The sequence below is a fragment of the Rutidosis leptorrhynchoides genome, chromosome 3 (assembly GCF_046630445.1).
Source record: "Rutidosis leptorrhynchoides isolate AG116_Rl617_1_P2 chromosome 3, CSIRO_AGI_Rlap_v1, whole genome shotgun sequence".
Taxonomy (NCBI): Eukaryota; Viridiplantae; Streptophyta; class Magnoliopsida; order Asterales; family Asteraceae; genus Rutidosis; species Rutidosis leptorrhynchoides.
The window spans coordinates 368,339,621-368,400,568 of NC_092335.1; the positions used below are offsets into that span (position 1 = coordinate 368,339,621).

General features: G+C 34.9%; 2 long non-coding RNA genes across 3 annotated transcripts; both read right to left on the reverse strand.

Annotated features, from left to right (window-relative positions):
* Positions 1 to 10,794: 10,794 nt before the first annotated feature.
* LOC139897609 (uncharacterized) lies at positions 10,795 to 14,043 on the reverse strand. The gene is made up of 5 exons (XR_011776696.1): positions 13,911 to 14,043; positions 13,311 to 13,361; positions 12,808 to 13,053; positions 11,290 to 11,423; positions 10,795 to 11,198 (listed from the first exon to the last, which is right to left on the reverse strand). It is a non-coding gene; the product is annotated as an uncharacterized lncRNA (long non-coding RNA).
* A 39,320-nt stretch (positions 14,044 to 53,363) lies between these two features.
* Positions 53,364 to 57,248, reverse strand: LOC139897610 (uncharacterized). 2 transcript variants are annotated; one of them, XR_011776698.1, is made up of 4 exons: positions 57,090 to 57,248; positions 56,490 to 56,540; positions 56,070 to 56,397; positions 53,364 to 53,619 (listed from the first exon to the last, which is right to left on the reverse strand). It is a non-coding gene; the product is annotated as an uncharacterized lncRNA (long non-coding RNA). The 2 variants fall into 2 exon arrangements; XR_011776697.1 differs by having other exon boundaries at positions 56,490 to 57,248.
* Positions 57,249 to 60,948: the final 3,700 nt, after the last annotated feature.

Genomic DNA, 60,948 nt, shown 5'->3' on the forward strand with positions numbered 1-60,948 from the left:
ATTTATTAATAAATGAATTATATTATTTACTCTAATAAATCTTTTAAAAATATAAAACGACGATATTTAAACTATATATTAATCATGTATAGATTTTTGGAAATTATTTTGAGTCAAATTGATTTTGTTGACTTTTGCATATTAGTGTCGAGCATTAGGATTGTGGTACACTATGACTTGACCTAATTTGTTAGACAAATATTGACTAATACATATGCATATACATAATTAATATAGGTTCGTGAATCCGAGGCCAACCTTGCACTTGTTCAATGATGTTATATGTATTTTTACTACGAAATACAATATGGTGAGTTTCATTTGCCTTTTTACCCTTTATATTTTTGGGCTGAGAATACATGCGCAATTTTTATAAATGTTTTATGAAATAGACACAAGTAATCGAAACTACATTATATGGTTGAATGATCGAAGCCGAATATGCCCCTTTTTGCTTGGTAGCCTAAGAATTAGGGAACATCACAAATTTTGAGAATTAGTGCACGCCTAATTGACGCGAATCCTAAAGATAGATCTATTGGGCCTAACGAACCCCATCCAAAGTACCGGATGCTTTAGTACTTCGAATTCGTTTTTATCATGTCCGAAGGATTTCCCGAAATGATAGGGGATATTCTTATATGCATCTTGTTAATGTCGGTTACCAGGTGTTCAATCCATATGAATGATTTTTTCTCTATGCATGGGACGTATATTTATGAGAAATGGAAATGAAATTCTTGTGGTCTATTAAAATGATGGAAATGAATGATTATGATAAACTAATGAACTCACCAACCTTTTAGTTGACACTTTAAAGCATGTTTATTCTCAGGTGTTAAAGAAATCTTCCGCTGTGCGTTTGCTCATTTTCAAGATATTACTTGGAGTCTTTCATGGAATATTTCGAAGAACGTTGCATTCGAGTCATTGAGTTCATCAAAGATTATTATTAAGTTAATTTATAGTTGGATAGTCAATATTATGAAATAGTATGCATGCCTGTCAATTTTCGATGTAAAGAAAGTTTGTCTTTTAAAAACGAATGCAATGTTTGTAAAATGTATCATATAGAGGTTAAATATGTAGCGACCCGACCAAATCATGTTTGACGGCGCCGACTACTTAGCTCCCATTACGTGGTCATAAGTCTTTAACGTGACGTTTGACCAAAATATGTCGCATTCATTTCATAAGTAAAAGGATGTTTCAAGTTTACAAAAGTAGTTCAGTAACTAGTTACATTTCAATGTTTAACGTACAAATGAAACCTATGCGACACAATTTATAAAAGTAGTCAAAAGACGCTCCAACTATGCACGTATACTCGACATCCAAGCAAGTATCAAAAAGTAAGCGAAAGCATGTATCTTTAAGCATTCAAGGACCTGAGAAAACATATAGAAAACTGTCAACAAAAACGTTGGTGAAATCATAGGTGTTTTAGTAAACGTTTCATTTGAACCACAAGATTTAATATAAGATGATTATCAAAATCATTTGCATTCCAAAGTTTTTATTTGTTTCGTGGGCACCCAATTATCAAACTTAACTGTTTTGCACCCTGTTACGTAGTGTTAGAACATACACTATACTCGAAAATATATTTCATCCGCTAACGGTAGCGAACCGTCCAAATGAGGCTCGTCAAGCCCATGTGATCACATAATATAAGTTCTCGTTTACACCCTGCAAGTGTAACTAATGATAATTGAATTGAGGATTTTTGTTCAAACCCGTACGTGGAATGTTCGTTTTCGTACTTGTGTTCAAAGTGTAAAAGTATGATACGTATATGTTTCTCATCCCATAGTTTAAAGCATAAAAGTTGTTTGAAAGATGGGACTATGATCTCACCTTGTGTACACGAGTAAGTAGTACTTCAACAAGTAACGTGTGCAAAGAACAATGCTAGTCTTGACCTAAACAAATAGGTCGTATCAATAATGGTAAACACGATAGGTCAAAGATGTTCAATTAGTCCTATGGCTCGTTACGACTCGATTATGTAGCATGTGAATCAAATTGTCAAGTTTCATGCAAGATACAAGTATAGAAACAAGTTAGAAAGATTGCATAATCATTTGGTTAAGTTTGACAAAAAGTCAAACTTTGGTCGGTCAAAGTCAACGAAAAAGTCAACACGTTCTGGTCGAGTCCCGAACTATTTTTCTGTGCTAGTTATTCATATATAAGCATATTAGAACAAGTTTCATGTGAATCGGAGGTCCCTAGCATAGCAAACATTTTTCCATTAAATGAAAAGTTGGTCAGCCCACTTTAGCACGCCGCGCGGGTTTATGGCGCGCCGCGCCAGTACCTGTACACAGAAATTCTGGCAGTTTTCAAGTTTAATGCACGAACCTAACTTCAAACAATCACCATTTATGACTCGCAAACAACCAAAACATGTATCTTATATCATCGGAAAGGTATTTTGACAAGGAAAACAACTAAACACATTTCATCAATCACATTTACCTTTTCAACAACCAAAATCACATTCAAAACTCCTCATTTAATGCATCCAAGTTCACAAATGCAATTCGATGATTCGACAACCAATTTACATGAACTATATGCCGTTTCGAAGGTAATCAAGCATACAATACAACCTAACACTTACAAATAACATTTCATGTCATTCAAAGCATCAAAAGTCCATTTCAAGTTCATCAAACCCTAACCCAATTTCATCAAAATCAATAATCAAGTTCATGAAGTTTTCTAAAGCAACCTACACATCAAATTGAAGCTAGTGATACTAGGAACACATTTAATACTTGCACTTTATCATAACAACAACATTTAAGTAACCAAATCATCAATCAAATACATCAAACTTTCAAGTTCATGCTAGTTACTAAAAATAACAAGATCGAACATATAAATCATATATTCATGTTAGACTTGAGCCATAGACACTAATTAACAACTTTATAAGTTAAAAACATCAAGAACACAAAATCTAGTGATTTTAGAAAGTTACCCAAATGAGATGTAATCGGTATGGAATCGAAGAGGAAGTTGCAAGGATTCCAAATATGTAATTTGTTTGGATTGAAGCTTGCTAGATTTGATTTGGATGATGAATCTTTGTGATGAAGTTTGAGAGAAAATATGGAAGTAGTAAAGAAAAAGGGAAATGAAAATGAAAAAGAAAGGGAGGTGGGTGTTGACTAGTCAAAAGCTAGTCACATCTTTGCCCCCTTGGTGAAACTAGTCCCTCGAGTTCGGTTGCGGTTGCGTGAATTATCTAAATGAGATATTTTTAAAACGTGTATCAACGGGAGATGTTATAAACATATAACGGACTTTAAATAAATAAACAGAAAAGTAAATGGAAAAAGGCGGGATGTTACATTACCTACTCCTTAAAATAAATTTCGTCCCGAAATTTAAGTAGGCGTAGTAGTCGTTGTTTCTTCCTCGGGATCTTGCGTTTCCGGAACCGGGAACAAGTGAGGGTATTTCTTTTACATTTGATCTTGCCTTTCCCAAGTAAACTCGGGTCCTCTTTTGGCATTCCAACGAACCTTGACAATCGAGATTCGGCTTTGTTTCAACGTCTTGACGGAGGTGTCCACAATTTCAAACGGTTCTTCCACAAAATGAAGTTTGTCATCAATAGTAAGTTCCTCGAGAGGGATGACGATATCGGGTTCGGTAAGACACTTTTTCAAGTTAGATATATGGAAGGTAGGATGAACGGAGCTCAATTGAGGTGGAAGATCTAAACGATAAGCAACGGTTCCAATACGCTCCAAGATTTCGAAAGGACCAATATACCGCAGATTTAGCTTCCCGCGTTTCCCAAAACGGATTACACCTTTCCAAGGTGCGACTTTTAACATTACTCGGTCACCGACTTGAAATTCGAGGTCGTTGCGTCGTTTGTCGGTATAGCTCTTTTGACGACTTTGGGCCGTCCTAAGCCTATCTCGGATTTGAACGATTTTCTCGGTTGTTTCATGAATGAGTTCGGGTCCGGTGATTTGTGTGTCGCCTACTTCGGCCCAACAAAGGGGTGAACGACATTTTCGGCCGTATAAAGCTTCGAATGGTGCGGCGTTAATACTCGCGTGATAACTATTGTTGTAAGAGAATTCGGCGAGAGGTAAGTGCTTGTCCCAAGCTTTTCCAAAATCGACAACGCCCGCCCGTAACATATCTTCCAAGGTTTGTATTGTGCGTTCGCTTTGCCCGTCAGTTTGAGGATGATATGCGGTGCTCATGTCCAATTGCGTTCCCAACGCTTCTTGTAAAGTACGCCAAAATCTAGAAACAAAACGGCCATCTCGGTCGGAAATAATCGATAAAGGTACACCGTGTCGGGCTACGATTTCCTTAATGTAGAGTTGTGCAAGTTTCTCCATTTTGTCGGTTTCTTTCATAGCGAGAAAGTGTGCGGATTTGGTGAGACGGTCAACAATAACCCAAATAGTATCATATCCACCAACTGTCTTTGGTAGTTTGGTGATAAAATCCATCGTTATCCTTTCCCACTTCCATTACGGGATTTCGGGTTGTTGAAGTAGTCCGGATGGTCTTTGATGTTCGGCTTTGACTTTGGAGCAAGTTAGGCACTTTCCAACATAAGTAGCAATGTCCTTTTTAATTTTCGGCCACCAATATTGTTCTTTAAGGTCATGGTACATCTTATTGACACCGGGGTGAATCGAGTATCGTGACTTATGGGCTTCCTCTAAAATAAGGCTTCGCAAGTCCCCATAACTAGGCACCCAAATTCTTCCGGCGAAATATCGGAGTCCGGTTTCTTTAACTTCGAATCGAGAGGTGAGGACGTTCAAGTGCTCGAGAGAGATGTTTTCATCCTTGAGAGCCTCATCTTGGGCTACACGAATTTGACTATTAAGGTTGGTGTGGATGGTGATGTTTAAAGCTCGAACACGAAGAGGCGCAGCTCTTTCTTTTCGACTCAAGGCATCGGCTACTACGTTTGCCTTCCCAGGATGGTAACGAAGCTCACAATCATAATCGTTTAAAGTTTCAATCCACCGTTGTTGTCTCATGTTTAGTTGCTTTTGATCAAAGATGTGTTGGAGGCTCTTGTGATCGGTGAAGATAGTACTCTTGGTTCCATAAAGATAGTGTCTCCACATTTTAAGTGCGAAGACAACGCTCCGAGTTCGAGACCATGTGTCGTGTAGTTTCGTTCATGAATTTTGAGTTGTCGAGAGGCATAAGCAATGACTTTCTTTCGTTGCATCAATACACACCCAAAACTATGTTTTGAGGTATCGCAGTATACAACAAAATCATCATTGCCTTCGGGAAGTGACAAGATAGGAGCGGTGGTTAGCTTTGTTTTCAAGATTTGAAATGCGGATTCTTGTTTGGTTGCCCAAGTGAATTTTCTTCCCTTATGAGTTAACGCAGTTAGAGGACGAGCAACCAAAGAAAAATCTTTGATGAATCTACGATAGTATCCGGCAAGACCCAAAAATTGACGAATGTGAGTAGGAGTAGTAGGAGTCTCCCATTTACTAATGGCTTCGATTTTTGATGGATCGACTTTAATACCTTAATCACTTACAACATGACCAAGAAATTGAACTTCCTTCAACCAAAATTCACACTTGGAGAATTTGGCATAGAGTCGTTCTTGTCTCAAGAGTTAGAGCACAAGTCGGAGATGTTGTTCGTGCTCTTCTTCGCTTTTAGAATAGACCAAGATGTCATCGATGAACACAATAACGAATTTGTCGAGATACGGTTTACACACGCGGTTCATAAGATACATGAACACCGCCGGTGCGTTAGTGAGACCAAATGGCATAACAAGAAATTCATAACTACCATAACGAGTTCGGAAAGCAGTTTTGGAGACATCTTCCCCCTTAACCCTTAATTGATGATAACCCGAGCGGAGATCAATTTTCGAATATACACAAGACCCTTGTAGTTGATCAAAGAGGTCATCGATGCGAGGAAGAGGATATCGGTTCTTAACCGTCATTTTGTTTAGTTCACGATAATTAATGCACATTCGTAGGAATCAGTCTTTATTTTTAACAAACAAAATCGGAGCGCCCCATGGTGAATGGCTAGGTTGGATAAAACCACGGTCAAGTAGTTCTTGGATTTGACTTTGCAATTCTTGCATTTCGGATGGAGCAAGTCTATATGGTGCACATGCTACGGGTGCGGCTCCCGGAATAAGATCGATTTGGAATTCAAACGGTCGATGAGGTGGAAGACCCGGCAATTCGTCGGGAAATACATCGGAATAATCACTAACAATTGGCACATCATCGATGTGCTTCTCATCGGACTCGACTTTCTTAACGTGAGCAAGGATCACAAAACAACCCTTACGGAGTAGTTTTCTAACTTTAATGCACGAAACGAGGTTGAGTCCGGTGCAACTCTTATCGCCATAAACAATCAAGGGTTCACCATTCTCGATATGAATTCGGATTGCGTTAAAATCATAAAGGATGTGAGATTTCGTTTTGGCTAGCTAATTCATACCGATTATTACATCGAAGCTTCCTAGTTCCATGGGTATTAAGTCAATTTCAAACTCATTACCCAAAATGTTTAACGTACACCCCCGATAATATGTGTCGGCACTCAATAGTTTCCCGTTGGCCACCTCAATGGTATAAGTGGCATCTAGTGGACGTGGTGGAGTGCTAAAAGAATGAGTCAAAGTCTTGGATACAAAACTCTTATCGGCACCCGAATCGAATAAACAAGTAACATAAGTGTTGTTGAGGAGAAACGTACCCGTGACTAATTCATTATCATCTCGGGCTTCCTCGGTGTTGATGTTGAAAGCTCAGCCGCGTGTGTTGGGGTTGGCTTTCTTCTTCGGACATGCATTTCTAAAATGACCCGTTTGGCCACATTCATAACAAGTACCCGGTTTTGGTGCATTGGGCACCTTTTGAGCGACGGGGGCTGCACTTCTACAATCGTTGGCCACATGACCACCCCTTTGGCACCGGTGGAAAAATAGATTGCTACATTCACCATAGTGGTGTTTGTGGCATTTGTTGCAAAAAGGTTTATTTCCGCCATAACTTTTCTTGGCGTCGGAGGTGAAAGGCTTTTTGATGAAGTTGTTGTTGTAGTTGTTGCTTGATTGGGGGGCTTCCCATTTTCTTTTGTTGCTGCCCGATTTATCCTTAGCCTTAGGTGCCGGAACTACGATTTTGTCAACCGTTTCGATTAATTGGTGGGCCATGTTTAAGGCTTGTTGTAGGTTAGTGGGTTTGGATGACATCACTCCTTGTTTGATGCTCTTTGGAAGACCATCCATATAGAGTTCAACCCTTTGAGTTTCGGGGTTCACGAGGTTGGGACACATCAAGGATCGTTAGGCAAATCGTTGATTGTAGGCCTTGAGATTGTTTTCGACCGCCTTTAAAGTTCTTAGCTCTTGTTCGAGCTTTCGAGTTTCTTCACGAGGGAAAAATTCGACGATCATCCTTCCCCTTAAATCGGCCCAAGAGAGGGTGTGAGCTTCATCGGTACCCACCGATTGTACATACATGTTCCACCACGTGAGGGCGATACCGGCGAAGGTGTGGGTGGAATATTTGACCTTGTCTTGGTCCCGACAACCGCTTATGCTAAAGACGGCTTCCGTTTGCTCAAACCATAGGGTGAGCACAACCGGTCCCCCGGCCCCATCAAAAGTATGAGGTTTGCACCCCATGAAAGCTTTATAGGAGCACCCTTCGCTTGAGTTACCAGCCCCTTGATTGTTGTTGTTGTGGTTGTTGTTATTGTTGTTGTTGGAGGAGTGACCGGCCACGGCTGCATCCACGACGGTGGCTATCATTCGTTGTAGAGCTTGTTCGGGAGTCTCATGGCGTGGCACACGACGAGGAGGCATTGTTCCTTCAAAACACAAGAATACCGCTGATTAGTATTTTCAATAATACTAATCATGATATGGAATAAGGATAGAGAAAAATTTTCCTTGACTCGCCTTAAATTCTTCATGCCATAATGTCGGAACGTTCATATGAGTCACCGTAATATAATCCCGAAAATTATATTACCCTAATTCATATGTGCATTCGACATTATTTCACTAAGTCAAGGTGGCGTGTCAATTAAATTAAACAACGTGAGATTAAGTTGAAATAAGAGTAGATATGAGTAGAAACGTTCGAGTATAAATGCACAAGTAGTCAAGTAATTCCTACTTCAAGTCTATATGCCGGTTGTAGTCTAGACTCACTAATGTACCCTACGACTCGAGGTTGACACCAATGAACTCTAAATCCCTACAACCAACGCTCTGATGCCATCTGTAGCGACCCCACCAAATCATGTTTGACGGCGCCGACTACTTAGGTCCCGTTACATGGTCATAAGTCTTTAACGTGACGTTTGACCAAAATATGTCGCATTCATTTCATAAGTAAAAGGATGTTTCAAGTTTACAAAAGTAGTTCAGTGACTAGTTACATTTCAATGTTTAACGTACAAATGAAACCTATGCGACACAATTTATAAAAGTAGTCAAAAGACGCACCAACTATGCACGTATACTCGACATCCAAGCAAGTATCAAAAAGTAAGCGAAAGCATGTATCCTTAAGCATTCAAGGACCTGAGAAAACATATAGAAAACTGTCAACGAAAACGTTGGTGAAATCATAGGTGTTTTAGTAAACGTTGCATTTGAACCACAAGATTTAATATAAGATGATTATCAAAATCATTTGCATTTCAAAGTTGTTATTTTTTTCGCGGGCACCCAATTATCAAACTTAACTGTTTTGCACCCTGTTACGTTGTGTTAGAACATACACTATACTCGAAAATATATTTCATCCGCTAACGGTAGCGAACCGTCCGAATGAGGCTCGTCAAGCCCATGTGATCACATAATATAAGTTCTCGTTTACACCCTGCAAGTGTAACTAATGATAATTGAATTGAGGATTTTTGTTCAAACCCGTACGTGGAATGTTCGTTTTCGTACTTGTGTTCAAAGTGTAAAAGTGTGATACGTATATGTTTCTCATCCCATAGTTTAAAGCATAAAAGTTGTTTGAAAGATGGGACTATGATCTCACCTTGTGTACACGAGTAAGTAGTACTTCAACAAGTAACGTGTGCAAAGAACAATGCTAGTCTTGACCTAAACAAATAGGTCGTATCAATAACGGTAAACACGATAGGTCAAAGATGTTCAATTAGTCCTATGGCTCGTTACGACTCGATTATGTAGCATGTGAATCAAATTGTCAAGTTTCATGCAAGATACAAGTATAGAAACAAGTTAGAAAGATTGCATAATCATTTGGTTAAGTTTGACAAAAAGTCAAACTTTGGTCGGTCAAAGTCAACGAAAAAGTCAACACGTTCGGGTCGGGTCCCGAACTATTTTTCTGTGCTAGTTATTCATATATAAGCATATTAGAACAAGTTTCATGTGAATCGGAGGTCCCTAGCGTAGCAAACATTTTTCCATTAAATGAAAAGTTGATCAGCCCACTTTGGCGCGCCGCGCCAGTACCTGTACACAGAAATTCTGGCAGTTTTCAAGTTTAATGCACGAACCTAACTTCAAACAATCACCATTTATGACTCGCAAACAATCAAAACATGTATCTTATATCATCGGAAAAGTATTTTGACAAGGAAAACAACTAAACACATTTCATCAATCACATTTACCTTTTCAACAACCAAAATCACATTCAAAACTCCTCATTTAATGCATCCAAGTTCACAAATGCAATTCGATGATTCGGCAACCAATTTACATGAACTATATGCCGTTTCGAAGGTAATCAAGCATACAATACAACCTAACACTTACAAATAACATTTCATGTCATTCAAAGCATCAAAAGTCCATTTCAAGTTCATCAAACCCTAACTCAATTTCACCAAAATCACTAATCAAGTTCATGAAGTTTTCTAAAGCAACCTACACATCAAATTGAAGCTAGTGATACTAGGAACACATTTAATACTTGCACTTTATCATAACAACAACATTTAAGTAACCAAATCATCAATCAAACACACCAAACTTTCAAGTTCATGCTAGTTACTAAAAATAACAAGATCGAACATATAAATCATATATTCATGTTAGACTTGAGCCATAGACACTAATTAAAAACTTTATAAGTTAAAAACATTAAGAACACAAAATCTAGTGATTTTAGAAAGTTACTCAAATGAGATGTAATCGGTATGGAATCGAAGAGGAAGTTGCAAGGATTCCAAATATGAAATTTGTTTGGATTGAAGCTTGCTAGATTTGATTTGGATGATGAATCTTTGTGATGAAGTTTGAGAGAAAATATGGAAGTAGTAAAGAAAAAGGGAAATGAAAATGAAAAAGAAAGGGAGGTGGGTGTTGACTAGTCAAAAGCTAGTTACATCTTTGCCCCTTGGCGAAACTAGTCCCTCGAGTTCGGTTGCGGTTGCGTGAATTACCTAAACGAGATATTTTTAAAACGCGTATCAACGGGAGATGTTATAAACATATAACGGACTTTAAATAAATAAACGAAAAAGTAAACGAAAAAAGGCGGGATGTTACAAAATACCTCGCGATGTAATCAACTATTGTGAATCGTTTATAATGTATATGAACGGGTCCTTTCAAATACCTCGATTTCAGAAAAGTGTAATCAACAATTTTTAACTTTGACGAAACCTTGAAGCAATTCAGCGCAATCTATGATGTGAAGGTGTTAATCGCCACTGACGAAAACACTTACAATTCAGCGAAATAAAAACTCGTTTGTACCTATATGAATTGATGAGAATCGCTATGAATTAGTTGATTGGGAACAGATGGAATGATACGACTGAATGAAAAGATTTAGAAGGGTAATTATGAAAGGGAACGCTTAGACAACAAAATTCCCGCAGTGATGAGACGACATCTCAAATAACGAATTTTTAAAAACCTTCGTGATTAACTCATTATACAACGTTTCAGGAGCAACTTCAAAGATGGCCTTCATTACATATACAAAAGTGTCCAACATTAATCAAACTGTTGTTAAATAGTAAAAACAGAATTAAAAGTAATCAAACCTTCATTAAATGGCTGAAAGCAGTTTCTTTCATTAGCCTCAAAAGTCTTTTAGCAATATTTTTCTCTATAAAGTTCCCTTTGCAGCAAGAATAAGTGGAATTGGATGCAATAACTCATACTCCTATCCAACCAATAACTTCAAAGCAGTCTGCCACAACACTCATTATCATAAAATCATACATCATTACATTAAAATTAAAACATCATATAAGGTTAAGATATGAAAAAAAAAATCATGCCTGCAAAACCAAACTGCCGTATTGATCAACTTGCAAGATTTCAATATCTTTTTCAGCAGTTTTTAGTATCTCTGACACAAGAAACTTGAGCATGTCTAGAAATCACAGCTGCGATTCACGGTATCCACGCCCATCTGAACGTGAAGACTTAAAATTTAACCGTTGTGCAAGTACAACAGATGACTTCTTCGAATGAAAATCTGATGAATCTAACGGGACCCCTTTAAAACAGAGAAGAATTCTAAGAACATGTGATCCATGACAGTTGGTCATAACGTCAACGGGATTGGCCACAACTGCCTTTGAAACAAGCAGGTCTTGACAAATTCAGTCTAACCGCTTTGAAACAAACATCAATCATCAATCCTTATAAAGTTAACGACCTATAAATTACGTTTTATCGAAAGTGGAGTGTAAAGAAGGAGAATGGTCGTGTACATCCATTCCCAAAACATTAATTACGTGAAGAGGGTTTAAGTTGGGAGAGAAAGTTAGGGTTTGGTTTTTCATGAATGTCGTGAATGAATTTATATTTCATAACCCATTCTTATTAATTTACTCAGGTGTTTTTTATTATTAAAGGGGCATTTTAGGTAGTTTAAAAATCAAAATTGATTTATTAGCTAATATAAATATAGGATCATTTTGAACCATTAGATTAAGGGGTAACCCTAAAATCTAAACCCTAAACCCTAAATCTAAACCCTAACTTAAACCCAAAACCCAAAACTATAAACCCTAAATCTAAACCAAAAACCCTAAATCTAAACCCTAACCTAAACCCTAAATCTAAACCCTAAACCTAAACTCTACACTCTAAATCTAAACTCTAAACCCTAACCCTAAACCCTAAGCCCTAAAATATAAACCCTAAACCAAAAACCCTACACCGTAGAATCTAAACCCTAATGTAAACCCTAAACCCTAAATCTAAACCAAAAACCCCAAAACTAAACTCTAAACCCTAAAATTTAAACCCTAAACCCCAAAACTAAACTCTAAACCCTAAAATTTAAACCCTAAACTAAACCCTAAACGCTAAATTTAAACCCTAAACCTAAACTCTAAACCCTACACCCTAAATCTAAACCCTGAACCCTAACCTAAACCTTAAAAACTCTAAAACCTAAGCCCTAAAATATAAACCCTAAACCCTAGAATCTAAACTCTAAACCTAAACCCTAAACCCTAAATCTAAACCCAAAACCCTATATATTGTAATAAATTACTTTCAATGACACAAATAAATAATATAACATTTCAAATGTTTAAAAATATAAATAAAAAAACCACCCATATTGACACATATAATAAGAAATCTTAACGTAATATATTATCCACTTGACTAATTATAAAATTCGCTCATATTACCTATAATGAGAATTTTAACGTAATCCTTGAATGCATGTAAAATCTCCGGAACAAAATTAATACCTACATGTAAAAGCATGTCTATTTATATTTTACAGTATGATGTCGGTGTTCTATTGACACTTGTATGTAGCACGAACAGAATACCTTTCACGAATTGTCCGTAAGCAATCAGTTTATGCCATTTTCGAGCACCTTTATGTCTCTGACTTAATATCTTTCTCAAAAGCGTAATTGCAGCTGCAAGCCTCTGTACCAAAGAGGTGATGGCGTGCTTGCAAGTTTGATCTTTGGCAAGTCAAATAGAAAATATTTTAGTCCCTAAATAATCATGCGCCAGTTTAGTAGAAACTTAACCACATTAACTTGCAGCAAAACAGGTGTATTTGCCACCTACATCAAGAATATCATTGAAAGAAATTAATTAACTAATCTTTAAATTTGGCGAATTTCAGTCATAGATTAAGTGAAGAATGTGTAGGCAGAAAGCATTTTGGATTGTCACAATCCAAAAGGACAAAGCATTTTGTATGTAATCCCAGACATGCCTCAATTATCATGTAAATTTTCAACCATACTGATGCCTCATTAGTAGCATACTCACATCATAAAGTTAAGTAAACAACAATGTAATATGCAAAAATACGTACCTTATTGGCATTCTCATCACTAATCTTCAATTGAAGAAGGTCAGATTTAGCCTGCAAATTTAAAATGCAGAGAGAATAATAGAAAATAAAATTCTACTAACGATGGCTTCTCATGTTAGGGGTCAAAATAATCATACACGCTATTATCCCCAACTCACAATCACATTTTCAAGCCTTCTCTCATGTAACCATTTGAAATTTCAAAATATCATATTTAAAATACTTGTACAAATTATGCATATTGAAGTAGGCAAATTGCGTTTGCAGGTGTTCAAAACGCATTTATGAAGAATAATACTATTCTTTGATTTTGGATTAAATGATTTGTTAGGATTTCTGAAAAAGTTAAAGGATAAAGATCACTAATTACACTTTAATTTTCTTTAATTTAATCATTCTACCTGCAAGCATCATATTAGGCATTCTCTTGTAATTATATATTTATCATTATAATTACATGAAATTCAAAACAATTATAATAATTCAAGTAGAATATTGAAACGGATAAATATTACAAATATTTCCATTCAAACTTATATAACTTTTTTTAGGGAATCATAAAATAGTATTCATAAAATAATAGGTTTATAGAAACGTAACTGGAGTATCGAGGATCGAGTACAATAATCAAGACGGACCTGTGAAAGCATGGAAATCGTACTTTAGGCTTTCAATTCGAGTTCTCATCATCGCTTTTCAATGATGACGATGATTTTGATAAGTGGAGATGATGATTTAGGGGAAGAAGTTAGGGTATTATTTTTTCAGTGTCGTGAATGAATGTCACATTCAGAACCCCTGCTTTGTTAATTTTCTTCCGTATATTTTAATTAGTAAATTTTCTTCCGTGTATTTTATAATTAAAGGGCATTTTAGGTATCTAAAAAATTAAAATTGATTTATTAGCTAATAGAAATAGGGAATTATTTTGGACCATTAGATCAAAGGGCATGTGAAAGTTTTTTTTTTATCTAAGGGTGTTGAAGGGGGTTTTTCAAACATTTATTAGTTAATAAAGACTCGCTATTAATGTATAGTATGATATGATATGATATGATGTTATAAATCAAGAACTAAAGTTTTATTATCCCAAAATTTTATTATTATTAATAAGGTCAATGAACAACGATAACCACTTCGAACAAAAAAAACCATCAGAGTTTATAAATACATCGGTTTATCAAAACTAATTTTCAGGAAAATAGCCAACTTTTTTGCAAACACCAATCCGTTTTCTTATTAAATACTACTCCGTATGTCAATACAGTTATTAAATATTTAAGCACTATCATAAGTTAAATACCTAAAATACGTATACGGAAAAGTTTATTCTATAAAATATTATATTGTACCATTTGGTATTTAAAATTTGATGTATTTTCACCCTGACCGCATCGTGTAGCCTAACATAATTGTATAGAGCTGCACTTGAAATCTGGCTGCGAATATATAGTTTATAGCATAGGTATCAAATTTTGGGCCTGGCCCGATAAACTCTACTCTGTGCAGATTTAAATTAATGAAATTTTTGTTTTTCAAAAAAAAAGCAAAAAAAAAAAAAAAAAAAAAAAAAGAGTTTAATAAAATTTGAGCTTGAGCAACCGATTTAATAATGCAATTGGACCAAAGGGCTTCTAACCTAGTGTATATCAAAGAAACTCATTAAATTTGAGGGATTGCAAGCTCACTCTTTAATCTTTATTAAGAAATGATACTTCCACACAATTATTTTACATAATTTATTTTACACAATTAGTTGGCATCCTACAAGGCCACCACGTCTAACGACTGGGTTTTAATTGGATAATTAGCATCCACGTAAAACTACCCACTTTTATTTTGTATAAGACTACCATTAAGCCTGCGTGTGACATTACTCGCAAATGGTGTATTTTTTGGCTAAAAAGTGCAATATGACTGTAACTAGTCAAGTTCAGATTCGGACGCTCGTTAACCCTGGTGTCAGATTTTGGTGTTAAATTTCACTATGGTCCACCAGTTTCATATTTTCTTTATATACATATACATATATATATATATATATATATATATATATATATATATATATATATATATATATATATATATATATATATATATATATATATATATATATATATATATATATATATATATATATAAATCAAAAGTTTTTTGTGAATTGTGGTTGAAAGTTATTTTATTATGTTTGTATCTATATATTATATCTATATTATATATATTATTAAATTAATTATAAATTAATTAATTACGGAGATATATACTAAAATCACATGTTAACTTTGTAACGGATCATGATCAAATGCCATAACTTACCATAATATAGGTTATAATTAGCTTATTCCTTGTTTGTTGGGTTGGTTCACGCGCGCGCAAACGCGCACCGGCCGCAACAGCAGGAAACTATGACAAATAGAGTCAGACACTTAGCTACATCCGCACGCAAAAGGAATGACGAAAAACTAGAGATGAGAGAAGCGAGCCCAGAAAGAGAATGAGAGGAAGGAAACTACGGGCGAAGGGCTAACCCAACACCAACCCAGTAGAGCTAGCCAGCAAGCTCAGGCTAAGAGCTGGGTCAATCTCCATGCACTAGACCCCTTTACTAATAAATGAAAGCTTGCCTTAATTGAAGTAGGGGCTGCGAAGGCGTATAAACTTGCTTAGCCCAAATCAGTCTAAAAGTTTGGGCTATGCCGTAGTACCTACAGAGGAAGGGGCACCGTCCCCGGCGTCCCATCCACGCACTCTGCTGAGACAAAACCAAGACCGGCAAGGTGCTAGCTGCTTAGCCTATTGAATGGGGAGATGCAGGCACCGTGCGTTGCATGGTAATTGTATGAATTAATATTCGATAATGTTAGTATTGATACTGTATAATACAATTACAATAAAAAAAAACTCTTTATTACTGATAATACTTGTAACGAAAATATTAGTATTGAATACTAACACTTAAATTATGAGTCCGCCATTGAGACCATTTTTAAACAAATAATCGATAAAACAACATGAGCCCGTAACAACTACATGGATGTTAGTATAAAAAATAGTAGGTATAGTATTTATGTTGCAATTCGTTACAAAAATAGAGGCATTTAATTTGGTATTGATTGATCATAATCACTAATCTCTTTTAACGTATACATATTCATACTTATAATCATAATATTTGTTCGTAAATTCCCAATTAGTTGGGCGTTTGTGACGACCCGGAAATTTCCGACCAAATTTAAACTTTAATCTTTATATTATTCCGACAAGATAAGCAAAGTTTGTTAAGTTAAATCTCAAGAATTTTAAACTGTGTTCATACATTCATTATAACCTCGACCAAATTCCGACGATTCACGAACCGTTATATATAAATAGATATGTATATGTATATATATATATATATTATAACTTGAGAATATTAATAAAGTATTAAACGTATAATACTTTACACGAACGTATTTGTTTCAATATGATTTTCGACGAAAAAAAATATATTAAATGATTGAATTATCAGAAAAGTTAGTGAAGAATTGGTTTCCATAATATTCTATTAATCTATTTTCAAACGTACAAAGACGTTTTCAGTTTAAAAAGAACTTTATTATTAAAACGTATATAACTTTTATAAATATCTAGAATCACTTTTGACAACTCATTACTTAACCAGTATAATAAATATAACGATATTTATATTTTATTTCATTAAATATATATAACGATTTAAATTAATATTATATATATTTATACGCGTATTATACATACATAGTTTTTTATACTTTTACTATACTTTAACTTTACCTTTACTTTACTTTTACCTTAATTTAACTTTAATAATTCACTTTAATAATTCAAACTTTAATAATTCACTTTAATAATTCATACTTTAATAATTCACTTTAATAATTCATACTTTAATAATTCACTTTAATAATTCATACTTTAATAATTCACTTTAATAATTCATACTTTAATAATTCACTTTTATAATTCAAAAATCTATTATAAATAGAATTCAATAGGTTTCATTATTTCATAGAAACTTGAAAATATATTTCTCTAAACTCTCTCAATTGATTTATATATATATATATATATATATATATATATATATATATATATATATATATATATATATATATATATATATATATATATATATATATTTGCTCTGTATTATTTCAAGATATTATTAGTATACATAAAATATTACGACGGAGTGCTGTCCGAGTGATTTCAAAATAGTTTTTTTGAATGAGTCGAAGCTAAGGAAATTATGGGTTATAGCTATGGAGGTGATGGGTATGGTTCATGGGTATGCTCGTGAGGTCAATCTAGTGTTTATCATCTCCGTTGCGTCTACGTACTTTCCTGTAATATTGAATCTCAATATTGATACGTTCGTGAATCCGAGGCCAACCTTGTACTTATTAAATGACGTTATATGTATTTTTACTACGAAATACAGTATTGTGAGTTTCATTTGCTCCCTTTTATATATATTTTTGGGACTGAGAATACATGCGCTGTTTTTATAAATGTTTTACGAAATAGGCACAAGTACTAAAACTAATTCTACGTGGGTTTAAACCAGAAATATACCCTTAGCTTGGTAACATTAAACTACTTGTCTATGTACGGTAGGCGCGAATCCTAAAGATAGATCTATTGGGCCTGACAAACCCCATCCTGACTATGAGATGCTTTAGTACTTCGAGGTTATTTTAAACACACCTGATCTGGTGTACTTCAGAGGGTAAAACATGAACGTTAAGGCTTGTTACCGGGTGCCTAAAACTTATAGAATACTTTTATACACTTGGAGTGTACATATATTTATAAACGGAAATCTTGTGGTCTATTAATATATTGAAATGATTGTTATGATAAACCTGTGAACTCACCAACCTTTTGGTTGACACTTTAAAGCATGTTCATTCTCAGGTATTAAAGAAATCTTCCGCTGTGCATTAGCTCATTTTAAGGATATTACTTGGAGTCATTCATGGCATATTTTGAAAGACGTTGCATTCGATTCATTGAGTTCATCAAGATTATTATTAAGCCAATTATAGTTGGATGTATTATGAAATGGTGTGCATGTCGTCAACTTTCGTTGTAAAGAAAGTTTGTCTTCTAAAAACGAATGCAATGTTTGTAAAGTGAATCATATAGAGGTCAAATACCTCGCGATGTAATCAACTATTGTGAATCGTTTATAATGTATATGAACGGGTCCTTTCAGTTGGTATCAGAGCGGTGGTCTTAGCGAACCAGGTCTGCATTAGTGTGTCTAACTGATAGTCGTTAGGATGCATTAGTGAGTCTGGACTTCGACCATGTCTGCATTTCAAAAGTTTTGCTCATCATTCTTGTCAGAAACTACCTGCTTATTATTCTTAGTCTAGACACATCTTATTGCATGGATTGCATGAATAGTGTATAGACAAAATTCATATCTTAGCGTATCTGCTAATTCATATCTTAGCGTATCTGTTACTGTAAACTTTGCCTAACATATTCCGTAAATTCCTCCGTAATCTACGAAACCTTTTGCTCTATATAATTAGAATACCACCCGATAGCCGGAAAATCATTTCATATCGAAAAATTCTTTATTCAATCGTACGAAATGGAATTCGTCACTAGTTCAAGTCCCTCGGATTCCGAAATGGAATCCCACTCAAGTTCCGAAAGCAGTGTAACCGGAATGGATCAACCAATTAGTCATCATCTATTCTGGATGAATTGGGGATGGGTTCGTAGCCTCCTTAATCATTGGAGACAAGAAGAAGGTGAACCCTTCCATCCACCACATTGCCCTCTTGACGAAGAACCTGAAGCACTTACCGACGAACCTATCCGAAACACCATTTTCTCTCTTATTTCTAGAGTATCTCGTCACGATTACATACTACACCAAATTCTAGATTTTATTTATCCGCTCATCCGAACCGACAATCACCCCGGTGTAATAGAAGAAGTCAACGAGCTTCGCGCTCGGGTAGTGGCTTTGGAGAATATGGTGCAAAGGTTACAAACACCAGCAGCAGCACCAGCAGCATAAACAGTACCACCATCAGCAACACCAACAGTACCATCACCACCACCAACAACAACATCCACATCCCACACCGCAACATCACAATATGTATCTCAAACATCAACGTCATACGCCCTGTAAATATCCAGGAATATCAACAACAACAAACGATGAAGTATTAATTCATAAACTTCATTGAAGAGATATCTCTGCGGCAGTTATGTAATCTCCAAAATCTTAGAGATTATTTAATTCTGACCGTAAATCGGATGAGTGAACGGAGATGGTAGAGTAGAAACTTTGATCGAAAATGGTGTACGATTTACAAGCTAGAATTGTTTTACCAACAGCATCAACAGGACTGTAGCATCATCAACACAGTCAGTGCCGTCAGTATCGTCAGAATCAACAGCACCTGTAACATCACAAACTCTGTCAGTTCAAGAATCATTGTGGACATCATTACGAATCGACAACAAATATATTGTATCAACGAGTTATGAAGTATTAACTCATTTCCAATCGAAAGATTTATATGTATATTTTATATGTATAAATTTTTAAACCATAATAAATCTTCCCGTACTAAGCTATTATGTGTGAATCTTAACTACTCAGTTAATTCATATTACAAATATGCAATGATGTACGTCCTTCGTCCGCAACTTAACCATCGTTAATTACAATCTCTGTCTCAATTCAATAAAAAATCCAATTCATAATAAATCAAGTGTATTATTCGAATATATGTTTGATTTTACACTTTCATCATCGATGTACTCGAAACTTTTCAAATAACATCATTCGTACCTTGCGAAGTTCACAAGAATTTCACGAAAACCAACAAATAACAAAGTAATGATTCATAATTTCAATATTATTGAAGAAATACTTATGCAATTTATAAAGTTTTAGGGACTACTCAATTCTAGTTCCAACCATAAAACAAATGAGTTTAATTTAATATTAACTCATTAAATCTATATTACATCTAAAGAAAATATACACATATATTTTCATAATGACTGTAATAAACTTCTTTTGTACAAAATATTAATTGTGAAATTTTTTTTAACGGGTAGGTAATACCCGAGAGATATATAAATTCACAATTAATATATTACATTTTTCGAAACTGATTCAGCAATCATCAACTATACTCCCTACTTTCACAACAATATCCATTCTTTCGTATAAATCAAAACAATCATACTCATTCAAATTCAATTACATATTCTGATTTTGAAATCGCATAATTCAATTCGAAATATAACCAGTATCATCACTCTTAGATTCCTATATCTTTCAAAGCTATACTTTGACTTCAAAACTGTGTTAGAACATCATACGTATTAACGATTACAATATGTGCTCAAACCTTTCGAAATTCCTGAAGACACTTCAACTAAGGAACAATCAAGATGATGATCCAACCACATGTTACCCACAGTTATACACCTGAAAAACTCTCAAAACCCAAGTCATAGTTCGACACGTATCCGTGTTAGACCCTTTGGCATTTACTAGCTAAAATAACTTTTCAATTCCGTTTCAAAATAGACAGTTTTGTCACAGCTCCAGCAAGTCATCTTTGACTTCTCAATCAAAACAGTCTTATTATAACCTCGATAGATATGTTGCCCTTTCGCCAACGTTACCGGGGAATCGTTTATATTCACCACATTAGCAATAAACTTACCAACAACTTCATTGATCTTTGACTTTCCAAAAAAAAATATCATTATAATTATCGAAACCCTATCATATACTCATTCGTACCTTATAACAAGAATTGCCATACCAATTATTGAGAATCAGCAATCAGTATTTTGAAACCTCGCAGCATGTCTACATCAACAATTACATATACACACAACGTCTACCTCCAAGACTTACATTCTTTGAATGAGAAATTTCTGAAAAACACCCTAAACTGCGAACCAGTTCTCGAAATTTTGAAAAATGCTGATGAAGCAGCAAAAACTGTAAACGACCTTAACAGTAAAAAGTTGGATGATAAAGGATAGTATATTGGCAAAGCTCAGAAAAAGAGAAGCTTTGGAACTGAAAAATGGATTGAGCAAAATATGAAGGAGCCTGTGGAAAAATCATAAAGGCTGAACCTGCCTTCAAAGAATCCAAATGATTCAGTACTTGCCGAAGTCATTAATGAATACCTTGCTCCTGACTCTAAACCCCTGCGGACAATATCCTTCATCATCCTCTGATATTAGACATTCTAAGATATCATCGTATCTTTCATTATAAATATCATCCATACTTCTGAAGATATTTTTATAATTATTCTTATCTGAAATCATTTACCTCTTCGCGCTATCTGTATTATATCATAAAAGAAACTATTTTAGTTTCTAAATTCTGAAACATTCGAGTTTAAAATAGGAATATTCTTGAAGAAGTGTTGGGAGCTGAAGCATGAGTTAGTATAATATAATGACACTTGATCAACGTGATTATATTACAGTAATTCATGCTGAGTTTCTAAATGGAACATGATGATTCACAGATCATAACGTCATTATGTGCTATGTTACACGACTCTTGTATTCTCTTTGATCTCTAAATATCAAGAAAATATTTCTTAATGATTCGGCCTTTTCCGAGGTATTCTGGTAATTTGACAAGTCAAGATCGTGTCATTACAATTTCCTTCCTAGAACATTAACAATGTTCATTCCGAAATTTATATCTGTGAATTCTGGACCATTACAAGCGGTGCTTAATCGCAAGAAGAAGAAACGAAAGGACAAAGCTCCGAACTAGAAATGGGAGTATAAATCATAGCAAATAGAAGAGAGCATTAACTGTGGATAACAATGATTATAGAAGAAGCAAGGACTTTGAAATATAAGGGAAGATATAAAACCCAACAACAACCCAGAAATCACAAACCGTATATATCAATGCATATAGCAATATAAAGACACGGGAGAACTAAAAACACTATAAAACCAAGAGTATAGTAGAAGTAAATAGATTCTTCCGGAGACAGATGAAAAAGAAGAGCGACAGATATGAAAGTGAGGAGTATATCAAGAATCAGCACTGGATGAAGCATATTGACAAATACTTTAAAATATGAGTTGAGAAGGTGTGAGTTGTAAGAAAACAAATGAGGTGGATTTATAGTGAAATATCCGACAGAGAAATCAAAATGGATTATCGCATTAATTCGAAGAGGATTATAATTTCCTTAATTGCCGAATAATCAAATCCAATATAGATTACAAAGATTTTCTTTTCGGAGATCAATCGTGATGATGTCAAAAGATACGACGAATCACTATTATCTTATTTCATTCATTTACGATAACTTCACTCATACGCTTCGAGTAATCGAATTATTTTATCCATTCTTCTTGAACATGATAAAACTCTATAATCGTTATAATAACATTCTCATTGTTAGTCATGACGACCTCTATCAAATTTCGGGGACGAAATTTCTTTAACGGGTAGGTACTGTGACGACCCGGAAATTTCCGACCAAATTTAAACTTTAATCTTTATATTATTCCGACAAGATAAGCAAAGTTTGTTAAGTTAAATCTCAAGAATTTTAAACTGTGTTCATACATTCATTATAACCTCGACCAAATTCCGACGATTCACGAACCGTTATATATAAATAGATATGTATATGTATATATATATTATAACTTGAGAATATTAATAAAGTATTAAATGTATAATACTTTACACGAACGTATTTGTTTTAATATGATTTTCGACGAAAAAAAATATATTAAATGATTGAATTATCAGAAACATTGAATTATGATTACAAGTCTCTGTTGGGAGGTCCACTATGATTTGAGAAAATCTATTCCTCTTAACGATATTCAGAATAATTTGTAAAGCTATTTATGAATAAAAACAAAAAGTGTCATTTACGAAAGTTAGACAAAAGTTAGTGGAGAATTGGTTTCCATAATACTCTATTAATCTATTTTCAAACGTACAAAGACGTTTTCAGTTTAAAAAGAACTTTATTATTAAAACGTATATAACTTTTATAAATATCTAGAATCACTTTTGACAACTCATTACTTAACCAGTATAATAAATATAACGATATTTATATTTTATTTCATTAAATATATATAACGATTTAAATTAATATTATATATATTTATACGCGTATTATACATACATAGTTTTTTATACTTTTACTATACTTTAACTTTACCTTTACTTTACTTTTACTTTACTTTAACTTTAATAATTCACTTTAATAATTCATACTTTAATAATTCACTTTAATAATTCATACTTTAATAATTCACTTTAATAATTCATACTTTAATAATTCACTTTAATAATTCATACTTAAATAATTCACTTTTATAATTCAAAAATCTATTATAAATAGAATTCAATAGGTTTTATTATTTCATAGAAACTTGAAAATATATTTCTCTAAACTCTCTCAATTGATTATATATATATATATATATATATATATATATATATATATATATATATATATATATATATATATATATATATATATATATATATATATATATATATATATATATATTTGCTCTGTATTATTTCAAGATATTATTAGTATACATAAAATATTACGACGGAGTGCTGTCCGAGTGATTTCAAAATAGTTTTTTTTGTAACATCCCGCGTTTTTCCGTTAAATTTAATTTTAACACCGTCTTTTTTTTTTAAAACATAATCTTTCGTATTTAAATTAATAGTTTCCGTGAGTAACGTTCATTATATTTCCGCTATTTAATTTTGACATCACCCGTTTACTCGAGCGTTTTAAAAATATTCGTTTGGTTAAATCCCGCACCCGCTTCTAAACTCGAGGGACTAAAATTGACACGGGGCAAACTAGTTGACTAGGTCAACTAGTCCACCCCAATCACCACCATTCAATCCCTCCATCTCTCTCTCTTTCTTTCTTTTTTTCTCTCAAGAACACAAACATAATTCATCATCTAAATTCGGATCGGGAAGCAAACTTCAAAACAAATTACATATTCGTGATCCTCTCATCATCCTCTTCGATTTGGTACCAATTTCATCCATTTTGGGTAACATTTCTAAAACACTAAATTTCTCTAAATTCGTTTTATATACTTGAAATTGTGTTAGTTAGTGTCTATGGCTCGTGTGTAACATGAATATATGTTTTGTTTGCTCGATTTGTGGTTTGGAGTAACTAGTTTGAGTTTTTGAAATGGGTTTGCTTAATCCTTGATTTTGGATGAGTTAATGTTGTTAGATTGTTAAAGTGCATGTTTTAATTGTGTTACTAGTATCATTAGCCACATTTGGATGTGTAGGTTGATTAAGAAAACTTCAAAAACCCGATTAATGATTTTGTGATGTTTGACTAGGGTTTGATAGTTCTTGACATGAACTTTTGGATGTTTAAATGCCATGGAATGTTATTTGTTAGTGTTTAGTAGTAATGTATGCTTCATTACCTTCAAAACGGCATATCGTATGTGTAAATTGGATTCCCGAATCATAAAATACGTTTTACGAACTTGAAACTTTGAAAATAAACCTTTCTTGATCAATTGACGAGTTTTCGGTTATTTTAATTGATGTTTTTGCTTGTGAAAGGTAGTTAATTGTATTCCTTGTCAAAAGAGCTTTCCAATGATATAAGATGCGTATTCTAAGTGTTTACGGTTTGCGTTTTGTGCTAAATTGAATTTTGGATCAAGACTTGAACTTTTGAAACTGACCAGGTACCAGGCCACGCCTAATGTCGCGGAGCAATTTGTCGCGCCGTGGCCCAAAGGGTGATTTTAGAACATGTTTTTCAAGCTTTCTGACCTTCAACATAGGCATTTGTCGCGCCGCGGAGCAATTTGTCGCGCCGTGACAATTGCCTGTTTCATCCGAACTTCAGCAAACTTGTTTTGGCCATAACTTTTTGACCGTAACTCCGTTTTCGATGAATCAAATATCGTTGGAAACGTAATAAGATTTCCTTTCTAATGGTAAGGTTTTGAAATGTCAACTCAAACTTTATTACAATCGTTCTAACATGTTTTTATACTTGATTCTTGCATGAAACTTGACAACGTGATTCACATGCTATACTATTCGAGTCGTAACGAGCCATAGGACTAATTGAACACATTTCACCCGACCTTGTGTCGTAACCGGTTAATTGATATAACTTACTTGTTTAGGTCAAGGCTAAGCAACTTTCATGCACACGTTTACTTGTTGAAGTACCTTTATACTCGTGCACTCGAGGTGAGATCATAGTCCCACTTTTTCGACAACTTTTTATACTTTTAAATTGTGGGCTGAGAAACATATACTTTGTTACATTTTGTACTACTTGCTTTTATACTTTGAACACAAGTACAAGGAAAACAAACATTCTACAGCGAGTTTAGAACAAAAATCCTCAATTCGATTATCATTAGTTACACTTGCCGGGTGTAAGCGAGAACTTATGTTATATGGCCATATGGGTTGACAACCCTCATCTTTGACGGTTCGCTACCGTCTACGGATGAAATATATTTTCGAGAATCAGTGTTTGTTCTAGCACTAAGTGATGGGGTATACAATGGAAGGAATGTTAAGCTTTGATAATTGGGTGCTCGCGAACCAACTTTTGGAATGCAACTTTTGGATGATCAATTTATGGAAATACTAAATCTTGTGGTTCAAAATATAACATTTACTAATACACCTATGATTTCACCAACGTTTTTCGTTGACAGTTTTCTATATGTTTCTCAGGTTCATACATGGCTATTTGATACATGCTTCCGCGTACATTCATACTTGCTTGGGGTCAAGCATACATGCATACACTCTGATTTCTTGCTTGGAGTCAAGCATACATACATGCATACGCTAGTGATAGCACTTTTGGATTCAAACATATTGTTTACATACTTACGCTATTTATAGCAACTGTGATTTTAAACTAATTATGTCGCAAGATATTTCATTTGTACTTTACTACTTTTGTAAACTTAAACTTGTTGTCGATCCGTTTGGTGAACTAAACTTTGCAAGTCATGCACGTTTCAAATGAATGCGACATAATTTTGGTCAAACGCGTCTCATATAGGGACTATGACCACGCAACGGGACCTAAGTAGTGGCGCCGTCAATGACGATTTGGTCGGGTCGCTACAGATGGTATCAGAGCGTTGGTTGTAGGGAACTAGGACGTGCATTAGTGTGTCTAACAGAGTCGTTAGGACGCATTAGTGAGTCTAGACTACAACCGGATAGTTAGCATTTGCATTCTGACATACATTTGCTATAGATAGCACTTACTTGACTACTTGTGCATTATACTTGAATCATTCTTAGGCAAACTTTTTAATGGTACCCAACCTTCATCATACGAACTCGTATTCCGCCACTTTTTGGTAACACACGTAAATTCATGATTCATACACGTATGGATGACGACGACTTCATTAGTCACACTTGTTCGGGAACTCTGTCTCCCGGATTGTTATTTGCCACCGTTTCAACTTACTATCGGTTTCCCACTGGTGTTTCTTACTATCTACTTTTTTGGTGTTACTACCATCACTACTCTAGGTGAGTATCGTCATCAACATTTATCATTACGGTTGCGTGCTACTCGTTATCATGACTCGTTACTCTTTTCATACCTGAATACATTTTTGTCTGACTCGAACCGCATTGACGTGAACAATCATTTATACACTTTCCTCGGGGAACGCTTCCTTAGATTTGCAGAAATTCTTTCGATTTAATACGAGTCACGTTTGAGACGTCGTTACATTTTGTTCATTTTAGATTTTCGCGATGACACGAACTTGAATCTATAGAGTGATGTGGGAATGGAGGTATGAGTTAGCGTAATATAACGACACTCGATCAACGTGGTTATATTACGGTAAGACATACCAAAGTTCTAGTGACGCGTGATGGTGGTTAGACTCGATCAACCTAAACACCACCATGTGCCATGTACATGACTTCATCCTTTCATGTTTGGACATCCGAAAACCCCGAGAAAATTAATAACAACCATACCGGGGACACCCCTTCGACTTTTGTCGAACTATACTTATGCTTCCGAATGAATTACCGATTCCTTTCGACTTCAACCGTATGTTACACGTGTATACTATCTCGTCCTCGCACAGTCTTATTGACTAACTACAATTTACTCGTTATGCTCGCATCGAGGCGGAAACCTCTCTCGCCTTACACTCGTAATTCTGGTTCAGGAAATCTTCTATTTTAAATTCTCAATGGAGAGAGACTCTTCACGTCGTACAAATATTCGCCGAGAGGGTGGATAGTCCTAACAATCGTTTTCAAAACCCGATAAGAACTTGCCCCGACGAACATTTTTGGAAAACGATAAATCTTCCGCGACGCGAATTTTCTTGAGAAACTTGTCCTAACAAACTTGTTCAAATATACCTTGCGGAATGTACTTTGTTTCGAATCGAGATCCTCGTTTCACTTCTAGATTTTGGAGTACCTTACAAAAAGCCTCGGGACCGCGTTTAGACATGAGTACCGCGTACCATCCACAACCCGACGGACCGAACAAACATGCGATTTAAACCTTGGAAACCATAATACAAGTTTGTATTACCAACTTCAAATTTACTTGAGAAAAGTATTTTCCTTAAACCGAATCCTCGTACTACAATGATTTTCATTCGAGTTTTAACGTCACTCCTTTTGAAACCACATGTGACCGGAAACGTCGTTCTCCTTTGTCGAACCAAGTAAGCGATGATCAATTCACCGGGGCCGAGGTTATTCATGAGCAACCGAGAAAATTTATTCATATTCGGGTAAAACCCTACGCGACTCGTAATCACCAAGAGCTACGCCGATGTTAGACGTAAACATTTCAAATTCCACGTGGGAAACCGCGTCACGTTAAAAGTCGCACCTTGGAAAGGTTTAATCCGTTTCGGGAAACGTAGGAAGCTAAATCCGCGATATTTTGATCCTTTAAATTCTTGGGGCGTTTTGGACCCGTCGCTAGCCGTTTAGACTTTTCTGACTCATTTTGGGTCTCCGTTTATCCTACATTCGATGTATCAACTCAAAGACGTGTTTTGCGAAACGAGAACTTGCTATCTCCTTTGATGAACTCACTATCGACGATAAACTTCATTCCTAGGAGGGCCGGTCGAAACCATGAATCGTGAACCCAAACTCTAAGACGACGTGAAATCCCGACTGTCAAAGTTCGTTGAAATGCCCAAGGGAGTACCTTCACTTATTCGTAGAACCAACAACGCAAGATCTCGAGGAAGAAACAACAACTACTACTTCCAACTAAATTTCGGGACGAAATTTCTTTTGAGTTGTGGATAATGTAACATCCCGCGTTTTTCCGTTAAATTTAATTTTAACACCGTCTTTTTTTTTTTAAAACATAATCTTTCGTATTTAAATTAATAGTTTCCGTGAGTAACGTTCATTATATTTCCGCTATTTAATTTTGACATCACCCGTTTACTCGAGCGTTTTAAAAATATTCGTTTGGTTAAATCCCGCACCCGCTTCTAAACTCGAGGGACTAAAATTGACACGGGGCAAACTAGTTGACTAGGTCAACTAGTCCACCCCAATCACCACCATTCAATCCCTCCATCTCTCTCTCTTTCTTTCTTTTTTTCTCTCAAGAACACAAACATAATTCATCATCTAAATTCGGATCGGGAAGCAAACTTCAAAACAAATTACATATTCGTGATCCTCTCATCATCCTCTTCGATTTGGTACCAATTTCATCCATTTTGGGTAACATTTCTAAAACACTAAATTTCTCTAAATTCGTTTTATATACTTGAAATTGTGTTAGTTAGTGTCTATGGCTCGTGTGTAACATGAATATATGTTTTGTTTGCTCGATTTGTGGTTTGGAGTAACTAGTTTGAGTTTTTGAAATGGGTTTGCTTAATCCTTGATTTTGGATGAGTTAATGTTGTTAGATTGTTAAAGTGCATGTTTTAATTGTGTTACTAGTATCATTAGCCACATTTGGATGTGTAGGTTGATTAAGAAAACTTCAAAAACCCGATTAATGATTTTGTGATGTTTGACTAGGGTTTGATAGTTCTTGACATGAACTTTTGGATGTTTAAATGCCATGGAATGTTATTTGTTAGTGTTTAGTAGTAATGTATGCTTCATTACCTTCAAAACGGCATATCGTATGTGTAAATTGGATTCCCGAATCATAAAATACGTTTTACGAACTTGAAACTTTGAAAATAAACCTTTCTTGATCAATTGACGAGTTTTCGGTTATTGTAATTGATGTTTTTGCTTGTGAAAGGTAGTTAATTGTATTCCTTGTCAAAAGAGCTTTCCAATGATATAAGATGCGTATTCTAAGTGTTTACGGTTTGCGTTTTGTGCTAAATTGAATTTTGAATCAAGACTTGAACTTTTGAAACTGACCAGGTACCAGGCCACGCCTAATGTCGCGGAGCAATTTGTCGCGCCGTGGCCCAAAGGGTGATTTTAGAACATGTTTTTCAAGCTTTCTGACCTTCAACATAGGCATTTGTCGCGCCGCGGAGCAATTTGTCGCGCCGTGACAATTGCCTGTTTCATCAGAACTTCAGCAAACTTGTTTTGGCCATAACTTTTTGACCGTAACTCCGTTTTCGATGAATCAAATATCGTTGGAAACGTAATAAGATTTCCTTTCTAATGGTAAGGTTTTTAAATGTCAACTCAAACTTTATTACAATCGTTCTAACATGTTTTTATACTTGATTCTTGCATGAAACTTGACAACGTGATTCACATGCTATACTATTCGAGTCGTAACGAGCCATAGGACTAATTGAACACATTTCACCCGACCTTGTGTCGTAACCGGTTAATTGATATAACTTAATTGTTTAGGTCAAGGCTAAGCAACTTTCATGCACACGTTTACTTGTTGAAGTACCTTTATACTCGTGCACTCGAGGTGAGATCATAGTCCCACTTTTTCGACAACTTTTTATACTTTTAAATTGTGGGCTGAGAAACATATACTTTGTTACATTTTGTACTACTTGCTTTTATACCTTGAACACAAGTACAAGGAAAACAAACATTCTACAGCGAGTTTAGAACAAAAATCCTCAATTCGATTATCATTAGTTACACTTGCCGGGTGTAAGCGAGAACTTATGTTATATGGCCATATGGGTTGACAACCCTCATCTTTGACGGTTCGCTACCGTCTACGGATGAAATATATTTTCGAGAATCAGTGTTTGTTCTAGCACTAAGTGATGGGGTATACAATGGAAGGAATGTTAAGCTTTGATAATTGGGTGCTCGCGAACCAACTTTTGGAATGCAACTTTTGGATGATCAATTTATGGAAATACTAAATCTTGTGGTTCAAAATATAACATTTACTAATACACCTATGATTTCACCAACGTTTTTCGTTGACAGTTTTCTATATGTTTCTCAGGTTCATACATGGCTATTTGATACATGCTTCCGCGTACATTCATACTTGCTTGGGGTCAAGCATACATGCATACACTCTGATTTCTTGCTTGGAGTCAAGCATACATACATGCATACGCTAGTGATAGCACTTTTGGATTCAAACTTATTGTTTACATACTTACGCTATTTATAGCAACTGTGATTTTAAACTAATTATGTCGCAAGATATTTCATTTGTACTTTACTACTTTTGTAAACTTAAACTTGTTGTCGATCCGTTTGGTGAACTAAACTTTGCAAGTCATGCACGTTTCAAATGAATGCGACATAATTTTGGTCAAACGCGTCTCATATAGGGACTATGACCACGCAACGGGACCTAAGTAGTGGCGCCGTTAATGACGATTTGGTCGGGTCGCTACATTTTTGAATGAGTCGAAGCTAAGGAAATTATGGGTTATAGCTGGGAGGTGATGGGTATGGTTCATGGGTATGCTCGTGAGGTCAATCTAGTGTTTATCATCTCCGTTGCGTCTACGTACTTTCCTGCAATATTGAATCTCAATATTGATACATTCGTGAATCCGAGGCCAACCTTGCACTTATTAAATGACGTTATATGTATTTTTACTACGAAATACAGTATTGTGAGCTTCATTTGCTCCCTTTTATATATATTTTTGGGACTGAGAATACATGCGCTATTTTTATAAATGTTTTACGAAATAGGCACAAGTACTAAAACTAATTCTACGTGGGTTTAAACCAGAAATATACCCTTAGCTTGGTAACATTAAACTACTTGTCTATGTACGGTAGGCGCGAATCCTAAAGATAGATCTATTGGGCCTGACAAACCCCATCCTGGCTATGAGATGCTTTAGTACTTCGAGGTTATTTTAAACACACATGATCTGGTGTACTTTAGAGGGTAAAACATGAACGTTAAGGCTTGTTACCGGGTGCCTACAACTTATAGAATACTTTTATACACTTGCGAGTGTACATATATTTATAAACGGAAATCTTGTGGTCTATTAATATATTGAAATGATTTTTATGATAAACCTGTGAACTCACCAACCTTTTGGTTGACACTTTAAAGCATGTTTATTCTCAGGTATTAAAGAAATCTTCCGCTGTGCATTAGCTCATTTTAAGGATATTACTTGGAGTCATTCATGGCATATTTTGAAAGACGTTGCATTCGAGTCATTGAGTTCATCAAGATTATTATTAAGCCAATTATAGTTGGATGTATTATGAAATGGTGTGCATGCCGTCAACTTTCATTGTAAAGAAAGTTTGTCTTCTAAAAACGAATGCAATGTTTGTAAAATGTATCATATAGAGGTCAAATACCTCGCGATGTAATCAACTATTGTGAATCGTTTATAATGTATATGAACGGGTCCTTTCAGCGTTTGTTCATTTTTATTAATTAATCATTTTTTTTTGGATATCGGTTTGGGATCACTCAGGGGGACTAAACCACCCACGCGTTCATCTCCCGTAATTACATAACCCGCCCCCAACTACTGCCTTGGAGGAAACCCGGACCAATCCGAGGGCATTGCCGGTAAAATCCCCATCCCCGCTACCCCCGCACTAAGCGAAAGACGACATAGGTGGATATTTCATGTCAGGGATAACATTGAGTGCAATGTTGCAGCCCAGCGGAGTCGAACTCCTGACCTCTCGCTAAGAGAAGCAGATCACTACCAGTTGAGCTACAGCTCAATGTTAAGTATGGCAATATAATTGACATGGACAATATCTATAATTTTCATGTAAGCAAAATTAAATGTTAATTAAGTAGATTAATTAAGAATTTGACATGTAGAATTATTTAATTTAATTTAATTAAGAAAATTACACGTATAATTATTATACGCACTTTATATAATGTCTAACATATTATTCAATTTAAACTTTAATGATCAGTGAACTTTAATTAGTAGTTATTAAGACATTTTAGGGTTTATTTAAAATTAGAAAAATCTAGTAATGGATATATGATGCATTTAAGTGATTAAAGTGGGTATATGTATTATTATTCATTTTATGTAAGTAAATATGTAATTTAATAAATTAAAAAGGGTATATATGATAAAATCTATTAAATATAACAAAGAGCAAATGGCTTGGCAGTATCGAGGTCACCTTTATAACTTTGAGGTTGAGGGTTCGAGTCCTGCTCACAACATTTCGTGGTGTATGATAGTGCTCCAAATGAACATATATTTAGTAGCAATATCCTTCCAATATGTAAAGTTTTCAGTTGCAATTGTTCTATTTTCAAGTAATATTCGTTTAATTAAATAAGTGCGAAGACAAAAGGCGAAAACGAAGATTTGAAGACGCAAACGTCCAAAAAGCTCAAATGTACAAGATACAATCCAAGTGGTTCAATTTATTGGTAAGAAACGTCTAAAAATGACAAGAGTACAAGTTGCGGAACGCAAAGTACAAGATATTAAATTATACGAAAGGACGTTCGAAAATCCGGAACCGGGACCTGAGCCAACTATCAACGCCCGACGCAACGGACTAAAAATTATGAGTCAACTATGCACAAGAATATAATATAATATTTAAATAATTATATAAATTATTTATATATTATATATATTTAAATAAAACGTCGACAAGCAAATGGCCAAAAATTTGTGAGCTGGATTTCGGACCTCCGCACTCGCGGAGCTCTGAAGGCTTAAACCTCCACGATCGCGGAGCACACCAGGATCAAAATTTCCTATAAATTCAACGAGCTTCTGCCGAGTTTTATACATATAATAATAATAATACTCCTCTGTAATAATAATAAATATATATATTATATATATATATATTATATATATAGTATAGTGTAGTTTTATATTAGATTAGTTTTGGGTTATGCAAAGGTTATTTTACGGGTTTTAAAGTCGGAGCTCTGTCCGTGTAACACTACGCGATAAATAATCAATGTAAGCTATGTTCTCCTTTTTAAATTAATGTTTCGTACTTAAGTTATTATTATGCTTATTTAAGACGAAGTAATCATGATGTTGGGCTAAAATACTAAAATTGGGTAATTGGGCTTTGTACCATAATTGGGGTTTAGATAAAAGAACGACACTTGTGGAAATTAGACCATGGGCTATTAATGGGCTTTATATTTGTTTAACGAAATGATAGTTTGTTAATTTAATATGAAGATTTACAATTGGACTTACCTATAAATAACCACATACACTCGATCGGACACGATGGGCGGGATATTTATATGTACGAATAATCGTTCATTTAACCGGACACGGGAATGAATTAATAGTCACTAGAATTATTAAAACAGGGGTGAAATTATATACAAGGACACTTGGTATAATTGTTAACAAAGTATTAAAACCTTGGGTTACACGCAGTCGATATCCTGGTGTAATTATTAAACAAAGTATTAAGACCTTGTTACAGTTTAAGTCCCCAATTAGTTGGAATATTTGACTTCGGGTATAAGGATAATTTGACGAGGACACTCGCATTTTATATTTATGACTGATGGACTGTTATGGACAAAAACCAGACGGACATATTAAATAATCCAGGACAAAGGACAATTAACCCATGGGAATAAACTAAAATCAACACGTCGAACATCATGATTACGGAAGTTTAAATAAGCATAATTATTTTATTTTCATATTTAAATGCACTTTTAATTATCGCACTTTTATTTATTGTCATTGTATTTAATTGCACTTTTAATTATCGTACTTTTTAATTATCGCAATTTTATTTTATCGCACTTTTATTTATCGCAATTTCATTATCGTTATTTACTTTACGCTTTAAATTAAGTTGTATTTATTTTTAATATTTTACATTAGATTTTAACTGCGACTAAAAGTTTTAAAATCGACAAACCGGTCATTAAACGGTAAAAATCCCCTTTTATAATAATAATACTACTTATATATATTTTTGTATTTTTACAAATATAGTTTTTAAATATATAGCGTTAAGCTTGTTTAAAAGATTCCCTGTGGAACGAACCGGACTTACTAAAAACTACACTACTCTACGATTAGGTACACTGCCTATAGTGTTGTAGCAAGGTTTAGGTATATGTAACACCCCAGCTTAACATGACTACAATATTGTCCGCTTTGCCCGCAGGCGCACGGCTTTTTCTTGGCGACCACACACGAGAAGCACTTTCCCAGGAGGTCACCCATCCAGGTAGTGCTCTCGCCCGAGCACGCTTAACCACAACGTACTCTCATTTCTACTCAGCCTGTGATCCCAAAACGCGTTGTGTCATTTAAGCGTGAGTATTACCTTATAATCCCATGATCACTCATGTCCATGGGTGATGTGGGATTTGCCTAGGGTGTTACATTCACCCCCCCCCCCCCCTTAGGGACTCATCGTCCTCGATGAGGTTTGCCCCACCACCCCCAACGGCACATGAGTGGCTCTGATACCATTCTGTAACACCCCAGCTTTGCCCGCAGGCGCACGGCTTTTTCTTGGCGACCACACACGAGAAGCACTTTCCCAGGAGGTCACCCATCCTGGTAGTGCTCTCGCCCGAGCACGCTTAACCACAACGTACTCGCATTTCTACTCAGCCTGTGATCCCAAAACGCGTTGTGTCATTTAAGCGTGAGTATTACCTTATAATCCCATGATCACTCATGTCCATGGGCGATGTGGGATTTGCCTAGGGTGTTACAGTATATCCCACTCTATAAATAAATAATTAAAACTTGTGTAATTTGTATCGCTTTTCGTATCAAAAATATATAGTATTTCACGTACACCTCGCACGACATCAAGTTTTTGGCGCCGCTGCCGGGGACTCGGCGAAACGCTATATTTTTAATTTATATTTTTATAAATATATTTATATATAATTTTTAGTAAAACAATGTAAAAAAAAACGCGTTTAAAACACATCCGCAGTCGCGGAGTTTTTGGACAGCAGACATCCGCACTCGCGGAGCCTCCCTGACGCGCCTGACAGAAACCCTAATTTCGCATTAATTACGGAGTTTATTATTATTATTATTATTATTATTTAAACCCTAAATAGGTTTTATTTATTTAATTAGTTAATTTAGTTTTTATTTAATTTGTATATTTAGTTTATTTAGTTTTATTAAATTATAAAATTAACACTTTTATAAAATAAATAATATAAAAATAGTATTTTTATAAAAATTGTACTTTTTATAACTTTAAGATTATTTTTATATTTTGTACCTTTTTATTTGTTTTAGCGTAATTTTTGTATTTTTCGCTCGTATTTAGTTTTAAGATATAGTTTTTTGCCGTAGTTATTTTTATTTCTAGATTTTTAGGCTTTGCCGTAAAATCCCTTAAGTGCTTTTTCTTTAGACTAAGATTTAGGTGCTTTAGAATTTTGCGACGCCGTTCTAAGTTTTTAGTACCTTTTTAAGTTATTGCCATTTGGGATATAGAATTCCTTTTAAGTTTTAATATTTTTAGATGCAACTTTTAATTCTTAGTTTTTAGTGCCTTTTGAAGTTACGACGCGCTACTTTCTATTTTTCGACGCCTTTTATTTTTCAACCCTTTTATTTTTCGACGTTTTTCGACGCGCACTCTTTTTCTTTCTTATTTCTCGACACGCTAGTTTTTAGGACTTAGAAATTTTCTCTACTTTTTCTCTAATAATTCCAAACGAAAAATTATTTTAAGCGGTTAAATTGATAGACATCCAAATTTTCTGCTTCGTAGTAATAGTTGGATTTGTTAGTGGCTGAGTTGTGAGCTTCCGATTTAAAGGGTTCTGGCTCCCTGCTGCATCTATTGGCTATTCGAAACGTCGGTAAAAGCAGAAAAGTCTATTAATTTGATAACTTATATAATTTTTATTTTTATAAATTATAGGATAATTAAGTAAATGCACCACATTGTAGCTAAAATTTAGTAATAAGCGCATTATGGAAAATCTCGAGAATATTTTGGAAACTCTTTATGACATCCGAAATCAATTTAATCAATACTCTTAAACGGGTGTTGATGACAATTCGTTCGGTCAATCTTGGATCACGAATGACGAAATAATAACTGGTTGTGAAATCTGTGGAGATTATCATTCAACATGGGAATGTTATTATTATGTTCCTATGGAAAATTACGCACCCATGGAACCTGAATGGAATAATTATGAAGAATACAATTCAAATTGGGATTATTCCCAAGAATATATCCAAACTCAACAACCAGAAGATGAGGAACATTATGTGTCTGAAAATCTTTTAGACAATATGGAAATCAAACTCGAAGAACTCGATGCTCAAAATGAACAAATGAGAGAGTTTGTAAATCGGCAAGCTGAAACCCTAGCAGATTACACACCTGTTGATCTGAGGAGTATTGTGCAAGAAAATTTCATATCATCGAATTTTGATGAATTCGAGAGCTCCGAAATCACCAATTATCCCGATGATACTTTTTATTCAGTTTTACCAATTTCACAACATATTGACACATTAGCCTCTACCGACAAAATCATAAATCCATCAATGGATGAAGAAGAAGTAAGGGTGACAAATTGGTACTCTTGGGAAAACGATAACGTTGAAAATTTTACCCCCGAGACCAAAGTGGAGGAACCAATAAGGACCGTTAATGAAGAAGAATTTGCTTCAATCCAGCCACAACCTTCCAACCCAATATTCTCAATAGACGAGTCATCTACCGAAGATGAACTACGAGCTGTAATAGATAATGACACCTCAGATTTCACCCAATTGGGTAATAGAGGTGAAACCTTTAATCCCGAGAATGAACGAGAGGAAATGTTAGGAATTGTCCACCCTATAGTATGTATGTCGGTATATAACGATCCATTTGACCAAGAACCAGAAAAGAGACATATCCATTTACTAAAAGCTACACTTAAAAAAGAATTAAGTAGTGATGATAGGGTGGGTCTAAACTTTAAACCCATTGATATATTTTATACCACCCGAGATGTAAATAACTGGCTCACTATTTTAATTCGTGGAACTTATTCTACCGACTTCACATGTCGTCAGCTAAGTGTGGGGAAGTCTAACCCCACTTAATGTTAAATTAGGGGTTCGGGTTAGTGCATAACTCGTTAATAAAAATGCACGATTAGGGTAAAAGACGCATTTTTAAAAATTAGCAAACAGTTCAGAAAAGCAACCGTTTTTGAAGAAAAACATGTGTGATAAAACAAGAAGGAATGAACGATGAGGCGCGCCATCTATCATTCGACGAGTTTTGTAATTACAAACTGGGTATTTTCAATCACTTTTCTACACTAATCACCCTCATGAATTTATAATTAGAGTCTGATTTCATGCAAATGAGGGCATTGCATGATCTCAAGTGTGGGAAAGGGTTATAAATTCTCTCGGGTTTATACTTGGCTTATTTTCTAAATATTGTGAAAATTTTAAAATTTTTCAACTAAATGAATTCAAAATCATGTTTATACATATTTATGAACGATAAAACTAGGTGTTAATACCGAAATTATTGTTACCCTAAAAAGAGGACATAAATTGAGAAACAACTAAAACGCTTGAAATTATTTATTAAGATATAAAAAGACGCATGAAAAAAAAGCCAAGTGTGGGGAGAATGTACCAAGTTATTCAATTAAAAACTATCTATCACATGTATCTGTAAAGTTATTGCAGGTGCTTTTGTTTTGGACTAAATTAACTGTTTTACCTGATTTATTGTAATACTTTTGAAAGAATAGATGGATCTACACGATGAATCAATTCCATCATTAAAAGAAAGTAAAGTCTTCCGAAAAAGACACGTGCTTCTTGATTTAGGTCAAGAAGTTGTCGTCCAGACCAGCTGTAGGTTGACGAAAAATCTAGAAAAGTCATCTCTAAAATCAGCAGAAAATCCACGGACCTCAGCATCAAACAGGGTAGCCATGTGGTCAGACTTATCCTAACCATGAGAGGATCTGTCTTGTAAAATGGGGAGGGCGCCGTGCAAATTAGCTTGATAAGACTAATGAATCAGACCCCCAGAAATGATAATCTCCTTTAAAGATTAAAAATCAGCATTTAAGCCTGATATTACTCAATCCTAGAAATTGACCTTAAAGATTGAGAATTACAAACTCATGGAATTCGATGATATCTAAACTCGAGCTTGAACGAGAAAATATTTTGATCAAAATTAAAACCGATTTGTTTTCTGAAAACCCATTTTCAATGCGTTCATTACCATTGAACGTAAAATCCTAGGAATTCACCTGGAATTCATTAGGTCATCTGAACCAAATCGGGTGTCAACCGTAAGAACGGTGGTTGCATAGCATGGTCGAAGACAGGACCTTGTGCCAGACCGAAAAATCATAGGATGATCTTTACTATTGCTCCTACAAAGGATAGTAATAGCATCCGACATGTTTTTGGACCATAATCAAATGCATGTCATTAGACATTGCCTTAACAGTTACTTGTTCATCGCTTTTCTTTACAACCGGACGGTAGTTTGCCGAAAGGTAATATACGGGACAATTAAACTGGACGTGTTGCTTTCCTAAATACAAGGTTAGCAAGTGGGTAACACAAAACCGCAAGTGTTGAGCTAAAATTTTCAAATCTGAAACCCACAAAATCCACAAAAATATTTTGCAAACACCGGTGAAGGGTTATTCCGGAAAACTTATCTAGGGTAAAAGTTAGATTGAATTTTTGAAAGATCAAATGTTTTCATAAAGATCCAATTTCCTTAAAGAATCTAAATTTTTAATAGTCATGTGGGACTGTAAACCACACCGTTACTATCATTGTTTATACCGCCGTATCAAAATCACTGATGTATAAAGTGTGAAGAATAAAGAAGTGATTCGTGTGATTTAATTTCAAGTTCTGTATTGCTTGAGGACAAGCAACGTTCAAGTGTGGGGATATTTGATAGTGCTCCAAATGAACATACATTTAGTAGCAATATCCTTCCAATATGTAAAGTTTTCAGTTGCAATTGTTCTATTTTCAAGTAATATTCGTTTAATTAAATAAGTGCGAAGACAAAAGGCGAAAACGAAGATTTGAAGACGCAAACGTCCAAAAAGCTCAAATGTACAAGATACAATCCAAGTGGTTCAATTTATTGGTAAGAAACGTCTAAAAATGACAAGAGTACAAGTTGCGGAACGCAAAGTACAAGATATTAAATTATACGAAAGGACGTTCGAAAATCCGGAACCGGGACCTGAGCCAACTATCAACGCTCGACGCAACGGACTAAAAATTATGAGTCAACTATGCACAAGAATATAATATAATATTTAAATAATTATATAAATTATTTATATATTATATATATTTAAATAAAACGTCGACAAGCAAATGGCCAAAAATTTGTGAGCTGGATTTCGGACCACCGCACTCGCGGAGCTCTGAAGGCTTAAACCTCCACGATCGCGGAGCACACCATGATCAAAATTTCTTATAAATTCAACGAGCTTCTGCCGAGTTTTATACATATAATAATAATAATACTCCTCTGTAATAATAATAAATATATATATATATATATATATATATATATATATATATATATATATATTATATATAATATAGTGTAGTTTTATATTAGATTAGTTTTGGGTTATGCAAAGGTTATTTTACGGGTTTTAAAGTCGGAGCTCTGTCCGTGTAACACTACGCGATAAATAATCAATGTAAGCTATGTTCTCCTTTTTAAATTAATGTTTCGTACTTAAGTTATTATTATGCTTATTTAAGACGAAGTAATCATGATGTTGGGCTAAAATACTAAAATTGGGTAATTGGACTTTGTACCATAATTGGGGTTTAGACAAAAGAACGACACTTGTGGAAATTAGACTATGGGCTATTAATGGGCTTTATATTTGTTTAACTAAATGATAGTTTGTTAATTTAATATGAAGATTTACAATTGGACGTACCTATAAATAACCACATACACTCGATAGGACACGATGGGCGGGATATTTTTATGTACGAATAATCGTTCATTTAACCGGACACGAGAATGAATTAATAGTCACTAGAATTATTAAAACAGGGGTGAAATTATATACAAGGATACTTGGTATAATTGTTAACAAAGTATTAAAACCTTGGGTTACACGCAGTCGATATCCTGGTGTAATTATTAAACAAAGTATTAAGACCTTGTTACAGTTTAAGTCCCCAATTAGTTGGAATATTTGACTTCGGGTATAAGGATAATTTGACGAGGACACTCGCATTTTATATTTATGACTGATGGACTGTTATGGACAAAAACCAGACGGACATATTAAATAATCCAGGACAAAGGACAAATAACCCATGGGAATAAACTAAAATCAACACGTCGAACATCATGATTACGGAAGTTTAAATAAGCATAATTCTTTTATTTTCATATTTAATTGCACTTTTAATTATCGCACTTTTATTTATTATCATTGTATTTAATTGCACTTTTAATTATCGTACTTTTTAATTATCGCAATTTTATTTTATCGCACTTTTATTTATCGCAATTTCATTATCGTTATTTACTTTACGCTTTAAATTAAGTTGTATTTTTTATTATTATTTTACATTAGATTTTAACTGCGACTAAAAGTTTTAAAATCGACAAACCGGTCATTAAACGGTAAAAACCCCCTTTTAGAATAATAATACTACTTATATATATTTTTGTATTTTTACAAATATAGTTTTTTAAATATATAGCGTTAAGCTTGTTTAAAAGATTCCCTGTGGAACGAACCGGACTTACTAAAAACTACACTACTCTACGATTAGGTACACTGCCTATAGTGTTGTAGCAAGGTTTAGGTATATCCCACTCTATAAATAAATAATTAAAACTTGTGTAATTTGTATCGCTTTTCGTATCAAAAATATATAGTATTTCACGTACACCTCGCACGACATCAGTGTATATATTCGTGTTTTGTTGATGCATATTTGTATGACCGTCATTGGGCGAATAACGTTTATTATTACATTGTACACCTAGTTTATGTACACGCGTGAAACTGATCAGTTACAGGAGCATATGTAACTGTTGGACCATAATATGTAGGGGCCCATTCGTGTGAATGAGGCCCATTAGGGTTAATGCTTAGTTTGCCTATAAATATCAAGTTCATGCGTTCTTTAGGGTTAAGAGATAAAAAGTCTAAACCCTAATTTGGAGAGCCGTTTTGGAGATCCTGTGCATAGGGGATATCATGCTCGATCTCCCCTGGCACCCATGTTTCTCTATTTAAATCAATCATGTAATTTCGACGTATATTAAACTATATTGATTTATCTTAGATTCGTGTTTATCTCTTCATGTTCATAATGTTCATCTTTTATTTTGTTCTGAAACGTGAATCGATGCTTGTTTATGATCAAAAGATCAGTATTGGTGAATCAAGGGACCAACATGTTTGTATTAGGTGGATGTGTGAATTTGCCTTTAAAAAAGAAAATCTCCTATTTATCTATTTAACACATCACATATTTGGATAGATAGTTATTCTATATGTAAAGTTAATTTATATTATTAATTATTGATTATTATTATTTATGGTTATATACTTATATGTAATATTTAAAAACAATCTCCTAAATATATTTATCTATTTACATCACATGTTTAGATAGATAGCTATTCTATATTTAAAGTTAATTTGTATTATTAATTATTGATTATATGTAATATTTAATTCTCCAAGTTTATTCTACCGAAGATTTACTACAAAAAAGTTTTCATTTTGTGATATTTGCTTAGTTTTTGACGCCTTAAAATGTAAATAATTTGACATGACATTTGCTTAGTTTTTGACGCCTTAAAATGTGAATAATTTGACATGTTTTTGACACCCATAAGTGTCACAAATGTAACATCCCGTTTTTCTTCATACATGTCTGAGGTACTTGATTGATCTTTAGAATGTTCATACCTGGTTGTATAATAGTATAAAGATGATTGTACGATGAGTGCATGAAGTGTACCAAGCGTACACGTGTTGCTTGTTCGAATGTCGAAGAAAACTGGACGTTGTTTGAGTTACATGATGTGTACGTACCTTTTCGATCCCAAATAAAGTTTGAGTTGACATTTCAAAACCTTACCATTAGAAAGGAAATCTTATTACGTTTCCAACGATATTTGATTCATCGAAAACGGAGTTACGGTCAAAAAGTTATGGCCAAAACAAGTTTGCTGAAGTTCGGATGAAACAGGCAATTGTCACGGCGCGACAAATTGCTCCGCGGCGCGACAAATGCCTATGTTGAAGGTCAGAAAGCTTGAAAAACATGTTCTAAAATCACCCTTTGGGCCACGGCGCGACAAATTGCTCCGCGGCGCGACAATAGGCACGATCTGGTGCTGTTCAGCCTTTTAATGAGTTAAATGAAGGGCAAAGTTGGTATTTCACATATGGACGGGTTTTTGGCCATAAAACTGATCCCAATCTTATCCAAACCTCATTCTCTTCATTCTCCTTCCCTCCCACTCACACACCAAACCCTAGAGAGAGAGTAAAGGGTTTAGAGAGAGAAAGCTCAAATCGGGGAAGAAGAAGAGTGTTTTGGGTCGGGTCACAAGAGTTGAAGTTGTTCTCCTCGTTCACGGCTACGTCGTGGTAGTAATGGTATGTTCTAATTCCGAAATTCATCTTTATGATTTAATATTCAAGTTAGGGTTTTTAGATTTTTAGTTGTAAAACCCATTTAGATGATGAAGTGGGTTTATGGAAACTAGTTATTTTTGATACATGGCGGGTTTTGGGTTGATTGACGTTTTGGCCATGATTAGGCTTTGGTTTTGGGTGTACTCACTTAGTTTAGTGATTTTGGAAGCGTTGGAACCCTTTTTGGGTGTATTTGAGTTGACTAATTTTGTAATGGGTCAAAATTAGGGTTTATGTGTCAAAATGGGTTTTGAGTCAAGTTTTGGTGAATTAAGTATGTAAATACTTGTTTTAGGTGTTATTTGGTGTTTTGGTAATATAATCACTAGTCGTTAGTGATTTTGGGCGTTTTTGAGACTTAGGTCAAAATGGGTCGACTTTGATTGGGTCAAATTTGGTAATGACACTAAATTGAATTAAATGGATGTTAAACACTTTTTGTTAAGTGTTAAATGGCATTTTTGAATGAAAGTGAACGTGAGAAATGATTTCGGGTTGAAATTGGTATTTTAACCAATAAAGTCAAACTTGGTCAACCATGAAACGGGTTTTTGGGCAATATACAAGATAGTATGCATTTAATGGCTAAAGTTGATGTATTTGGGTATTTCGGGAACGCGGGAACTAGTCTCGTTAGTTTTGGACCTTCGGGTGTCGTTAAATGTATAAAAAGGTGTATTTTGCACTTAGGTGTCTAAATGGGTGGATTGTGGAGGTAGGTATAAACCCTTGGTTAAGGGTGTTTGCGTCAAATTCTCTTGAAGGGAATGTGTGTTGATTGTGTGAATACCTATATGTATATTATAGGTAAAAGCTTGCTCGGTTGCGTTTGGTGGCGACTTTACATACATGACTTGTGCATGCATCTCGAGGTGAGTGGAATAATTATGCGTGTACGTATATAATGTATTTATTTGTGTGATATGAATGTGGAATTGTCACGGTGTTCAAGACACCACATTCTAAGTAACGAGTAGCATTGTCGCGGTGCTCAAGACACTACTCATTGTTTGATTGACATGTGGTATTGTTGCGGTGTTCAAGACATCACATTGTCATGGGAGTGGAATTGTCGCGGTGTTCAAGACACCACTCATTGTTTTGATTGACATGTGGAATCGTCGCGGTGTTCAAGACGCCACATTGTCATGGGGGTGAGTTAGTCGCGGTGTTCAAGACATCACCCGGGGGATTAGTGATTACGCGGTGTTTAAGTAACACTAATGGATGTTATGAACTCCGATGGTCTTTCAAGTACCGTTCCCTTGTACGATTGGTTAACCATGGTTGAGTGAATTTGTATTTAGCATATTAAATTGTGAACTATATGCTATTGTTGTTGCTAGCTTCTTGTGAATTGTGGATAGTAGTTTATGCATGATGTTTGCATGGCTGTCGAATTGCTAGCTTGTATGCGGTATTGTGTAAGTGTTTGCAAGTAAGTAGATTATATATGTATATGTATAATTATTGCATTCACTAAGCGTTAGCTTACCCCTCTCGTTGTTTACCTTTTTACAGGTATTGTGATTGTGAAGCTAGCTAGTTGATAGACTAGTTGCGTAGTAGCGCTTGGGCTCTATGGGGTAGCTTTCGGATATGGATGTGGATTGGGGATTTTGTAGATCCTCGGGATTATGCTCTTGGTATCGGGTTGGGCTATTGTGTCTTAACCGTGGTGTTGTATAAATGTTTCGAGGTCGCATCGTTTGGTTGTGTCGAGTCAAACCTTGTATGTGAAATACATTCTCGTAAGGATGTATGGTGTCATTGTAAACCAAGAGTCGAGATAAAATGTTTAACGTGTTATTATGATAAATTGTATATGGATAACTATTTCGAAATGGTTTGTATACTTGGGTGATATTGGGACCTAACAAAAAAAAAAAAAGTACTCCGTTTTTGGTTAAACGGTTTGGGGTTGTTTCAAGTGGTATCAGAGCATAGTATAAGGGAATTAGGTGACCTTGGAATAGGTGCCTAGTCTTAGACTTTTGACGGATGTGCGTTATTTGCGGGACTTGTAGGAATACGGGTCGGATTGAGATTTGTTAGTGCCTTAGAGTAGGTGACTAACTAGGACTTATTTTTGTCAAAAGTGTGATTATGTGGGGCCTTATTTCGTGTGTGAATTAGTGCCTTAGATAGCTAGTGCCTAATGTAAGTAGGCGAACGTGGACATTGTTTTAGTGATAGTCACCTAGGATGTAGGTTGACTTGTGGTTGCAGTGTACTTGTGTACATTTATTATTATATTGTATATAGGTGTATATATATATACAGGTATCTTTTGTGTGGTATCCTAGGAATGAATCTATTAGAGAGATTCGTATGTTTGACGGTTTTGAGTGATCAAGTTCACGTAAGGACTTTGGTCATTCGGGTACTAGAATTTATCGCGTGTTATTTTGTGTGAATGTTGCGTCAGTCCGGGTAAAGTACTTTGCGTGACCGTGTGGAAATGGTAAGGTACACATTTGTAATAATGACCGATCACCATTATTACGAAAGTGTATCTTGACACTAAGCATGACATGACAAGTACCGAACGGAGGAAACGTGGCATGGTTGGGGTAGAACGGGACGAATTAGGAATCTTCTATTGGTTCCTAGGGTATAGTAGTCTCGAGTGATGTGCTTGTTGTCACATCAGGTTCTTTGTGAGTCGGGAAGTGTACGATGGATTCGGTTAGTTAAGTGAGCGAGCCAACTCACGACTTTGGTGCGTGCTTAGTCACCCTGGGTAGTGGGTGCACTGTTGAGATTGTTATTGGTTTTAGTTACCCATCGTAACTGGGATGACGAAATTACTCTTGTGTGTGTGCGACGAGGACTTGAATTCCGTAATGGAATGCGACAAGTTTAATGATTGTAGTTTTGAGTTACACTCGGTAGAGTGTGTGGTTAGAGAATCGTGTTAGGATTCTTGTTGTGTGTGTCGCCTTGGAATTGGCGAATCGGGGAGTCCTTGGGTCATTAAACTCATGGGAGTGGGACCCGTATGACGATGGTTGCGTTAGTGTGTTGTTGATTATAGGGCAACATTCTTAAGGGAATACCCCTTGTAGTAGTGGTTTTATCGAGGTGTAGAAAGGATGTAAGACTTGGTGTTTCCAAGCATCCCCTTAGTGATTGGATGAAAGGTTTCGTTAGGCTATGTTGTTTTGGCCTTGTGGTGTGTGTAGCGTGTGATCGCTAGAAACTTTCAAGAAGACAATAAACTGTAAGGTTTGTCGGATAGGTGTGACTTCGAGTTATTATTGTGGTAAAATGGGTGACATCGGGTGTATGAAACCCAAAGATCGAGTTTCTAAATTTCGGTAGATTGTGGTGGGAGTCTGCATGACACTGCGTCAGGTGCCTTCTTATACCTGCTAGTGTAATGTTCAACTCCGGTGATGGTGTGATCACTCTGTGCTTAGGGTGCCCGTGAGATGCCCTTAGAAGTAGCAGAGATTACAACAGTGATCGACGAGTGATTGTAATTCGACGGTTAAGAAAGTCGGAGTTTAAGAGCATTTCGGTAAATACTTCTTGGGAAGTGACTGATGAGCGAATCTTGTTGCTCTTAAGTGTTATATGGGTGAAGATAACCGGTGAGCTGGTAATGGAGTTCATGGACGGTTAGGCCGAAGGTTAAGATGAAGTGTTGATATTGCGGTCGATGCAATTATTGTGTCGGATTGGTCACTCTTCTCCATGGGAGTGAGCAATTGTTGGTAAGGGTTCGTTGCGTGGAAGGTCGGGCGATCTCGACTGAGATGTACGATTGATTAATCGGAATGACGTATGCTTAGGCATAGAGACGTATGTGGGACTTTGGCGGAGTTCGCCTTGCGAACGATTAAGGCAGTCGATTGTGATTTGTGGTATGAAGGTGTGAAGTCGTCGCGTGTACGACACCTCCGGTAATTTTGTATGACGGCTCTGAGAGCCTAAAGTGAATTTGCAGTGATTCGGTGTTTATGATTAGTGATGAGAATGATCATGTGTGTTGTGGAATGGTAATTCCGCGGGATGTTATCATCTTTGCGGTAAGAATGTGGAGCTAGATCCTAAGTGGGGGAGTTTTTACTGCCACCCGAGGAAGCTCCCGTGGTACTAGATCAAGTGAAGTGTAAGACCTCTTAAGTAAGGTGGTCGTGTAGTACCAAGGTGCAGTATGAGACCAAGTGTGAAGTTTGAGATCACGGAAGTGAGAGAATGTAATTGTTATTGTGGGTGCTCTCGTGATAATAATTTGGGTAGATGTGAAACTCGGATAGTACTGTCAAGTGAGTACGAGTTCGAGATGACAGCCAATACTGTATTTTCCCTGTCGGGAAACGTGATCGTGAGAATTTTCAGTGGATTATTCCACTTTGTGGATGGTTGTGAGGCGGGGAGCGCCGGTTCTGTTTGCCTCACGTCGAGACACGCGGTTGTTGTTTGTCTGCGAGAGTGTGTTCCCTAGTGATGCGACCCGTTGGTTGCATGGAAATGTCAAGGCCATCCTTTATGGACGGTCTAGGTAGTAGGGTTCACCCGACGTCGGTGAATATTTTAAGGGTCGTGTGACGAATTGCGAATTGTCGGGATAATAATTCGCCATTGACAGGATTCTAGTACACGAATAGTTTCCATGCTAGTACTAAGGAGCCGTAGGGTATGGATGCGTTGTAGGGTTTGGAGGAGAAACCCTGTGTCGAGTGTTGATGATTTTCCTAGTTCGTGGTGTATTATTGTCGTCCTGGATTAATCCAGAGACTGGTGATCGTGTGCGGATCGATCGATGGGAAAGTTTGTGTTCCCTAGAGTGATTATTTTGGTGATACCGAAATTTCTTCGTTGAAGGAATAATCCGGTTGCGGAAATGAGGGAGGTTGGTTCTTGAAATAGAGAACATACTTGATTGACCGGTTGAGTGTTGCGTTATGGACTGTTAAAGTGCAGAGTTTTAATGGAGGCAGCTTGAACGTTGAGCGCGTGAAATATCGCTTGTTGCGGTAATGCACGCTAGGGATTATTAGCGTGTGGTGAAAACTTCGGATTAATGGAAATTGTTAATGGAATTGTTGCAGACATCGAGTTTGGATGTGTGTCGGAGGACTATAGAGTGTAGGTTCGGATTAGTTAAGTGACTAGGATCACGAGGACGTGATTGAATTTAAGTGGGGGAGAGTTGTAACATCCCGTTTTTCTTCATACATGTCTGAGGTACTTGATTGATCTTTAGAATGTTCATACTTGGTTGTATAATAGTATAAAGATGATTGTACGATGAGTGCATGAAGTGTACCAAGCGTACACGTGTTGCTTGTTCGAATGTCGAAGAAAACTGGACGTTGTTTGAGTTACATGATGTGTACGTACCTTTTCGATCCCAAATAAAGTTTGAGTTGACATTTCAAAACCTTACCATTAGAAAGGAAATCTTATTACGTTTCCAACGATATTTGATTCATCGAAAACGGAGTTACGGTCAAAAAGTTATGGCCAAAACAAGTTTGCTGAAGTTCGGATGAAACAGGCAATTGTCACGGCGCGACAAATTGCTCCGCGGCGCGACAAATGCCTATGTTGAAGGTCAGAAAGCTTGAAAAACATGTTCTAAAATCACCCTTTGGGCCACGGCGCGACAAATTGCTCCGCGGCGCGATAATAGGCACGATCTGGTGCTGTTCAGCCTTTTAATGAGTTAAATGAAGGGCAAAGTTGGTATTTCACATATGGACGGGTTTTTGGCCATAAAACTGATCCCAATCTTATCCAAACCTCATTCTCTTCATTCTCCTTCCCTCCCACTCACACACCAAACCCTAGAGAGAGAGTAAAGGGTTTAGAGAGAGAAAGCTCAAATCGGGGAAGAAGAAGAGTGTTTTGGGTCGGGTCACAAGAGTTGAAGTTGTTCTCCTCGTTCACGGCTACGTCGTGGTAGTAATGGTATGTTCTAATTCCGAAATTCATCTTTATGATTTAATATTCAAGTTAGGGTTTTTAGATTTTTAGTTGTAAAACCCATTTAGATGATGAAGTGGGTTTATGGAAACTAGTTATTTTTGATACATGGCGGGTTTTGGGTTGATTGACGTTTTGGCCATGATTAGGCTTTGGTTTTGGGTGTACTCACTTAGTTTAGTGATTTTGGAAGCGTTGGAACCCTTTTTGGGTGTATTTGAGTTGACTAATTTTGTAATGGGTCAAAATTAGGGTTTATGTGTCAAAATGGGTTTTGAGTCAAGTTTTGGTGAATTAAGTATGTAAATACTTGTTTTAGGTGTTATTTGGTGTTTTGGTAATATAATCACTAGTCGTTAGTGATTTTGGGCGTTTTTGAGACTTAGGTCAAAATGGGTCGACTTTGATTGGGTCAAATTTGGTAATGACACTAAATTGAATTAAATGGATGTTAAACACTTTTTGTTAAGTGTTAAATGGCATTTTTGAATGAAAGTGAACGTGAGAAATGATTTCGGGTTGAAATTGGTATTTTAACCAATAAAGTCAAACTTGGTCAACCATGAAACGGGTTTTTGGGCAATATACAAGATAGTATGCATTTAATGGCTAAAGTTGATGTATTTGGGTATTTCAGGAACGCGGGAACTAGTCTCGTTAGTTTTGGACCTTCGAGTGTCGTTAAATGTATAAAAAGGTGTATTTTGCACTTAGGTGTCTAAATGGGTGGATTGTGGAGGTAGGTATAAACCCTTGGTTAAGGGTGTTTGCGTCAAATTCTCTTGAAGGGAATGTGTGTTGATTGTGTGAATACCTATATGTATATTATAGGTAAAAGCTTGCTCGGTTGCGTTTGGTGGCGACTTTACATACATGACTTGTGCATGCATCTCGAGGTGAGTGGAATAATTATGCGTGTACGTATATAATGTATTTATTTGTGTGATATGAATGTGGAATTGTCACGGTGTTCAAGACACCACATTCTAAGTAACGAGTAGCATTGTCGCGGTGCTCAAGACACTACTCATTGTTTGATTGACATGTGGTATTGTCGCGGTGTTCAAGACATCACATTGTCATGGGAGTGGAATTGTCGCGGTGTTCAAGACACCACTCATTGTTTTGATTGACATGTGGAATCGTCGCGGTGTTCAAGACGCCACATTGTCATGGGGGTGAGTTAGTCGCGGTGTTCAAGACATCACCCGGGGGATTAGTGATTACGCGGTGTTTAAGTAACACTAATGGATGTTATGAACTCCGATGGTCTTTCAAGTACCGTTCCCTTGTACGATTGGTTAACCATGGTTGAGTGAATTTGTATTTAGCATATTAAATTGTGAACTATATGCTATTGTTGTTGCTAGCTTCTTGTGAATTGTGGATAGTAGTTTATGCATGATGTTTGCATGGCTGTCGAATTGCTAGCTTGTATGCGGTATTGTGTAAGTGTTTGCAAGTAAGTAGATTATATATGTATATGTATAATTATTGCATTCACTAAGCGTTAGCTTACCCCTCTCGTTGTTTACCTTTTTACAGGTATTGTGATTGTGAAGCTAGCTAGTTGATAGACTAGTTGCGTAGTAGCGCTTGGGCTCTATGGGGTAGCTTTCGGATATGGATGTGGATTGGGGATTTTGTAGATCCTCGGTAGTATGCTCTTGGTATCGGGTTGGGCTATTGTGTCTTAACCGTGGTGTTGTATAAATGTTTCGAGGTCGCATCGTTTGGTTGTGTCGAGTCAAACCTTGTATGTGAAATACATTCTCGTAAGGATGTATGGTGTCATTGTAAACCAAGAGTCGAGATAAAATGTTTAACGTGTTATTATGATAAATTGTATATGGATAACTATTTCGAAATGGTTTGTATACTTGGGTGATATTGGGACCTAACAAAAAAAAAAAAAAAAAAGTACTCCGTTTTTGGTTAAACGGTTTGGGGTTGTTTCAACAAAGTTTTTAACACTTAAAAGCATCAGAAAAAAAAACTCATTAACACTTAAAAGTGTCAAAAAGTTAATAATTTTTGATACCATATTTTTTGACACTTAAAATTTTTGACACCATATTTTTTCACGCTTCCAACTTTGTGACACTTATAGATGTTAAAAACATGCGAATTTATTCATATATTTTAGCGTCAAAAATAATGGAAGCGTCAAAAAGTGAACATTTATTTGTAGTGATTAGAATATATATACTCAAAAATCATTCCTAATACATCTCAAAAAAGGTGAAAAGAAAACCAAACATGACACTTCATATATCCATGCATATCTTTAAGTTCCATACTATAGGTATAATTCACGCAAGGATTAATCTTGATCCATTCACGATATCTACTCCGTGTCTAATTACGATAACATGTAATTATATGTCCTTGTAACTTATGCAAGTTAAGGATTACGTAAATATCTTTAAGATTTTATAATATATTTAAATATCAAAATATTAATAATTATTTAATTTAATTTAATCAAAAAATGACATGCAAAATTATTTAATTCAGTTTAATTAAAAAAATGACACGTAGGATTATTTAAATCAGATTAATTGAGAAAATCACACATAGGATTATTGACACGCGCTTTATAATAATGTATAGATGTATAGATATAGATAGATAGATAGATAGATAGATAGATGATTTATATAAATGAGAAAATATCATATATCCTCCCTATAAACACGTATTATTGAATTATGTATTTTTATTTTGTTATTATACATTTAGAGACCATCTAGATTTATTAATTTATTTTGTGAGCTATTGATAGTTAAAAATGCTTTTTTAGTCCCCTTAAACTTATATGTGCTTTTACATATACCAAATTTGTTCAGAAACCTATCACAAAAATATAACAAATACAAATTTACTAAAACTACTCAAAATAACTTATAAATTTGTCAACACAACGGACTCTTAAACTCAATTTTTTTTTAACAAATATCTCAACAACATGGGCTCTTAACTCAAAAGAATAATAGTACGAAAAAATCAATTAACTTTGCACGATTATTTTACCCCCCGTGCAACGCACGGGCTCTAACATTTTATCTACTTTCACTATTTACATACTTGAATGATATAATCTGTTACATTTTTTGCATGGTTTTTACACACCCGTGCAACGCAGGGGCTCTAAAATTGATTTATTAAAGGGGCATTTTAGGTAGTTTAAAAATCAAAATTGATTTATTAGCTAATATAAATATAGGATCATTTTGAACCATTAGATTAAGGGGTAACCCTAAAATCTAAACCCTAAACCCTAAATCTAAACCCTAACCTAAACCCAAAACCCAAAACTATAAACCCTAAATTTAAACCAAAAACCCTAAATCTAAACTCTAACCTAAACCCTAAATCTAAACCCTAAACCTAAACTCTACACTCTAAATCTAAACTCTAAACCCTAACCCTAAACCCTAAGCCCTAAAATATAAACCCTAAACCAAAAACCCTACACCGTAGAATCTAAACCCCAACGTAAACCCTAAACCCTAAATCTAAACCAAAAACCCCAAAACTAAACTCTAAACCCTAAAATTTAAACCCTAAACCCCAAAACTAAACTCTAAACCCTAAAATTTAAACCCCAAACCCTAACCTAAACCCTAACCTAAACCCTAAACGCTAAATTTAAACCCTAAACTCTAAACCCTACACCCTAAATCTAAACCCTGAACCCTAACCTAAACCCTAAAAATTCTAAACCCTAAGCCCTAAAATATAAACCCTAAACCCTAGAATCTAAACTCTAAACCTAAACCCTAAACCTTAAATCTAAACCCAAAACCCTATATATTGTAATAAATTACTTTCAATGACACAAATAAATAATATAACATTTCAAATGTTTAAAAATATAAATAAAAAAACCACCCATATTGACACATATAATAAGAAATCTTAACGTAATATATTATCCACTTGACTAATTATAAAATTCGCTCATATTACCTATAATGAGAATTTTAACGTAATCCTTGAATGCATGTAAAATCTCCGGAATAAAATTAATACCTACATATAAAAGCATGTCTATTTATATTTTACAGTATGATGTCGGTGTTCTATTGACACTTGTATGTAGCACGAACAGAATACCTTTCACGAATTGTCCGTAAGCAATCAGTTTCTGCCATTTTCGAGCACCTTTATGTCTCTGACTTAATATCTTTCTCAAAAGCCTAATGTCAAAACCCGACCTTAACCATAAGGACGAATACAATAACATATGATTTCATCGCGAGGTATTGACCTCTATATGCGACATTTTTTAAAAACTGCATTCGTTTTTACAATACATACCATAGCTTTTATTACAAATACAAGGTTTAAACAACTTAATAATTATTATCGTTTAGCGATAATCTTAGACTTACAAACTTTACATGTGATAATAACAATACGACCTCCAACATATTTTACATTACAAATCCTCCGATATGCAGTTTTATTTTTGACACAAATATGCATACTCAAGATCTTGCTTAAATTCAACATGTTGCAGCGGAAGCTTTTAGTTATCACCTGAGAATAAACATGCTTATAAATATAGACCACAAGATTTCATATATAAACGTTTTAATAAAAATATTCTAAGTTGTTGAGCACTTGATAACCATACTTAACATTTAATCAACGTCGCATATTCCCTTTATTATGAAATCTTACTACACCGTACCAAGTGTAGTCACCGAAACGAAGTACTGTGCAACCGTTGAATACTGGTCGTCCAGTCCGGTTGGGGTTGTCAGGCCCGATAGATCTATCAACATGATTCGCGTTTACAATACCTCATGTAAATAATAGTTACCAAGTTACAGGGAAGTATGCCAGTGGTACAACTCAACGTAGAATATATATTTTTAATCACTTGTGTCCATAATGTAAATCATAAAATGCATGTATTCTCATCCCGAAATATTTAGAGTTTAAAAGTGGGACTATATACTCACTTTTGCCTTGAAGGTAATAAACACGACTTGGTCTCCGATTGATATCACAAACCTAACCATATATATAATATATCAACATATTTTCTTTTCAAGTAATCGTTACATATATATATATATATACTTTTAATATTTTCTTAGTCCGTAGTTAGCAGTCCGATGTTAGTGGTCCACAATTAGTTGCTTAAATAAAATAAATAAAGACCCCATCGTATTCGTATTGATCAGAATTAATCTCGACCCATGGTACCATGTTGTCAAGTGACGTGTTGCGTACATAAAGTACCGTGTTGTCAAATGACGTGTTGCGTACAATCATGAGGTCTTATGATTAATCCGATTTTGTCATAATATGATATATTACAGGTCTTGAAGTGTTTTTAAAAATCAAATTAGAAGGATCTATTTAGTTTGCGAACAAGTTTGAAATCACTCAAACTATGTTCTTGTTGTTAAAATTTTACAACACAAAATAAGATAGCTATATAAATATGAATCGAATAAGGTTATGAATAAGGTTACTACCTCAAGTTACTTGGATAAAGCTACTGGAAAAGGTAAGAAAAATCTTGGAATCAAAAGAGTGGTGAAGTGGGATTGAAAGATTGGAAGTAATCTCCTTGAAATCGGATGACTATATTGATACGTTCTTGAGTAGGTAAATGAAGAGAGATTAGGGAGTGAATTAACTTGAAAGAAAATTGGAAATGAAATTGTATGTGTGTGTGTGTGCAAAATAGCATGATTATGGAATGAATATATAGGAGATTTAGTTTGTTTTCTTGCACAAAAGTCACACATGAGGTTAAATGGCTGGTTCCCACATGTAACATCATGTCTAGTGGCTGATCATTGAAGTTTATTGTTGGTATATACCAATAGTAAATACGTATAGAAGCTGGGTATGATACGGTTACATATACCCTAGATATACTTGTAGAAATTTTGAGGAATCGGAACGAGAATTCAAATATGGACGGGTTTATAACTGTAAAAGAGGCTCAAAACTGGGCTTTTATTTTTGGGTCAAACCGGGCCAAAATAAAATTTTAAGACATTTTTAATAAAACAATGTTAGCCCAAAAAAAATTTCGTGATATCAGCCAGGGGCTCTGCCCCTTGGACCCCGCCAGGGGTTGCCACCCCTTGAACCCCGCTTATCGGGGGCGCTGCCCCCGAACTCCCGTCATAATCAAGATAAGTTCAAACAAGTGTGCACTCCACACTTCCCCAAACTTGATCGATATTTATCAAGATTATTTTGGTTACAAATTAATCCCATTACACTTAAATCATATTGGTGACATAGATCACCAACACATTATAGATTGTAAGTATATATGTCAAAGAACGTTACATATAGTTATCGTTTTGAAAACTTAAGTTAGTGGTCTCAAAGTATACTTATAACTTATTGTTGTTAGTTCACAATGAAATGTTAAACCATCCTTAAATCATGTTAAATATGTATAGATATGTACATATACATAATCGTATAATTATCGTGTGTTATATAGTTCGTGATATCATCGGTCAAATTGGACGGTCAAACGTTGTGTAAAACTCTTTTCAAAAACATAAGTCTCAACAGTTTGGATTGCTTATCATGTTGGTAAGGTTTATTTTATGTAAATATTAATCTCATAAGTATAAAACGATCGGAAAAATCCGGGTCGTTACACCTAATTGCAGCTGCAAGCCTCTGTACCAAAGAGGTGATGGCGTGCTTGCAAGTTTGATCTTTGGGAAGTCAAATAGAAAATATTTTAGTCCCTAAATAATCATGCGCCAGTTTAGTAGAAACTTAACCACATTAACTTGCAGCAAAACAGGTGTATTTGCCACCTACATCAAGAAAATCATTGAAAGAAATTAATTAACTAATCTTTAAATTTGGCGAATTTCAGTCATAGATTAAGTGAAGAATGTGTAGGCAGAAAGCATTTTGGATTGTCACAATCCAAAAGGACAAAGCATTTTGTATGTAATCCCATACATGCCTCAATTATCCTGTAAATTTTAAACCATACTGATGCCTCATTAGTAGCATACTCACATCATAAAGTTAAGTAAACAACAATGTAATATGCAAAAATACGTACCTTATAGGCATTCTCATCACTAATCTTCAATTGAAGAAGGTCAGATTTAGCCTGCAAATTTAAAATGCATAGAGAATAATAGAAAATAAAATTCTACTAACGATGGCTTCTCATGTTAGGGGTCAAAATAATCATACACGCTATTATCCCCAACTCACAATCACATTTTCAAGCCTTCTCTCATGTAACCATTTGTAATTTCAAAATATCATATTTAAAATACTTGTACAAATTATGCATATTGAAGTGGGCAAATTGCATTTGCATGTGTTCAAAACGCATTTATGAAGAATAATACTATTCTTTGATTTTGGATTAAATGATTTGTTAGGATTTCTGAAAAAGTTAAAGGATAAAGATCACTAATTACACTTTAATTTTCTTTAATTTAATCATTCTACCTGCAAGCATCATATTAGGCATTCTCCTGTAATTATATATTTATCATTATAATTACATGAAATTCAAAACAATTATAATAATTCAAGTAGAATATTGAAACGGATAAATATTACGAATATTTCCATTCAAACTTATATAACTTTTTTTAGGGAATCATAAAATAGTATTCATAAAATAATAGGTTTATAGAAACGTAACTGGAGTATCGAGGATCGAGTACAATAATCAAGACGGACCTGTGAAAGCATGGAAATCGTACTTTAGGCTTTCAATTCGAGTTCTCATCATCGCTTTTCAATGATGACGATGATTTTGATAAGTGGAGATGATGATTTAGGGGAAGAAGTTAGGGTATTGTTTTTTCAGTGTCGTGAATGAATGTCACATTCAGAACCCCTGCTTTGTTAATTTTCTTCCGTATATTTAATTAGTAAATTTTCTTCCGTGTATTTTATAATTAAAGGGCATTTTAGGTATCTAAAAAATTAAAATTGATTTATTAGCTAATAGAAATAGGGAATTATTTTGGACCATTATTTTATAAAATTGATTTATTAGCTAAGGGTGTTGAAGGGAGTTTTTCAAACATTTATTAGTTAATAAAGACTCTCTTTTAATGTATAGTATATAAGTATATATATATATATATATATATATATATATATATATATATATATATATATATATATATGATATGATATGATATGATATGATATGATGTTATAAATCAAGAACTAAAGTTTTATTATCCCAAAATTTTATTATTATTAATAAGGTCAATGAACAACGATAACCACTTCGAACAAAAAAACCATCAGAGTTTATAAATACATCGGTTTATCAAAACTAATTTTCAGGAAAATAGCCAACTTTTTTGCAAACACCAATCCGTTTTCTTATTAAATACTACTCCGTATGTCAATACAGTTATTAAATATTTAAGCACTATCATAAGTTAAATACCTAAAATACGTATACGGAAAAGTTTATTCTATAAAATATTATATTGTACCATTTGGTATTTAAAATTTGATGTATTTTCACCCTGACCGCATCGTGTAGCCTAACATAATTGTATAGAGCTGCACTTGAAATCTGGCTGTGAATATATAGTTTATAGCATAGGTATCAAATTTTGGGCCTGGCCCGATAAACTCTACTCTGTGCAGATTTAAATTAATGAAATTTTTGTTTTTCAAAAAAAAAAGCAAAAAAATAAAAATAAAAAAAGAATTTAATAAAATTTGAGCTTGAGCTACCGATTTAATAATGCAATTTGACCAAAGGGCTTCTAACCTAGTATATATCAAAGAAACTCATTAAATTTGAGGGATTGTAAGCTCACTCTTTAATCTTTATTAAGAAATGATACTTCCACACAATTATTTTACATAATTTATTTTACACAATTAGTTGGCATCCTACAAGGCCACCACGTCTAACGACTGGGTTTTAATTGGATAATTAGCATCCACGTAAAACTACCCACTTTTATTTTGTATAAGACTACCATTAAGCCTGCGTGTGACATTACTCGCAAATGATGTATTTTTTGGCTAAAAAGTGCAATATGACGGTAACTAGTCAAGTTTAGATTCGGACGCTCGTTAACCCTGGTGTCAGATTTTGGTGTTAAATTTCACTAGGGTCCACCAGTTTCATATTTTCTTTATATATATATATATATATATATATATATATATATATATATATATATATATATATATATATATATATATATATATATATATATACATACATACATACATACATATAAATCAAAAGTTTTTTGTGAATTGTGGTTGAAAGTTATTTTATTATGTTTGTATCTATATATTATATCTATATTATATATATTATTAAATTAATTATAAATTAATTAATTATGGAGATATATACTAAAATCACATGTTAACTTTGTAACGGATCATGATCAAATGCCATAACTTACCATAATATAGGTTATAATTAGCTTATTCCTTGTTTGTTGGGTTGCTTCACGCGCGCGCAAACGAGCACCGGCCGCAACAGCAGGAAACTATGACCAATAGAGTCAGACACTTAGCTACATCCGCACGCAAAAGGAATGACGAAAAACTAGAGATGAGAGAAGCGATCCCAGAAAGAGAATGAGAGGAAGGAAACTACGGGCGAAGGGCTAACCCAACACCAACCCAATAGAGCTAGCCAGCAAGCTCAGGCTAAGAGCTGGGTCAATCTCCATGCACTAGACCCCTTTACTAATAAATGAAAGCTTGCCTTAATTGAAGTAGGGGCTGCGAAGGCGTATAAACTTGCTTAGCCCAAATCAGTCTAAAAGTTTGGGCTATGCCGTAGTACCTACAGAGGAAGGGGCACTGTCCCCGGCGTCCCATCCACGCACTCTGCTGAGACAAAACCAAGACCGGCAAGGTGCTAGCTGCTTAGCCTATTGAATGGGGAGATGCAGGCACCGTGCGTTGCACGGTAATTGTATGAATTAATATTCGATAATGTTAGTATTGATACTGTATAATACAATTACAATAAAAAAAACTCTTTATTACTGATAATACTTGTAACGAAAATATTAGTATTGAATACTAACACTTAAATTATGAGTCCGCCATTGAGACCATTTTTAAACAAATAATCGATAAAACAACATGAGCCCGTAACAACTACATGGATGTTAGTATAAAAAATAGTAGGTATAGTATTTTTGTTGCAATTCGTTACAAAAATAGAGGCATTTAATTTGGTATTGATTGATCATAATCACTAATCTCTTTTAACGTATACATATTCATACTTATAATCATAATATTTGTTCGTAAATTCCCAATTAGTTGGGCGTTTGTTCATTTTTATTAATTAATCATTTTTTTTTATATCGGTTTGGGATCACTCAGGGGGACTAAACCACTCACGCGTTCATTGCCCGTAATTACATAACCCGCCCCCAACTACTGCCTTGGAGGAAACTCGGACCAATCCGAGGGTATTGCCGGTAAAAGCCCCATCCCCGCTACCTCCGCACTAAGCGAAAGACGACATAGGTGGATATTTCATGTCAGGGATAACATTGAGTGCAATGTTGCAGCCCAGCGGAGTCGAACTCCTGACCTCTCGCTAAGAGAGGCAGATCACTACCAGTTGAGCTACAGCTCAATGTTAAGTATGGCAATATAATTGACATGGACAATATCTATAATTTTCATGTAAGCAAAATTAAATGTTAATTAAGTAGATTAATTAAGAATTTGACATGTAGAATTATTTAATTTAGTTTAATTATGAAAATTACACGTATAATTATTATACGCACTTTATATAATGTCTAACATATTATTCAATTTAAACTCTAATGATCAGTGAACTTTAATTAATAGTTATTAAGACATTTTTGGCTTTATTTAAAATTAGAAAAATCTAGTAATGGATATATGATGCATTTAAGTGATTAAAGTGGGTATATGTATTATTATTCATTTTATGTAAGTAAATAAGTAATTTAAGAAATTAAAAAGGGTATATATGATAAAATCTATTAAATATAACAAAGAGCAAATGGCTTGGCAGTATCGAGGTCACCCTTATAACTTTGAGGTTGAGGGTTCGAGTCCTGCTCACAACATTCCGTGGTGTATATATTCGTGTTTTGTTGATGCATATTTGTATGACCGTCGTTGGGCGAATAACGTTTATTATTACATTGTACACCTAGTTTATGTACACGCGTGAAACTGATTAGTTACAGGAGCATATGTAACTGTTGGACCATAATATGTAGGGGTCCATTCGTGTGAATGAGGCCCATTAGGGTTAATGCTTAGTTTGCCTATAAATATCAAGTTCATGCGTTCTTTAGGGTTAAGAGATAAAAAGTCTAAACCCTAATTTGGATATTATTTAATTCTACAAAAAACGGTCAAATGCTCTCTCTTTTCTCTCTCTTTTCTCCCGATCTCCCGTAACTAAATTTTCCGGCGATCTACTTCAACTGATTACTCTACATCTCTTCTTTTTACTGTAATTGCATCCTTTTTATTTTTTATTCTTCTTTTCATCCAAGATG